This window comes from Malania oleifera, chromosome 5 (assembly GCF_029873635.1).
Source record: "Malania oleifera isolate guangnan ecotype guangnan chromosome 5, ASM2987363v1, whole genome shotgun sequence".
In the NCBI taxonomy this organism is placed as follows: domain Eukaryota; kingdom Viridiplantae; phylum Streptophyta; class Magnoliopsida; order Santalales; family Ximeniaceae; genus Malania; species Malania oleifera.
The window spans coordinates 41,190,865-41,262,953 of record NC_080421.1 but is presented as its reverse complement, the minus strand read 5'-3'; the positions used below and the strand labels follow the sequence as shown (position 1 = coordinate 41,262,953).

Here is a 72,089-nt window from a genome sequence, read left to right as displayed (position 1 = left end):
ATATATATATATATATTAGTTAAAGCTTCTTGAAGAAGCTTTTGCATTCCAAATTGAATTTGGAATTCAATTCTGCATCTCCCCGCTACTCTCTCTCTCTCTCTCTCTATCTATCTATCTATCTTTGTTCGTTCGTCTCTCTCCTCAACCTTCTCTCTCTCTCCTCAATTTTGTCGGCTTAAATGGGCGTCGATCGAAAAACGAAACATACAATTGGGTTCCATTCTTAACCATCGACATTCCTATCCAAGTGGATTTGTCATAGGAGTATTGTAGGCAACCACTCCTGGGATAAGGTAAATCCACTCTCTCTCTCTCCTCGATTTCTCTCAAATCTTCAACCTAACTGACAATTTGAAACCACCACGTGGTTTTAGGAGCATTTCTCTACAAGTATAGCGGAGTGAATTTTTGAATTGAGTTTTCCAAACATCAATCCAAGGTTAGGGTAGGATTCAAGAAATTGAGCAAATTTGTGGTTTTTGGTAATTCAATTATTTATTTAAAGTTTATGAGTTTAGAAAATGTAGAAAAGAATGGTATTTTATTTGGGGTGGTATTGATAAACTAGGATTTATGAATTTAGGGTTCGGGTGAGCGCCGCGGGTATAATTTCGGAATCCCTAGTTTCTAAAAACTAGATAAGGGGAATAGATTATGCCAGTAATTTTGTGAATTTACCTGTTAAAATGGAAAAATAATATGTGTAAGTATATGTTATTATGCGAATTTTAGAAAAGCCAATCGTTTGAACTATGATTTTGAGCCTAAGACTGTGTTATTAGTTATTATTTGCGAAAATGCAATGATGAAAGAAATGGATTTTCTGGATAATTGTGGAGATAATTAAATGTGTATTTTCGGTAATGTGAATGATGAATGTGGGTTGACGTATTTTTAGTAAATGTATAAATATGTGTATTATTCTAAATCGTGTGACATGAGTAAAAAGAATATATTGTGATGAATTATGATATACATACATATATATATATATATGAGATGTTGGAAATACTGAAATGTGTTGAGAATATTTATTGTGTGTGATTGTTAAATCAGAGTTGAATGTGAATGTTAAATTGCAAGTTATGGTTTGAGAATTCCAGTGGATTGTGGTTTCGTGTTATGCACAGTACTATTGCGCGTGATTTCTGAAGAGTTAGTGCACCCACACGTCTCATGGAGAGTGTGGAGATGGGATAGTCAATTGTGCTATGTAGGGTAGAGTTCCCCCTAGAGTCTGGACTAGTGTGGGAAAGTCAATTTGACTTACAGACTGAAGAGGTTGTTATTTTTTATTTAACTTTAGTGGGCTAACCAGGGTTAAGTCCAACCTTCGGGCCGCACAACTCGTCATGGGGGGAAGCATGACAGTGTGTTATCCATCTGGTAGTTAGTTTTAAATGCATAATTGTTAATTTAACTAGTGAATAAAATGAGAACAGAATATATGTATGCAAATGGAATTACAGAGAAACTGAAATGTGAATGTGAAATGTGGAACTTAGATTTATGTGATGATTATTGAAAAAGGTCTTGGGGGATGGCGATATGTAACGCCCCGATGACGATTATTGTGAAAGGCAAAAGGGGACAGCGAGACGTAATGCTCCGATTCTAGGGATCTAGCCGAAGGACTTGCTATGAGGGACGGTGATACGTGATGCCTCTCTACAAGTGCCCAATGTGTATGGCTGGATTGAGGGACGACGATACGTAACGCCTCAATCTCAGTGAATGTGAATTGTAGTATTAAATGAATTATATATAGTAGTATTATATGTATTTGAGGCGAGGTAAACTCTCCGCCTGAAGGCTTACTAAGAAAGACGAGTGTCCTGATAGGTATCAAATGTAGTCATACCAGATTGCATAATGTATTAGGGCAGAGGGAAGTTACTTGTATAGACAGGTAATATTCCCTATCCTCAGGAACCTTCGCTGATAAATAATTGTTTGAATGTGTGTGAATACGTGACAAACTATCCACCTGAGGGCTTACTGAGTAAGGTGAGTACCCTGATAAGCATCAGTTGTAGCCATACCCGGCTACATAAGGTATCAGAGTAAAGGGGTGCTACTTGTATGGACGGGTAATCACCCCAATCCTTGGGAATATCTCATTAATAAAATACGTTGCATGTGTGTGAATGGGGATAGAGAATGATTTCATAAGTGTGGATTAATTTGTAAATGATGATTATATTTTATACACAAACCTCATGATAGCCACACACTAGAATTAATCTATTCCGTCTTACTGAGACGTGTCTCACCCGATATAAATTTCATATTTTTCAAGACCTCTGCGTGATTGAGCTTAGCGAGCTCGGGGTTGGGTTTGTTGGCATAATATTTTTGTGATAGAGTACAAATTTTGGTTGTATTTTTGGTTTATGTTATTAGTTTTTTGAGAAGCATATATGGATACTGGATCTTGGGAAATTTTGTTTTGGGATGTTTATATAGTACTCTGGTATATTATTGAGGATATTTATTTATTTTTCTTGCATGATTGAGGTTATGGTATCAGACACATGTGATTGGATCACATCACACCCTGGGCCCCACTTGGCGGGTTCGGGGCATGACAGCCGCAATTTGTACTACTACACCCACTCACTATCCCTCCTCCCCTTAAATCTAGGTAATAAGGTCTAGCAAGGCCCAAGTTTGCCATGGCCAACACCTCCTCACTTCTCCTTTTTCACCATGCTAGTGAAAAAAAGTCTCTTCCTATTTAGTTTTACTCTCTTGGTCCCATACTAGGTCCTTATTAAAAACCAATCAATTTGCTTGGCTAATTGGTGGAATACTATGACCCTTCCATTGTTCCCCTCCCCCTTCAAACCTAACCATCTTCTACAAAATGCTCCTTCAGAAAGTTTTTTTTTTTAATAAAATGAGAAAACAAATAAAACATACCAAGAAACCACTCTCAACAACAATGTCTACATGACATTATTGTACATAACTCCATTAACACAAAGAACTTATCTCTCAAACACACACACACACATACACACAATATCTTATCCCTTATATAGAGAAGAATTGACATGTGCTCACCCTTTTTTATTTTTGATTGTTTGTACCCCACCCCAATACACACAACATGTATTCAACAACACATGACTAAATCTTTTGCATATATCATCTTACATGATTTGATTATTCTTATCAATTATTATAATGAAATGCACAACAAAATCCATGATCATTCAACACACAAATTGGGAATTGGGAAATTAAAACCATCAAAACCTAGTAAATAACATAATTGAATTTCCATGATTTTCCTTCCTATGGTGAGTGTACTAACCCCATAGTATGAGGTTGTTAGGTAGAGTAGCAAGTTTATGTTGACTTTCAGTTCTAAGAGCATTGGATTTCAGCCTAAGAACTCCTTCAACTCCTCAATGCCTTTTGGCATTACTCCATCGAATAGAAGTTCAAGACCTTTTGTAGGAAAGTGGTAACATTTTTCCATTGCACAAAAGATAACCTCCGTAGGGTAGCGAATCTTCTAGTAATTTTCTACACCTCGTGACTATTTTGAGGTGCTCTTATATTTAATAGTGCTTGTATCTTTGTTTGGACTTTACTCGATTCCTATATGACTAATTACTAGGAAACAAGGAATTTTCTGGAGGATACTCCAAATGATCACTTGGTATGGTTTATTGCTTCATTTAATACCTTGTCAAGACCTTAAAGGTCTTTGTCAAATTAGCTATTTAGTCCTCTAGGTTAGTATTTTATGTCAATAGTTTGTCAACATAAGCCTCCATTCCTACTTATATGGTGTTAGGAAGATTTTACACCAATCTTTGCAAGGTTGTCCAACATTAGTCAATTTGAATGACATGGCTTAGTAACAATGCATTCTTTGTTTGATGATAAAGGATGTATTTTCTTTGTTATTGAGTGCCATCTAAATCTGGTTGTGCCTTAAGTAAGATCCTATAAAGTTGAGGAGACTATGTCTCGATGTTGCAGTAACTAATTGCTTTATCTTTAATAGTGGGAAGTAGTCTTTAAGACATGCCTTATTCACATTGGTGAATTCAATGCACATCACCATTTCCCATTAGCCTTCTTCACCAACACAATGTTATCCAATCGTTCTAAGTAGATTGCCTCTTTTTGAGCTTGACAACTAAAAGCTTATTGAAGTCCTTGGCTATGACTTGGTTTCTTTCTTAAGTAGAAAAACATTTCTTTTGCCTCACATGATTTTAGTTAGGGTCGATCTCTAAATGATGAGGATTACCATTGTGTCCATCCTAGACATCTCGTCGATCAACTACCCATGCAAAACTATCCACATTGCTTCACAAATAATAATAATAATAATAATAATAATAATAATAATAATAATAATAATAAATGTTCCCTTACCTTGAATTTGAAGGTGCCTATGTGGACTCTCCTTTGTGATGTTGTATTCCTAAGGTAAAGACTAGAGCTCCTCCCATGGTTGCATCCAAATTGGTTTTCCCTTCTGGAGGAATGAAATAACATCCTTAAGTTATGACTTATTTTCCATAGAGTTCACCCACTCCATTTGAGGTACGGAACATTATTGACCAATTGTATATGAAAGTCATAGCCCATATTTGATTCAAGGATGATCTTCCAATGATGACATTGTTGTCAAATGGAATTTCACATTCAGAGAGTGCACTGTGGTAGTGATCTTGCGATCATCCCTTGAGGCTGCACAACTTCTATGTAAAAACCCACCCAAGGTGTCTTTAACAATTTCACCCAACCACAAGTGGTTTTCATTCACTATGACACATCTTTAATAAAGGATGTTTGTTGAACCATCATATCCTACCAAGATCCTTGATGTTGTAGTTGGTAATGGTGATTATGGAAACTAGGGCATCACCTTGTGGCTATTATAGGTCCCCGAGATCTTTGTTGGAGAAGGAAATAACTAGCCTAGTTGATACAACCTTTGTTTTGTCCTCATTGGCTTTGATTAGCAATGGGGCGGTGGGGGGTGTGTGTTCCTAAGCTAGCGCTTTCCTAACTGAGTTTGAATATCCTCCTATGGGTCCTTTAGTGATCACATTAATGACCCTAGTAATGAGGTACTTCGCAACCTTCTCCTAGATTGGCTCAATGGTTCACGTAAATAAGACCAAGAGCCATCTTATATGAATACCACTATCAAGTCTTGAAAACGTCAATCCTTCATATTATGGTTATAATCTCGATGGAATTAGTAATACTAATCCAAGAACATTTTTGACCCTATAGCTTACGCAGGCTCAACCAACGAACCCTTGGGTCCAAATTAGCCTAAGGATCTGGCCCCAAGAGGTGTTAAAAGCAATATAGTGCTCAAACCTTTTCTCCAAAGCCAATTATTATGTGGGGAAAGTACTATGTCTTTCTTACTCCTTCTCTATATGTCTATTAAATTTTTTTTTCTTTTATTTTCTCTCTCGTACCTTGTTTCTTTCCTAATCAGATTTACCTCATTGGCATGGAAGTTGTCCTCCACTTTCATAAGCAACTTTCATAAAGTCTATTAACTTGTTTTTGACAATGTTAAATTGAATTTGGAGGGGTTCAAGTCGTACATTAGTGTGGCAGCCCCCAGTTTAGCACTTTTAGCATTTCAAAATCAAAATGATTAAGATAATCCCTCAATGATTATCCAAGTTTTTGTCAAATTTATAGGGTTAGACAAAGTTTTCCTCATATGCCTTAAGTGGCTTATAAATTGGTGACTAGTCTTTGAAAGTTAAGATAAAGATCAACTTTTTCCGCGAGTACCATGCATGGGTTGAATTCTTTGAGGTGGTGGAGAAAGCCTGACACATGAAGGCGTTAGAGGCCCCAAGGAGGCCCATGATCACCCGAAAGGTATCCAAATGGTATATAGGCTCTATGTGCTTAATGATTAGCATTTAGAATCCCTGGGTGCAGAGGCTCTTCTATGATTCATTTGTAGAAAGTGTATTATTTTCTTTGGTTCATCGATGGATGGTTTGGGATCAGGCAAGGGAGTTTGGTTGCACATAATTGCTGGCCTTTATTCTTCTCATCATAAATCCAAGCTATTCCACTAGCCTTTACTGTAATAGGTTTTTGGGGAAATTGAGTTTTCCTAGGCCTTTGAACCCTTGCCTTTACATTAGGGCAGATATTTTAATGGTTGTGAGTTTCTATTCCTTTGATTTAAGGGGGTTGTACTTAGGTAGGGCCTAGATGCTCTCTACCAACACCTTCATCTGATTTTGCATGACTTAGAATCGTTGTTTAGTGAGAAGTATATCCCTTGGTGGAGCTTGGGGACTTGGGGAGTCAGGAGAAAATATAGATGAGTTTTGACGATCCCCAAGGCTAGCCTTCCCTTTTTTTACTCAATAAGTACAAGATTATGACATGGATTTTTCTTAATGGTTTTCTATAGAGACACCAAACTATTATTGCAATTTTTTTGGCAAGATGCACCAACAATTTAAGGACTATGCTGGTTGGCTCTCCTAGTTGGTACATAAACTACATTAGTGTAGGTGTTCCTAAATAGAGAAGAAGCACATTGAGCATCCTCAAGGCTAGCCTTTCCTATCTTTACTCAATAGGTGCAAGATTGTGCCATGGCATTTTGTTATGGCTTTCCATAGAGACACCATTTCCACAAGATTCACCAATGGTCTAAGGACTATGCTTGTAGGCCCTCTTGGTCGGTACATGAACTACCTTAGTGTAGGTGTTCCTACATAAAGAAAAGAAACATACATGGTTATAAGAGTAAGGCATTAGGAAAACTCTCAGATGCTAATGTTAGTAGGATAATCGATGTGAAAGGAGGAGAGCCTCAGTGTTAAGATGTTACAGCATACTTACCTTGCTCCTCATCTCTTGATTATTTTGTGTAGGATGCCCAATAAATTCTTTAGTGAAAAGTTATGGATTTGCTCGTGGAGCAGTCACTACGAAATTATGGGAGCTAGGTATGCTTGTCTTGCTAATTTATAGCACCCCTTCAAGTAACCACATAATACTCCAATGGTTTACTTTTAAATGACTAGCTCATAGGACACGTGACATTTTCCAATTTTGCCTTTGTCAATAATTATCATGCAACTAGTTGTAATTCAAATGGAGCTTGCCAACACAATGAAATAGTTGAACTTATTTTAACTCAAAATTTTTAAATATGAAACTTGACTAATTTTATAATTATTGAATCCAAGTTTGACTTGATTGCGTGTTCTTAAAACTCAAACTTAACTCCATAAAATTCAATTAAATTAGAAAAATTATTAAGTAAAAAGTTATATAATATGCAATATAGAACTTATAAATATAAAAAAAAATTATCTATAATATATATTAAAATTAGATTATACTTCTTTTTAGACTTGTCACCTAGCGTCAAATTTGGGTTGAATAAACGAGTGGGCAGGTAGGGTTTGGATTGGTAAATTGACCCTGTGCGAAGCGTGGGCACCTTTCTTATTTTTCTCACATTGTATTATAACTTGATAATTTATGTATTTTAGACTAAGTCACACAAATTTTTTACCAAAAATTCTAGTCTTAAATTTTGTTTATTAAAATATACATTTAATTATATATAATAAATAATCTTAACTATATTTATAACACTAATTTATTTACTTATTTTTTTTAAAAAATAATTTAGAGATATTCTATTCGTGTGAAATTGTTGATTCGGTGTCTAAAATTAATGAAACAAAAATCATTATATTTTAAAAATACAAATGTATGAATTACACACACAAAAGTATATGTATACTAGGAAAAAAAACAATTTCTTTTAGAGATAAATTACATAAAAGTGTGAAACAAAATTTATCGAGCTAAATTCTCATAAATGAACTTTGAGGAGTAAAAAGAAAGGTAAATCTTTTACCAAGCATTATTTCTATTTAATACTGATTTTTTTTGCAACTTATTGAAATGCAATTTAGAAGAATTTGTTAAAGTAGAAAGCTTGGCCAACTTAGAAGTTATAATAAAAATAATAATAATAATAACAAAAAAAAGTACTTTTGAGATTTGGTGAAGGATCTGAGAGTTATTATTTAATGTAATAAAACAGAGTAAAAAATATTTATAAGTTTATAACATCATTTGTAAAATATTTTCATTGTATTCTTATCTTAAAACTTAATGAAAGATATTTTGTTTATTAGTAGGTGAACAAAACATCACACCCATTAATCACTATATACATTAGATTAAAAAATTGAAATAAGAATTAGAGATATATATATATTTTTTTAAATGATACAATTCTATTAGCTTTGGTGCAATCCCAAGACCCAGGGGGGGGGGGTGAATTGAGTATTTAAAAATTATCGTCTAGGTCAATCGGTTTAATAACAGTGTTACACAACTTAGGGTCAGTCTATGCAATCAATAAATAAACATACACGTGCAGTAAAAGTAAAGTGCGGAAAAAGTAAACGATACACGCGATATGTTATCGAGGTTCGGCCAAAGTGCCTCCGTCCCCGCTTCTAGCTCGCACGTCAGAGAATTCCACTAATGCTCACTTAACCAAGTGGAGTAGCACCGGTTACAACTATGTCAATTCACGGGACTGACCTCAACCAACACGCCTTACCAAGATAGCGCACCTAACTTTCCTAACTGGGTCTAAGTCAGTTCGGGACTATTCAACAGGACTAGTCTTCCTCTTTAAGCCCACGCCTGGAATACAACAAATGATATGAATTTTTTTTTGTACACAGAAATACACTTCTTCACAAGCAGATATGTACTACGATACGCACAGTATAATCAATGCATTACCAAAAGATATGATTTGATAAGCTCAGTGTAGTCTTAATGTCTACTCTCAAAGATTAATGCAAATATGACAATCAATGCGTGAGAATGTAAATGGTATGATCTTTGTGTCAAAATAATAGTTTCAATCACAATGCAGCAACAAAGATCACGAGCACATTTCAAATATCTTAACAAATATTTTTCTCAAAATAAATATTCAAAAATGGTTTGTAAAAATTTATTTGATCTTTGTATTAAAATGATAATCTCAATTAAACGACATAACAACAAAGATCTTTTAGCACTCAAGCAAATATCTCAAAATAAATTTCTCAAAGATAAGCATAAGAAATATTTTTGAAAAACAAGCTTTGTCAAAAATATTTTTCTTCACAACACAAGACAAGCTTTTGAGTCTTGCGCTGAGAATGCAAAGATTCACAAGCTTAAGATGGTTTCCCACAAATGAATTTATGAATTAAATCAATGGGAACACCTCTAGGCTTACTCTCACTAAAATAAAAAATCAATGCACTTATATGAGAGTATAAGCACGTAGGAACTATATGGAACAATTCAAAAATACTCTTTCTCAAAAGGATTTTGCAATAGAATGATCCATGGAAGAGTATATGACTTTGAGTATGAAGAATATAGAAGTAGGGAAGATTTTGGCCAATAAAATTTTCAGAGAATTTTTTGCCAATCTAAAACTTTAATCACACCTTAATTTTGCAAATAAAAGTCTATATATACAAATGGGAAGAATTATAGTCGTTGAAGATATATATGGTATTATTATTTTTGTTTTAAAACATTTTAACACCATTAACCCTATTTAAAAAATTTAACCGCGGTAAAAAAAATGTCCAATCCGAGAGCACCGGTCGACCGGACTTGAGGTTCAGTTGACCAAGTGACAAAGTTCGGTCGATTAGGAGAAATTTGAACTGAGAGTTCGTTCGACCAGACTAAGGGTCTCAAGGGCGATTTTTTCATTTCTAAGCAGTTCGGTCGACCAGGTGATTTTGAATTATGAAGTCCGGTCGACCGGGTAGTTGGATTCTCCCACGTGGGGGTTCGGTCAACTAGGGCGTTGCCCGTATATTTCTAGTCAGTCGATCGAGGAGTCAAAACGTTGACCCGTGTGGGAGTTCAGTCGACCAAGTTGAATGAACTAGGCAGGGTACAGTCGACCGTGCTGAGGTCAAAATGTTGACCCCTAATCGGTTCAGTCGATTGAATGTTTTTATACAATGCGATTCGGTCGACCAAATATGTATTTTTAATGCATTTCAGTTCTAGTCCCTTTGTATATAAACCATATTCATATGATAATTAAATTTAAGAAGATAGGGCATATTTTCATGAAGTACTGGGAGTCCTAAGGTCAATTTAGGTCTTCTTTAGGACACCGAAAAAATTCAGTGTCGGTCGACCTTCAGTCATTTGGTTTCCCTATGGTCATTTGAGCTTATCTACCCTATCATGCATGTAATGCATTAATTATTATAGACCATTGAACTTTAATTATTATAGACCCAAATAACAACTTAATTAAATTACAATGAATAAACATTCTGGGTATTTGTCTTCTTTAAGCTCATGTGCGTGCACCATATGATACTTCGGAGTGGTTCTGCACACAAACTGATAAACCATTAAATACCATAGTATTTGTCATAATCAAAACGGGATATGACATATAAGGTCAACAATCTCCCCCTTTTTGATGATGATAAATACTTACCTACTTCTCTCTCTTTTGACAACAACAAAAAGGGCTTAAATAAATCATTTAAGTATATAGGCAAATAAAAGATAATTATCATTCAAATACAAATATGGTTTTAGGAAATCTTTAAGAATTTCTGCAGCATGCCGTTTGAAAATAGAACATTTCCCAAAAGAATATCTGTATAGAAATGACCTGATTGAGTTCAACAAATGATTTACAATAATTGACTCAACTCAAATAGTCCAATATGATCAATATAGTAAGCAGAGGTATAACACTCAATCATCCAAGAGATATGAATAGTCATACAATACGAAATGAATGACAAAGATAACCTCAGCAATTTAGCACACAAACAATACAATTGGTCATTTAAATTATTTAAATGACATGAAAACAGAATTACACCATCAATATGCACAAACCATTTCAATTGAAACGTATCATAAGACCCATGAAAAATTTGAGTTTAAAGCACACGACATATGATACCAAATAGAAGGTTTGAGCATAAAAATGATCTAACTAGTTCACATGTATTTTTATGTGTAGTTACTGAACCAGTTATGTGACTTTAAAAACATATATGTATACAATAATAATGAGGCAAGAGAAAATTTTTAGTTTTGAAATTAGTTCTTGCCATAAAGTATTATAATAAATATATATCCCCCTCATGATGTTTGCAAAATGGTGTTGGGGGTTGCTTGCTGAAAAGAGACTTTAATTTAATGCAAGCAAGCAAAAAATTTCTAGTTTGACCATAAAGATCAACCAGTAAAACCAACCATAAAGATCCTAAAGATATCATGCAATTCAAAATAAGGATCATATGGCTACACAGCTGACTATAACAAAACAACATATTTCAACTTAAAAATTTTCAATATAACAATTTTATTCAAGCACATGCCACATTTGATTCAACAACATATCTAAGTTAAAAATTTTGTGAGCATAATATGATAGACATTTTAATTTTAGATGTTTCCCCTATCAATTTGAATTCTAAATTAGATGAAATAAATTACTTATACTTTACAAGGGATTGATTTCATTGAATATGCCAAAGAGTAAGTGAGCACACAAACCATTCTTCAACAACTATATTGGATATTTATTAACAATATTTATCTCTAATTAGTATAGTCATCTCTATAGACAACAAGTGCATCAGAAATAAATATTAAAGCATTCTATGCAATTCATGACCCTAGAACATTTCATATCAAATCATAGACCTTTAAGTGCATGATACAATGTTCAAGGATATCAGAAGAGCCTCAATATTCAAAAAGTGAAATGATGCATATAAGTTCTTTGAGCCTTTTCTATAGGAATGGAGTTGAGCTCCTCTAAATGTCTGATGATTATGCTAGGATGAAATTTAATTTTCAATTAGTTTTCACTCATCCTTTCAAAAATATTTTAACATTTATTTCATCATAATCATCTTTGTATAAGGTTTTATTTTTGGAAAAATCTACTGAAATTTCGGCAACATGCCGTTTGTAAATTGGACGTTTTTCCATAAAATTTGTACCTGATAGTGGGTTGTTTTTAATAGATAAATCATATAAAGCAAGCCGCAACTTAATATCCACAACTAGCATGCAAATTATATCACTCCAGCCGCCATGTAGGAGGCTTTCAACACAAGCATGCTTTCTAGTAATTTAATCAACAACTCATAAAAGAAATGAACTATTCAACATATGACATGACTAGTAACTAACAATGGATAGTTATGAGATTAGTGCAGAGTTGTTTTCATAAGAGCATACAAACATATAAGCATAAATAAAAATTGAGAGCATTTGAATGTATATAATCATGAAAGAATATATGCTCCCCCTGAGTTATGCTCTTAACTCATTTTATGCCTTTTCTTTCATCTTCAAGTTTAATAATCAAGAGTTATAATATTTTCAATGATTCTAGCTTGACATTGAGTTCTTAGGCTTAACGGACCAAAAGGTCACAATGAATATTTCTTTAAGAGTTCTAAGCCAAAATTTTGCCTCTTTTCTTATGATTTGTAGTACGTGAGAGGCCCAAGTTAGGATGACTTTCGATTTAAAATGCATAAGCATAAGTCTATTTGAATTTGATACATTCATCTAGATTGAGACCTAGGCGATTTTAGTAGTCATTCAACTTATCTCTAAGTATATAAAGCTGTAATGGGCTTGACTTAAGGTTTGAGAGCTCTGTGAAAGAAATTTTGAATTAATACTCTTGAAAGATTAAAATTTATGTTACGTTCAAAGAGTATTCATTATGAATGGACATGATTCAAGATATTTGCATGGAAGAGAATATGTCCAAAAAATTTAAATAAAGAGCAACTAGAAGAGTATGAACTTTGGAACATTGCTCTTTGGTGATTGGATCCTTTAGGTATGATCATATAGAGGAGCAAGGATACAAACCAAGAAATGGGTGAAACCTTATCGAATATGATCGTGGTTTAGTAAGAATTTACCGTGGAGGATACAGTGAATCAAAATTAGAAGATTTTTATATTTTAAGCACAAAAGGGAATATTTTGGTTAATCAGTGAAACTAGAATCCCTTAGTGGTTGCCTTTAATTTTGATTATGGAAGGATGTCTTTAAGTAAGCACTAGTTAGAATAGGGACTAATAATCATTAGTGCTTAAGCCCGGAGTAATGACTAAGCTATGGTTAAGGCTTTTATGTTAAAAAAAGTTTAGGTTTAAATAATATATATCGAGATGGCTTCCCTAAAGCTCAAATATGTGCAATGGACAAGATATACTTAACTTAAGATTTGTATATTCATGTATGAATTAAGCATTTGAGAATAATATGCTAGGCACAATTGCCTTATCCATTTGGAAGTGGATTTTCATTCAAGCAACCAATAATTTCATATTTCAACCAAGGAATATATGCATTAAGTTCAGATTGGTTATTTAGCTTGAATTTCTGTATTGGCTTAACTTTTCAAGATCCTTAGTATGTAAAATTTTGAATAGTGGACAAATAATAAGTTTTTACAGTTTCAGCCTAAACTACTTCTTAAGCCTTTAGACAACACTACCCCCTATAGCCAATCCTAAATGCTAAGGAAGAATTATGTGATCATGTAATTCCTATTTGAGTAAATTCTTCCTTGAATTTCAAGGGGTTTGTTTTCTTAACAACCCATATCATTTTTCTATCTTTTATTCTCGATGGGTTAGGAGTCGGTGATTCTTTGACTTTCCGTACTCGTTTGGGTTTCATACCTTTTCTTTTAAACAGACAATCAAAATTTATGTGCCCATTCTTTTTACACAAGACACATGTGGTGTGAGTGTATGGACTGAAGGAGGTACTAGCATAATGTTTCGATTCTTTTACAAAGTACCCCATGTATAGGTTCTTCCTTTTCCTATTTTCAACTTCATTTAAACCCATACCTTCCTTATCTAAGGTCATCTTTTGTGAACCTAACAACTTATCAAAGTTTTCCTTGTCTCTAGTGATCATGTAGATGATCTTAGATTGATTTTCTACTTTCTTTTCTAGATATTACATTGTTGAATCTTTCAAGTCTTTAAAAACACTTTGTAATTTTATGAATTCATTGGATATTGTGTTTGCTTTACGCCCAAGTTCTATAATGAGAAGATCCTTTTTATTATCACTTGAAATTTGAGATCTTACAACGTTCAAATCTTTTTCTAATTTTTCATTCTTGTTTACTAATTGTTTGATTTTTAAATCATTTTCCCTTTCAACAGGAACTTTTGATTCACATTCTTTCAAAGATGCCTCATACTTGTTTTTCAAAGCAATATATCTTTTATTAGCTTTAACAAGTGACTTATGAATTCTAATATATTCAATTTGCAGTTCTTCATAAGTAGGCATGCTTTCACTGTCACTAATATCACATGATTCAAAATCAAATATGTAATGACCCGGAAATTAAAACTATTTAAAATAATTAGGAAGTATAATAAATGAAATGGATTAATGGATAATAAGGAAAAAGGAAAAATTTTAGAGGAAGGAATAGTAGGCCTCGTCGACGAATGTTCTGTCTTCGTCAACGAGTGTCCATCTAGAGATCGTGGACGAATTCTAGTTCCTCGTCAACGAAGAAATCCCGAGAGAGTAATTTCAAAATCTTAATTTCGTTGATGAATGTATCTTCTCATCGACGAAGTCTCCTCAGTAGTTCGTCAATGAGCCCACGTGTCTCGTCGACGAAGCTCCGCCTATAAATAGAGTTTCTTTCATTTTCAGCGAGGAACTTCAGAATTTCACTCTCTCTCTCTCTCTCTCTAAAAAATGGATCCTCAACCTTTTCTCTTCAATTTCGAGCTAGATTTGACCCTGTTTGACGATCCGGAACCACCACAAGGTCGTAGGATCATTCTTTGTAAGGCTGCAGGAGCTGATCGTTGGTTAGAGAGGTTTAGGAAACATCCTAAAATCAGGGTAGGTGAGTTATTTTGAGAATTTTCTTAACGAATATTGTTATTTGGAGCCTAGAAAGTATTAAATAAGTATTTTTCCTAAGATTTGAGTCAGTTGAGGTTTATTTAATTAAACTAGGGTTTTTGATTTAGGGACCAAGTGAATGCTGTGGGTATCAGTTCAGGGATCCTGCCGGCATAGTTTAGAAGTCAGGTAAGGGGAAATTATATATTAAATCAAGTTTTTATGAATTAAAATGGATTATGTTTAATTTAAGTATATATGTTTCCATGTGGGTATAAAATGCTAACCATGTAAATTATGTTTTCTGAGTTTAGGATTGCTTATCTAGCTATGTATATATGAAAATTGACTGATGAAAGTGAAAGGTATTTTCTAGGAAATTATGTAAGAAATGGAAATTATATTTTCAATATTTAAATGTTAAATGTTGGTTGACTTATTTTACAAGGAATATGTATGAATTTTATTACTAAATTGTGTGACATGAGTAAATGTAAGTTCTGTGCAAATGTACGTTATATGTATGAGATGCAGGCCAAGTAAGTTATGCATTAAGAATGAAATATGAAATGAACTATGTTACTTGTGTATGTTAATGCAACCATGTAAATGTATGACAGTTGAAAGCTGTGTTAGCAGATTCTACCGCATTTCTATGTGGACTAACTGATGACAGTTAAAAAGAACTGTGTTAACAGATTCTAGCTCATTTACGTGGACTAACTGATGACAGCTAAAGAGCGGTTATAGTACGAATGAATGAAATAAAAATGGAATGAAATGATAATGGAATGAAATGACAATGGAATGAAATGTGAAATGTGAACGATGTAAATGGGAAAAAGTCACTTAAAGTGAAATGAATTGCAATGTTAAAATTATGAACATGAACATAAGTGAAAGACTGAATAATGACATAAAGAATAATGTATTATGATATCAAAAGTATTTATGCTAATAGAACATGTTACGTTTGGTTGAGGCAAACTCTTCGCCTGAGGGCTTGCTGAGAAAACGAGTGCCTTGGTTGTATCAGGTGTAGTAATAAGTTGCAAAACGTGCTAGGATAGAGGGAAAATCTCCAATTTAAAGTTTTCACATATACAGTCATTCTAAATTTCCATACAGCATAGTTTTCACCACAAAATACTAGTGGGTGTGTGACCAATCTTCCCTCACATGAAGGGGATGCACTAACACGAGCCATCCTGATCTTTTACCAAATGACGTTTAAGTCTAAATTACGAAACTCTGATACCAATTGTTAGCTTCGGTGCAATCCCAAGAAGGGGGTGAATTGGGCATTTAAAAATTATCGCATAGGTTAATCGGTTTAACAACAGTATTACACAATCTGGGGTCAATCTATGCAATCAATAAATAAACATACACGTGCAGTAAAGTAAAGTGCGAAAAAAGTAAATGATACACACAATATGTTATCGAGGTTTGGCCAAAGTGCCTACAACTGCCTCTAGTTTGCAAGCCGGAAGATTCCATTAATGCTCACTTAACGGGTGGAGCGACACCGATTACAACCAGGTCAATTCACAGGGCTAACCTCAACCAACACGCCATACCAAGATGGCGCACCTAACTTTCCTAATCAGGTCTAAACCAGTTTGAGACTATTCAACAGGGCTAGTCTCCCTTTTCATGCCCACGCCTGGAATACAACAAATGATATGAAATATTTTTTGTACACGAAAATACGTTTTTTCACAAGCAGATATGTACTACAATACACACAGTATAATCAATGCACTACCAAAAGATATGATTTGATAAGCTCAGTGTAGTCTTAATGTCTACTCTCAAAGATTAATGCAAATATGACAATCAGTGTGCGAGAGTGTTAATGATATGATCTTTGTGTCAAAATAATAGTCTTAATCACAATGCAACAACAAAGATCACAAACACACTTCAAATATCTCAACAAATATTTTTCTTAAAATAAACCACAAGAGATATTCAAAAATGGTTTGTAAAAATTTATTTGATCTTTGTATTAAAATGATAATCTCAATCAAATGGCATAGCAACAAAGATCGTTTAGCACTCAAACAAATATCTCAAAATAAATTTCTCAATGATAAGCACAAGAGATATTTTTGAAAAACAAGTTTTGTCAAAAATATTTTTCTTCACAACACAAGACAAACTTTTGAGTCTTGCAATGAGAATGCAAAGGCTCACAAGCTTAAGAAGGTTTCCCACAAATGAATTTATGAATTAAATCACTAGGAACACCTCTAGGCTTACTCTCACTAAAATAAAAAATCAATGCACTTATATGAGAGTATAAGCACGTAGGAACAATATGGAACAACTCAAAGTACTCTTTCTCAAAAGGATTTTGCAATAGAATGATCAATGGAAGAGTATATAACTTTGAGTATGAAGAATATGGAAGTAGGGAAGATTTTGGCCAATAAAATTTTTAGAGAATTTTTTGCTAATCTAAAACTCTAATCACACCTTAATTTTGCAAATAAAAGGCTATATATACAAATGGGAATAATTATAGTTGTTGAAGATATATAGGGTATTATTATTATTTTTTTAAAACATTTTAACACCATTAACCCTATTTAAAAAATTTAACCGCGGTAAAAAAAATGTCCAACCCGAGAGCACCGATCGACCGGACTTGAGGTTCGGTTGACCAAGTGACAAAGTTCGGTCGACCAGGAGAAATTTGAACTGAGAGTTTGGTAGACCAAACTAAGGGTCCCAATGGCATTTTCTTCATTTCCGCGCGATTTGGTCGATTAGGTGATTTTGAACTATGAAGTTTGGTCGAACGGGTAGTTGGATTCTCCCAGGTGAGGGTTCGGTTGACCAGGGCGTTTGCTCGTATATTTCTGGTTGATTAATCGAGGAGTCAAAACATTGACCCGTGTGAGAGTTCAGTCGACCAAGTTGAATGAACTTGGCAGGGTACGGTTGACCGTGCTAAGGTCAAAATGTTGACCCCTGACTGGTTCGATCGACCGAATATGCATTTTTAATGTATTTTGGTTCTAATCCCTTTATATATAAACCCTATTCATATAATGATTAAATTTAAGAAGATATGACATATTTTCATGAAGTATAGGGAGTTCTAAGGTCAATTTAGGTCTTCTTTAGGACACCGAAAAAATCTGGCGTCGGTCGACCTTCAGTCATTTGGTTTCCCTATGATCATTTAAGCTTATCTACCCTATCATGTATGTAATGCATTAATTATTACAGACCATTGAACTTTAATTATTACAGACCCGAATAACAACTTAATTAAATTACAATGAATAAACATTATGAGTCTTTGTCTTCTTTAAGCCCATGTGCATGCACCATATGATACTTCCGAGTGGTCCTACACATAAACTTATCAACCATTAAATACCATAGTATTTGTCATAATCAAAACGGGATATGACCTATAAGGTCAACAAATTCTCTTTATTGTACTACCTAATTTGATAATTATTTATATAAATCCCAAAATATTAAGGGACAATAATGTAAATGCAAATAAAAATTAATTAACATGTGATAATATTAAGAAAAAAATGGAGGGGTAAATATTGCATACCAGCGGATCTGATGGTCGACAATCGTTTGGACTTAGTAAAGGTTGTCGTGACACCTGTAGTAGGACAAAAGACTTATCGTGATGCCCGCGGACCAATTTACGATGTCTCTATCGTTGATGTTCGTCAAGAAGGCCACGTGGGTTGGGTAGAGTCCTAGATCTCTAGATTTGCCTCTATTCAATCTCTGAAGCTCGAGTGCTAACCTATCGAAAAAAAAAAATGAATTAAAAAAAATATAAAAAGTTAAAAAAATAATTGAATATTTAATATAATTAAATAAGTAATATATTTAATATAATGATCCATAATTTAGATTTGTAAATATTGAGTTTTTTTTTTTGAATAAATACATGCACATGATCAATTAATTAAATTAAATTTAATAATTTTCTTAAAATATTTAGATTAGGAAAGGTGTTTTATTAAGCTCCACGCATGCCCAAAAGTGATATTACAAAAATCCGAGGGGCAGCTCAATTGTAAAATCGCAAATATTTGGGGAAATCGCATAATTAGCAGAATGCTGGAAGAGCTCCGAAGTTCTCTTCGGGCTTTCTTTCAAGTTTCATTCCCATCTGCCTCTCTGCGCACGCTGAGCTGTGTTGAGCTTCCGAAACCTCGTTATCTACGGGATTTTCATCATCTTGCGGGATCATTTTACCAAACACCATGAATATTTTCGCTAAGAAACCTAACGCCAAAGGTTCGTGCCTCGGGTGTTTCTGATTTTTTTTGGACTCATTGGGTTCACTGTTGTTTGATTATTAGTTTATCATTTACTTTGAATTGGTTGAATTTTTTGTAATAGCAAGCCAATTTTAGATTTTTTTGTATTTTTAATTAGGAATTCTTAGTAATTTGCCTCATGACTTAATTGGTACAATCATAGCTGTGCTGATTTGATTCTTCGTTCAATGCTTAATGTCAGAGGCGCTTCGTGAGAGTAAGAGGGAAATGTCACATGCTACGAGAGGTATCATGTCTATTTTGTCAAATTTTTTCTTATCGATCAAATTAACTTCGCTGTTGTTGTTTTTGTGTAGAATATTTTAATTTTGATGGATGAACTTGACTGCTACTTTCTCCGTTGATATTTTTTTTGCTGTGTTTCTTATCAATTGAGTAAGTTTAATTGTTGTGCTTGTTGGGTTATTGTTGGATTCGACGGGTCTCATTCATCACATCAATGATGCTTCATTGTAGTATTTCTGTGTATTTGTATTTTGGTCCTGAAAGCCATCATTGTTGGATTCTAATTGTCATTTGTTCCTTAGATAACTTTTCCTTATGGTGATGGTAGTGTTACTACCCGTGTGGCCTCTGCCTGCCAACTCAGGGCAGGGCATCTACCGCTGCACAACGAGTAGATTGTTGTTCTCACAGAATGATGACCTTTATTATATTTATCATTATCTTCATCATTAATTATTTTATCACTACCACCATCACTAGCACCACCATAATCATCTGTCTTGAAGGAATTACTAACTGCGTATGTCGTGCTTCCTTATTTTATTTTATCTTAGTGATGCAAGTTCTTGCCTCTTTCAATTCATTAAGTTGAATTTTTGAATACCAGGGAATGGAAAAATTTGTAAATGTAAAATTAGAATTGCATTGGATGTTTCTTTGAGGTGAGCTTGCTTTTCAATGGAAGAAGCTAAGAAAGGATATATGTGTTCAACTAGGTCAAGGTTGATGAGTCATGCTCACCTTTCATAAAATTGTCAATTGGGTTACTGACTGTAGGACTTTGCATTCATTGCAGTTTGACATCTGATGGCACATTTGATGTTGATAGTTGATACAGCTTCATTTGATGGGCTTTTCCAAGCTATATGTAACTTAAATAGGAATTGGAGGATGGGGGGGGGGGGGGGTTGGGGGAATTCCCATAGTTCATTCTCTAAGGAAGCTGAAGGATTATAGATGAGGGTTTGTATAAACTTATGCCTAAAGAATAACCTTTACCAAGTAACATTGTCTCTAGAGCTGCAATTTTGGAGTTCTCATTGGGAAGGTGGAAGTCTTGTACACAGAATGGTGATTTAATTACGATAGAACCTCTAATTAATTTGAAGAAATTCCATTATGATGTTTATGCATACAGATTGATTATGGTGGAGACAATATTAATTTTTTTTCAAATGCAAATTTTGGTATGAAATGTAAGATAAACCGATACCTTCTGCAATTATTGAATTTTGATGAAAGAGAAATGGTTTTTAATTTATAAAGAAGGCGAACTTTTTATTTTACCTATAATTTTGTTTCTAGACAAATCTTCTGAAATTATGTCTATAAGAAATGAGCAACTCCCCCTTCGAAGGGCTTCACTGATGAAAAAAAAAATTACTCGTCTATTTGCCACTGTGCGTGCGAGGGGGTGGGGAAGGACATTCAACAATATGCCATGGCAGAATAATTAAATTTCCTGTAATTTTGATAGTCACATTGAAAAAACTTTCTATCTTTTATTTTAGGAGCGTGATCATATTCATCGTAGCAGCTCACATGGCTAACTTATTTTAATGATTGAAGTCTACCATATAGTGGGACCCATTTTTGGCTCCTAACTGGAGTGCATACAAATGGCAATGTATCTAAACAAAGGTGTGAGATGTTATGTTTTGCTGAAAATACCACCTTAATATGTTATTGGGCATGGTGAAAAATTAGTTTCTTCTTCTTCTATGGTGTAATAATTGTGCTTGACATCTTTGAGCCGTTTATATTTTATAGCATGCTCATCATATCATATTTGCGGTGTTAAAGCTGAATTTGAATTTCACATTTTGATTTTGCTGGGCTGTTACCTTGCTTCAGGTATAGAGAAGGAAATTGCAACTTTGCAATTAGAAGTAAGTTGAGAGATTTCAACTTATGCTTCTGTTCCAAGTTTTTGGTGTTAGATCTAACGTAGTTATCATGTTACAGGAAAAGAAACTTGTTGCTGAGATAAAGAGAACAGCTAAAACTGGAAATGAGGTAGCTTCTGAATTTTAATTTGCCTACTCAGTCAATTCAGTCCCACAAATAAGTGACTTGTGGCATCAACTTGTCATCAGAAGTGCTCAAGTTATATTTGTCGAATCTTCTTGGGCTATCATGTTTCATCTCTCTCTCTCTCTCAATCTGCCTGTGCAGGCAGCTACTAAAATTCTTGCACGTCAGCTAATCAGGCTTAGACAACAAATAGCTAATTTACAAGGTAGTCGAGCTCAAATGAGAGGTATAGCGACTCACACGCAGGTGTGTTCTCTCTCCCTTTCTCTCTCTCTCTCTCTCTCTCTCTCACACACACACACACACACACACACACACACACACACCAAATTTTCAATAGCATGCTTTATAGGTTGTGTTTTCACTTTTCATTGTGTGTTTAGGCTTTAGGAGTACTTTGTACTTTTGCAGGCACTGTCTGCACACTCTTCAGTTGCTGTTGGCTTGAAAGGGGCCACTAAGGCAATGTCAGCTATGAATAAGGTTAGACAGTAAGATGACATATTAAAATATGTAGTGAGCTCCTCTATATTTTTATTATAAGATTGAACTATCATTTCAAGCACTTCTTCTCTTTAAGCCCCATCATGATGGATGAAGTGTATAATTTTTTTTTTTTTTTTTCCATTTGAACATCTAATGGTTAATGCAAAATATATAATTGTAGTTTGTTTATGGTTATTTGTCCTAGTTCTTTTGTAATCAGTTTGTTTCGTTTGTAGCAAATGGCTCCTGCTAAGCAGGCAAAGGTGATACAAGAATTCCAGAAGCAATCGGCACAAATGGATATGACTGTAAGATAGTTCATTTATTTCCAAAATATTATAAATGAAAAGAATTTGGGAATAATAGTCTAGCACTCACCTATGCAGACTGAGATGATGTCTGATGCTATTGATGATTCCTTGGATAATGACGAGGCTGAAGAGGAAACTGATGAGCTGACAAATCAGGTGGGGCTTTCTAATTGCCGATGCCCTTTTTTTTTCTTGGGTAAATTATGATATGAATTAGATTGCCTCATAGCAGTTTTATGACGGGTCTGGAGCTCAGACCTCCCCAATCATGAAGAAGGCAGCGTAACTAATGTCAGAAAGTTGTTAATATATATGTTGGATTGTCACCTAGTATTTGGTGGAAAGGCTCTAAGACTTGAGGATTCTAGTTTTTAAATAAATTCTTACTTTCTAAAATATAAGAGTAGAGGGGGCAAGAGAGAATACTGTTGGGTATTCCCATCAATTGTTTAGATCTGCATAATTTGGGCTTCAAAATAAGGAACTTATTGAATTTTTTCTGGTTAAAAAGGGTTAGATTATTTAAATATATTGTCTTTGAAAATATTTATCATCTTATCCTCAAATTGTAATGTCTTTGGCAGGTGCTAGATGAAATTGGTGTTGATGTTGCTTCCCAGGTTGGTGTTTTGATCTTATATGGACTGTTTTTTCTAATTGTTGTCAACTAATTTTTAGTGCTCTAAAAATTATTTTTAAAAAAATATTTGAGTTGATTTGAGTTTTACTGGGACTTTTGCCAGTTGTCAGCAGCTCCCAAAGGAAAAATTGCGGGAAAGAAGACTGAGGATGTTAGCAGGTTTGTTACTATTATCTCATTTTTCCTTAGATTCACCTCTCTCTCTCTCTCTCTCTCTCTCTCTCTCTCTCTCTCTCTCTCTCATACAAACACACTACAGTTTCGTATCAGTAGTATTTGAGATGGCAGAATTAGACCCTTTTACCCTCTTTCATAAACAATGTGTAGGAAACCTTTCTACAGCACGAGTATATGTTCAGTTGTGATTCTTGTGAAGTAGATTTTTATGGTTAGGAGATGTTATATTCTGTTTTTGTAATTTGTACAAGTGGAATGATGACATGCAAATGTGTGGGTGTTTTTGAATATGATGGCAAAGTTACTGCGGATGCTGGGTCTATCTTTTATTGGTCTACTTAGTTTAAACTGGTGCGAAATTATTTGGATGTGCTTGTTTGATTGGAATCTTGTAATATGTCATGCTTATGTTGATAGATTCATGTGTGATGGGAAATCTCACTATCCAAACAACCTCTACAAGAAATCATTTATATTTTATAGGAAGGTTTTTTTTTTTTTTTTTTCCCCCCTGAAATTGATAACAACATAGCTGAAAGCATTTTGTGCTGGCATGGAATTCGAGTTGACTTTTCCAGTTCAGAAAATTGTCATGTGAAAGGTTTGAGTGCGTCTAATTAGTTATGTTCTAAACTAGTAAAATAAGGAGTTCTTACAAATGCAAAGCACAAACTGGTACCAGCATAGCTGGAAGCATTTTGGGAGTTGTCCTGGAATTTGAGTTGACTTTTCAAGTTCAGAAAATTGTCATGTGAAAATGGTTTGGGGGTATCTGATTAGCTGTGTTCCAAACTAGTAAAATAAGGAGTTCTTATTAATGCAAAGAATGAATGTTAAACTTTATGATTGTGACCATGCATGCTATCTACTAGATAGAATATTCTTTCATATCCTATTGTGCTGCAGTTATTTTCCTTTATTACACTTATGGGTTGTATGTAGGAGCAGGAAAATCTTTATATTGAAGCCCAGAAGTGAAAAAACACCTCCTTAACAAATCTTTCACTACATTTGGAAGTGAGTTCAGCTCTATTTTGTTTGACCTAATTTCGCGCTTACCTATTGTCAGGGGTGCCAACTCTCTCGAAAGCAATTGCTGATTGGAATGGTGTAACTAGTTCTCATAAAGTGGTAGCATGGAGCTCTGCACCTACATGTGTTGCAGCTGGGACTGAGGGGGTTTGTAGTGTGTATGTGGTTAGGCTCTCAAGCACCTAGTTTCATACCCATACACAGAATTGAGTGATTAGCGAGCACACTTTAACTAAAATTTTGTGGTTAGAGTAGGCAAGAGATTTGAACAAGAGAGCAATAAAATCAAATACTCAGCCAAGGGCCTGGTCTTCTGGAGTCTAATTTCAGGAAAAGAGAAAGAACACCTCTTTCTAGGATGATTATTTCAAAAAGGAGAAAAAAACGGATCCGACTCCTCACATCAATTAGGAAACCTTATATGGCATAAAACCCTAATTAGAACACAAATCCTAGACCTAGATTTTATCCCTCAGCTGCCCAAGATAACTAATGAAAAGAACTAAGTATGCCGTAAAAGCTTCTAAAAATAACCCTGTAAGTAAAATGAACAGTAAAGGAGAAAATTCAAACTTCTGGTCCTGCATCAATGCCTTTCCTGGTGGAAAGAACTCATCTCTAACGAGAAAAGGATATACTCAAGGTCTTAAATTTCAATTTTGACTCAAATTTCGAAGCTCCAAAAGTATGGAAATTTCGATGGAAATTTTGATTTCGATGTCAATTTGAAAAAATAATGGAAATTAGTAGTAAAGCATGAAATTCTTTGATGAAACTTTAAAAATGGTTAATAGGCATAATAATATAAGTTTTAGGACTAATATATTACAAGTTAAATAAATCTATGTTGTATATGAGATGGAAAGGTTGTAATATAATATGTGTATCAAACATATTTATAAGATAATGTGCATTAAACATATTCTCAGTTAATACAAATAAAATTCATAAATTATTTAAATATTATTTATTATACAAATAATGATAATTTAGACATGAATGGTTAGATAAAATTTTGTTGTAAGTTTATGTTTTCATATAATTCCAAAATTCCTCGTAATAATCTTTTTGTTTCAATAAAACATAAAACAAATTAAGAGAGGAATTTCACTTTGCTCCTAAATCTCTCATTTGAATTTTGAGGAAATTTCATTTTATAGTTATAATTTCGACAAGTTTTGCAATAATTTTGAGATTTTGATAAATTTCAGATAATTCGTTGACATTTCGAAGGATATTATGTAAAACAGAAATTGAATGCTATTTCAATTTTGAGGGCAACGAAAATAGGAAATTTTGATGGAAATTTCGACAATTTGTAGGAAATTTAAGACCATAGATATACTGATCATAATGGCAGGATCAATTTTTTTAAACTCTTCTCTGGATATCCAACATCTTTCTGTAGGAGGTTTACCCAACCACTTGCTAAGAGATATTTGATATGGATTTCCTCGTCATGAACATACTTCTTAATGTCAAGCCCATCTTCAACCACTTCTCTTTGCTTCTTGGCCTCTTGGGGAATTGCTTAACCAGATCTTCTGCATTGATCATATCATCATCTCCATTAGACCCATGAAAATCAAATAAATCCCCAGCATTGAATATAAGACTGTTTTGAATATCATCTGGTAGATCAACTACATGAGCATTTGAACTGATTTCTTAAGAGTCTAGCATGGACCAGTCTTCCTAGAGTTAGTTTATGATGAGTCCCCTTCAGAAACCTTTCTTCCTCAAATGCACCAACAGTAGATCTCCTTTAACTAATCATGACAATCTTCGATGTTTATCTGCACCTGCATCCTCTTTAAAAAGCACATTGCTGGCTTCAGTAGCAGCATGTACCTCATCGGAGTACTCATTAAATGATCAGAAAAAGCTTCAGTGTCTTTGGTAACTCAGGCTTCTTGTGGCAATGGAACAAGATAGAATATAGCTTGAAGTTTTTCCTGTACACAATTTCAAAATATGTTCTTCTTGATGGTCCAATTTACTGATGGTTGTAGGAAAATTCAGCATAAGGAAGAATCATATCCCACATCTTCACATGGTCCCCAGCAATCCATGGCAACAAATTTTTTCCGAGGCTCTGATTTGTTACCTTGGTTGGACCATCTGTTATGTGGGTGCAAGTATGAGAGTATACAATTGTGTCTGTAACTTCCTTCACTAGGCCCTCTGAAAGATGTCCCATGAACTTTATATTTCAGTCCAACACACTTGAAGTAGAACTCCATATAGCTGCATAATTTCTCTGAAAAATATTTCAGCCACGTGATGCATCAGCTGTGCGAGAAAAAGCAATGAAAGTAACATCTTTGAGAAACAATTGCCACAACAAATATCTCGTGGCCCCTTGCTGTCTTTGGAAGACCAAGAAAAACTGTGTGCTCCAATGCACTCAAGGAGAGGAAGCAATTGGTGAAGGTGTATACGAACTTGTAATTTGTCAAAAGTATTGAACATTCACCAATCTTTCAACATCCCAGGCCATGTTCGGCCAGTAATAATGATCTATCATCATAACTGGAGTCTTTGTCTCTCCCAAAATGTCCTCCTAAACCACCACCATGCAGCTCTTGGATGATTTTCTCACATAAGGATTCTTATGATATGCTGCATAGTTGATACCATTAAATGGCTGTTTTTTTTTTTCTAATCGACAGAGAGAATTGATTAAAGGGCACCAAGGACTGCCTCCTTTAAAAAAATTTCAAAGGAGAAAGCAACTGTAATACAGGTGCCAAAGAAGTCATGGACCGCACGAGTGTCTATCATGTACAAGCCATTGTAGTGACTAGTCAGAGTGGTCGTCCACCGGTCTTTGATTATATTCATTGGCTTAGCAGTGACACACTGCTGCCTGATAAGACTAGTGTCAGATCCCAGAGATTTCTGGCCCAAGACTATGTAAAAGAGGATATGACCAATTGTCTTAGCATTTTGCTTGCACAAAAAGCATCTGTTGATGAGAAGCATTCCGTTTTCTGGAGCTTGTTAACAGTGAGAATCTTCCCAATAGTTGTGGGTGCAGATGCCTTCCAAATAGTTTTCCAGGAGATCTTGCTACTGGTTACTGCAGGAGAAATGAGTTCTCTGTTGTAGGAACCGTGAAGCTGCCACTATTGTCCAGGGTCCACTTTGGTTCATTGGGAATGTTTTAAAGTAAACTTTGTGCAGGCCGCCTAAGGAATCCACTAAAGTTGGCAATCTTCTAATCATGGGTATTTCTCACTAGGGGAATGTCCCAGGTAATCTCATTGGCTGAAAGCTGAAGGTGACTTCTTCTTTGAGCATCTTTGTTGCTGGCCAAGAGAAAATACTTAGTAGAGGGGCCATAACATATGTCATGCCAAAAGGAACCATTATCCCCATTTCCCATGTCAAGTTTGATAAAAGAGAAGTCCATGAGGTTCTCTAACTTTCCAGGTAAATCCTCAATCTTCTACACCATGAGGTTCTCTAACTTCTTTAGAAGTCCATCCATTGTGATCAAGATCATATTTTGAAACAATGGTGCCTTTCTCCAACAATGATCTGTTCATTCATGAACCTCTTTAGACATTTCCCCATTTCCCAAGGAGGTCTTTGTTGAAAGTAGAGAAGGACTTAAGCCCCAAGCCTCTGTTTTGAATAGGTTGCTTCACAGCCCTCATTTGTCAATTTGATATTTGAAATCCTCGCGCATGTTTGCTCAAAAGAATCTTCTCTAACTGCCTTTCAATCTTTTGTCTATTGGGCAATGAATGAGGAAACGAGACATATAACAGACCAGGATATTTGAAAAAGTACTCTATAGATGAGGGCAAGTCTTCCTTCTTATGATAGGTAATTCCTTTTCCATCCAACAAAATTTTTCTTAAATCTCTTGAGTCTTGATGATAGGATCCTATACTCCTGCATTTTAAATTCAGCTACGAGAGGAAGACCAAGGTGGGTTGAAGGAAAAGCCCCCAATTTGCAGCCCAAAATGCTCTCAAGAAAATCCACCTCAGTGCTGTCCTCCGTTGGAATAGTTTCACTTTTTCCCTAGTTGACTTTCAGCCCCGAGACTGCTTGAAAGCAAAGAAGAGTACTCTCTAAATTGAGGATTTGTTGGGGATCTGCCTCATATATGACAATGGTGTCACCAGAAAAGAGAATTGGGAGAGTTCCATTTCTCTACTATTCCTCCCAATACTAAGACCTTTGAAAAGACCTCCTTTTGGTTTGTTTTTGCAGGAGGAGGATCGAAACTTCCATCACCACGACAAGCAATAAGCGAGAGAGGGGACCTCCTTGTTTCAACCCAGTTGGAAAAATCTGAGGGGCAGTCATTCATGAGCACTGTAAATGTTGGAGTGGTAATACATTAATAGACCCACTTATGCTAACGATCCTGAAAGGCTATTCTTTTGAGTATGTGGAAAAGAAAATCCCAAATGCCATAGTCAAAATCTTTTTCCATATGAAGTTCTCGAACTACCCCTCTGTGCCTTACCTTGGAGTAGGCATTCACAACTTCAGAGACTATAAGGGCTGCATCCATGATTTTCTACCTGCTACAAAAGCATGTTGGTGCCAGTCAATAACTTCCATATTGACTTCCTGAGCCTTGAGGCAAGCACCTTGGATAAGATCTTCTAAATACTTCCCCCTAAGCTGACAGGATGGAATCCTTGATGTTTGAGGCCCTGCTTTTTTAGGAATAAAGGCTACAAATGTTGAATTAATGCTGCCCACAAGTCTGCCTTATCTGTGAACCATGAAAAATCTTGATTATGATCTGCTTGAGGAGGTCTTTGTTTGCTTGGAAGAAAGCCAAAGTGAACCATTGGGACCGGGAACTTTGTTTCTATTGCAGTCTATGAGAGCTCGAAGAATTTCCTCCTTACAGAGAGGCTTTTCCAGCCGCTTCACAGTGGAGGGGTTCAAAGTACTGAAAGTGATGATATGAACTTTCTGAGAAGTAACCTTCTTGCTTAATCTTCAGCATTGAGGTCTTGAGCTATTTCTTTATCAGCAAGCTCCTTGAGGCTGCAAAGAATCACATCCTTATTGAAGTGAATATTCCTGAAACTGTTCTTATTCCATCATTTCAACAATTTTTAATTAATAAATCCCTTAATTTTCAGGTGCCCACAAAGCTTGCTTGCCCATTGAAATAAGAGGGAGACAAGTGACAACCATAACGTAACTTGGTTGCCAAAAACTTCATGCTTGTGCCACATATTTTCAAACCAAAAGGGAGTTGGACCCTATTTTATTTTGTTATAGATCAAGAATGATTGGGAAGTGATCCAGGACAGGCCTTAGGAGAAGTTTCTGTGAAACCTTGGGGAAATGTTTTTTCCCCCCCTCCTGTTGAGATTGAAAACCTGTCAATCATCGAGTAGGAGGGGATCTCTTGAGAGTTAGACCATGCGAAAGATCCACCAAGGAGGGAAGAAGGCATTTGCATTAATTAATTCTAGAAATTCTTTCATGCTTATGCTCTCTGAAGTTCCACTACTTCTTTCATGAGAATATAAAACAATGTTGACATCTCCTCAATAACCCAAGGGGCATCCCACTTGTCTTTGACCTGAAAGAGCTCTTTCCACAGCAGCTGCCTCAAGGGTCCTTCACGTAGACCACAAACTTTGGTGAAAATCTAAATCTGTGCAGAATTGCCCTCCATGACTCCAAGTTCCCGAAAAGGCAAGTTATCAAGAAAGTATTTATTGTGTGATCCAACATTTCCACTAAATCATTATTCCATTAAATGAGAAGACCTCCCACATTTCTAGCAGCTCCAAGGTAGATCTACTTGCAGTTTTCGTGTCCCACTGACTGCCAATCATAAGCCTATCCAGTATCCAGTCTCAGATGTGTTTTCCTGTAAACATACCATGTCACCTCTTAATTCTCTGAGAAAACATTTAATCATTGGTCTTTTTGATCTATCATTCAACTCCCTAACATTTCAAGATATCAATTTCATACACATAATTTCACCAAATATGCCAGCCTTCTCCAAGCAGATATACCCCTGCATTCTTGTTGTAGTTCACTAAGAATTCCTGTCATTTTGAATTCTCTTTTAGTATCATTCTTCTTGTTGCTGCACTTCAGTTTTTCAATAATAAACTTCTTGTCATTTTCTTCTCTATTTCTTCAAAGATTCAGTGTCTCAGCCTTTTCTTTGAAGCCTTCAAAGGGCTCTCTGATAGTCTTTGTAACCATTTCATTTCCTGGAGCCCCCAGTCGAAGAACTGCTTCTTGAAGCAAGCTATCAAAAGCCAGCCCTTTCAATGCCTCAATCTATGGGGTAAGAGGACCTTCTTGAGTGTCATCCTAGCCTTTATCAAAGGATGGTATTAATGCCATACGTATGCCTCCATCAAAGGAACTTGGAGAATCCATTGCATCCTGCAAGGTTGTCTTGTTTGGCTGCATAAACTGCTGCTCCTGATTATGTGGGGGTTCTGGGCCTGAACGTGAGGGAATCTCAAAGTAGGTTGAGCCATTGGGGGCTTCATCAGGGTGTGGGTCATCATTGGCTGAGAAGGGGCTGAAGGAGTTGGGGTGCAAGGGGGGCCCATTAAGAAGGGCCTGAGAAGGGGTGAAAGAGCCAAAGAAATTGTGCAGTGCCTGAACACAAAGAGCCCAAATCAAATCCTGCCTGGATCTTGGCCAAGCAATTAGAAGAATTTGCACATTTGGGAGCCTAGCCATAATTTTTTATAAAATCTGACAATTCCTTGACAGGAAAAAAATAAAAAATAAAAAATAAAAAATTCAGACTATTCAGATTGTTAGGGGTGGGCCAGCTGTGTTACGAACTCAGACCCCTGCTTTGCTATGCACATGAAAGAGTGCATATCATCATTCATCTTCTCCAAAAGCTGGTCTGGAAGTCCCCTCAGGGTGCGTATGTGGCTTCTGCACAAAGCTGAGGGTCAAGCTAGTGGAGTGGCTGCAGTGAGGGAAGGAGTACACAGCATCTGAGTGATTCAGGCTCTTGGTTTCTTTGAGGGATGGAAAGTTCTTTGTTGTTAAAGTTGGGCACAAATTGAGCAGAGCTCTTCACTGTATTACAGGTTCGTGAGCTTTTCTCTTGCGGCTAGGAGCGAGTCATTGACACAGGTTTTTGCAGATGTAGAGATATCATGCCATCCCACGGAGTCAAAACCTTCTGGAAAGGCAATATAGCTTCACCTACCTGCATCAATCTCTGTCAGAGCTATGAACGTGCCAAATCTGTTCCTTTTGACTTGGAGCAGTAGGCTTTTCTCTCCTTTCCTCTTCTAAGCCATGAGGAAGCTTCGTTGCTGGCCCAAACCAGTCAACCTTGTCCACTTCCAAGAAGATAGAAACCCTTATAACCCTAAAGTATACAGTTATTCTGAGGAGATTGACTTCTTCTCCTTGAGTACCGTATTGAATGACTTCCTTTCCATGACAAATGTCCTCCTTGCATTGCTGCACATGAGAGAGGGAGAGAGAGGGTTCTAACTTAGACCTTCACTAAATCTTTCAACTCAAAACCACAACTCATGTGCATGCCATCTAGAAAAGACCTGTTAACTAAATGCATCGGCCACTTTTTTTTGCCTCTTGAGATTTGTGTTTTGATGTGAACGAGAATTTTTGAAGGAAGAAACTCTGTTTAGCATGGTTTGGATTCAGCTTCTTTTGTGAATTAAGATACCAAAGTGCTTCATGATCAGAATACACTACAAAATTTTAAGTGACAATTAACATTGCCAATGATCTAACCTAAGCTAATGCATAGCACTCTAAGTCATTTGTGGAGTATCATTTCTTTGGTTTAGACAATTTTCACAGAAAAAACCACTAGTAGCTAAGAAAAGCCCCTATGAGATGCATCAAACTATACCGCAAGGAGGCAAAGAGCTTATCAAAGTCAGGCAGCACAAGGACATGTGCTTCAGTCATGAATGTCTTGATCTTGTTGAATGGCTTTTCTACTTGTTTTATCCATGTAAATGTTGCTTCCTTGGCATTCTATAATAGTATTAACTATTGAGTAATTGGGTAAAATGGAAGTCCTCAACTCAATGATAGGTCTCTCCCTCTATTTATAATATATGTAAGTACAATTGGAGTGACCATAATACCCTTTCTAACTCACACTTATTACTAACAAAACTCTAATAATAATAATGCTAAAAGACTAAATAACCATTAACACTCCCCTCATGTTGAAGCATATATATCATATGCTCCTAGCTTGTTACAAATGAATTTCACATAAGCACCCCCCAAGGCTTTAGTGTACAAATAAGTAAGCTGAAACTCAGACTTCACATGAGTGGTTGTAATGAGCTTTTGTACCAGTTTCTCCCTTACAAAGTGGCAATCAACTTCAATGTGCTTTGTCCGCTCATGGGAGATAGGGTTGGAGGCAATATAAATAGCACCTCAATTATCACACATCAACTCCATAGTCTAAGAGTGTGGAAAACGTAGTTCTTTCAACATGTTCTTTAGCCAAACAAGTTCACTTGTAGTGTGCGCCATAGCCCTATACTCTTAATGTAGCACTTGACTTGGCAACCACAGTTTGTTTCTTACTTTTCCAAGACACCAAATTACCACTGACAGAGATAAACTACTCGGTTATGGATCTTTGATCAGAAGTTGATCCGGCCCAATCTACATCTTTATATCCCTGAATATGAGTGTGACTTCAATCCTGATATAAGAGACCTGTCCTTGGTGCACCTTAGAGATATCTCAAAATGCAAATTACTGCACCCTAGTGACTTGTTCTCGGGGAATCGAGAAATTGACTCAAAATACTTGTTGCGAAGGATATATTTGGTCGAGTGAGTGTGAGATAATTCAACTTTCCAATAAGTCTCCGGTACCGACCTAGGTTAGGCAATTAATCACCTATATTTGGCATTGACTTACTATTAGGATCCATGAGTGTATCAACCATTTTGGATCCTAACAGCCCCGTCTCATCTAAAAGATCAAGAACATACTTCCTCTGTGACGAGACAGTTTCTGTACGGGATCTCGATACTTCTATACCCAAGAAGTACTTCAATGGTCCCAAGTCTTTGGTTTGAAACTTACTTTGTAGAAAAAGCTTTAGGTCCTGGATGCCACGATCATCATCATCAGTGATCACAATGTCATCCACGTATACAATAAGCAAATACTACTCGATGGAGTATGACGATAAAATATAGAGTGATTTACTGCACACCGATGAAGGCTAGACTCAAGTACTACAACACTGGAACGGCTAAGCCATGCTCTTGAAGATTGTTTTAATCCATACAATGACTTCTTTAGCTGACATACTAAGCTAGACACCCCTTGAGCAACAAACCTAGGGGTTGCCCCATATATACCTCCTCATGAAGATCATCATGTAGGAAAGCATTCTTCATATCTAACTAATGTAGAGGCCAATGACAAGTGGTGGCTAGAGAAATGAGCAAATATACTGAGGCAAGTTTAGCAACCGGGGAGAATGTGTCTGAATAATCCAATCCATACACTTGAGTATACCCCTTAGCAACAAGGCAGGCCTTCAGACGAGCCATAGAACCATGAGGATTGACTTTCACATTGTACACCCAGCGACAACCAACCATTGACTTATCAGGAAGAAGAGGTACCAAATCCCAAGTATCATTATCATGTAGTGCACACATCTATTCAACCATTGCCTTCCTCCAACCAAAATGGGATAGGACTCTTGAAATAGATCTTGGAAGAGCAATAGAAGACAGAGTACTAACAAAACAGTAATAAGAGGGTGACAAGAAATCATAACCAACAAAATTAGAGATTGGATGTTGGGTACAAGTGCATTTACCTTTACGAACTGCTATTTGGAGGATCAACATCATGAGAAATAAGATCATCCGATGAGGGAACTAGAGGCACAGTAGTAGAAATTGGAGGAGGCACTTCCGCCTTGAGTCACCGTGTGTATACTTGCAAATTGGGATGATTCAAGCGATGAGAAGGACTCAAACTGGATGAAGATGACAGAGGATTGAGCACAGATACTAGGCAGAAGAAGGGACTCATCAAGTTCAATAGAACTTGAGGAATCAGATTAGTATGGTGTAGACTCAAAAAAGGTGATATTAGCAGAGACAAAGAATCAATGTAAAGTAGGACTATAACATCGATATCCCTTTTGAGTATAGGAATAGCCCAGAAAAATACATTTGATAGCACGAGGATCCAACTTATCGATTCATGGAGATGGCTGATGGACAAAGGACACACAACCAAATATACGAGGAGGAAAGGAGAACAAAGGAGCCTTAGGAAAGATAACTGAATGTGGGATTTTACCACCAAGGACGGAGGATAGCATTTTATTGATATTAGTAAGCTGTGAGCACAGCATCACTCCAAAAGGCTTTGGGGACATTCGTTTGGTACAATAGGGTATAAGTGATGGGATTTTACCACCAAGGACAGAGGATAGCATTTTATTGATATTAGTAAGCTGTGAGCACAACATCACTCTAAAATACTTTGGGGACGTTCGTTTGGTACAATAGGGTATGAGTTGACTTCAAGAATATGCCTGTTTTTCTACTCTGCAACTCCATTTTGTTGTGGAGTGTGGGCACAAGAGGACTGATGGATCATACCAGTGTTAGTCATTTAATTACTGAATTGGGTACTGAAGTACTCCTTAGCATTATCACTATGAAGTATCCTGGCTGGCATGTCAAATTGAGTCTTTGTTTGGGAACAGAAAGCACAAAAGGTATCAAACAACTTGGAACGGTCTTTCATTAAATATAACCAAGTCATCCTAGAGTGATCATCAACAAATGTAACAAAGTATTGAAACCCCAATTTTGATATGACATGACTAGGACCCCAAATATCTGAATGGACAAGCACGAAAGGACTAACCATCCGTTTGTCGACCCGGGAAGCAAAGAGAACATGATGACACTTGCCCAATTGACAGGATTTATACTCAAGATTAGACACACAACTCAATGTAGGAACTAGCTATTTCAACTTGTCCAAGGACGGATGACTAAGGCTACAATGGATTTGAAGAGGTGTAGTTGCGACTATGCAGAGAATGGGTGGAGAAGGCAACTCAAAGTAGTAAAATCCACGAGCTTCACGTCCTATGCCAGCTGTTTTTCCTCTCTTCAGATCTTGGATAACCATAGATCAGGAAGGAATGTGATAAGAACAATTTAGTGACTTTGTAAGCTTACTAACTGACATAAGATTGAAAGGAGATTTAGGAATGTATAAAGCAGAAGAAAGAGAGATAGAAGGAGTAGGATTTATTGTTCCTATCCCAGTAGTGGACCCATTAGTAAGGGTAACTTGAGGGAGATTTTTGGATATTGGAGATTTGAAAAAAAGTTGGTTGCACCTGTTATATGGTCAATGGCAGCAAAATCGATAATCCAAGGACTAGTAGGAAGGATACTAGATGGCATGCAGACTGTAGGACTACCTTTTTGGGCAAAAGAAGCGATGTGATAAGATGCTTGTTGAGACAATTGATAATATAGAAACCTTGAATACTCCTCCTCTGATATAGTCATAGTATGCGGTTCACTCAAACAAGTGACTAATGAAGGAATCATACTTTTGGGATTTGCAAACGCCATCCCAATATTCACAAACTCAGACCATTGATCATAAGATCAATTGTTGGAACAATTGTAACAACCACGAACAAGGTGACCCACCATGAACAAGCCACAGACAAATCAGTACAAGGCTGCGTAGCACCAAGAAACTCACACGCAGCCCCAAGAAAGCAACACTCAACACTGGAACAATTGGAGAGGTGAACCCCTGAAACTACCATGAACAAATCTCCAACAACCTCAGATGCGGCCCCAAGAAAGCAACACTGCCACAGCCTCACACACAAAAAAAAAAAAAACAGCTTATTAGCACTGCCACTGCCCCAAGAAGGTCACCAATTACCGTTACCAACACTGAACAACAACTAACAAATCACCATTAGTGTATTGTCACAACAAAATTGGATCTTGGAGCAAAAGCACATGCCAAACAGCTTGATATTTGGTATAAGGAAGGAATTAGAATAGTGAATCAAAAAACACAGCAAATCCCACTGTTTCAGTCCCAATAAACTCATTAACAATTGATAAACTGCTTCATGAAGCATCAAACAACCATTCCTTGGGTGCCACACCGCCACGAACGAGGTGAACAACTCACTGATGGATATAGCACTGCCACAGCCTCACAACTGAACATATGAATGCTGCCACGGCCCCTAAAAACTCACAAAGAAGCCTTCACAAGCCTTGAACAGACATTAATAGAATAACGCGAGTGCATAGTTGGAAAAAAGTTGAATTTTTGAGCAAAAAACTGACCTAGCAGCTTGATAATATTGTCTAGAGAAGGAATCAGAGCATGGCAGAGGGGAAAAAAAAAAAAAAAAACAAAAAAGGTGGTCGAAAATTACTCACGCGCCGGTGCAAGGGGTCGGCCCTGCTGTCATTTGGCCGGCGTGTGGGGGGCACATGGGGACTCACCTGGTGATAGGGTTTTCTGAGGTGAGTCGTCCCCCCGGGGGGGGGGGGGGGGTGGTCTGTTTATGGGTGTATGGTTGGTTTTGTGAAAAAATATGGGATGGAAGTGAATCTAGGAAGGACAGCTGCGGGAAAGGTGTTTTCCGGCGATGGCTGAGAGTGGGGTTTAGTTTGGATCACGCTCTGATACCATGTTGAGTAATTGGGTAAAAGGGAAGACGTCATCTCAACGATAGGTCTCTTCCTCTATTTATAATATATGCAAGAACAATTGGAATGACAATAATACCCTTACTCACACTTATTACTAACAAAACTCTTAACACATAATAATAATAATAATGCTAAAAGACTAAATAACCATTAACATTAACAAATGAGCTGAAATTACAAATAAACCTCCTAAAGGCAACTAGTCCACGAAATCTACAAACATCTCCCATGGTTTGTGGTGTAGGCGACTCAATCATAGCTTTTACTTTGTCAACATCTGGCTTTGATGCTTCAGCTGAAATAATTAAGCCCCAGATCATGACTTTGTTGCACAAAGCATTAAACTTGGAGTTTCTCACGACGAAGAACCTCCATAACTTATCCATGATGTTTAGATGCACTTTTTTTTCTGTGACTATAAATCAATATATGCTTGGTGCATTTGAAAAACTGAAAGGCATCTCAACCCATTCATTTCATCCATCCAGAGTCTTGAATGCAGTTTTTCATTTATTTGCACTTCGAAGCGTTATCTAGTAATAGCCATGTTGCAAGTTGATCTTAAAGAACAGTGTATCGCACAAGTTCTTCTAACATCTCTTCTAATCTAGGTATTGGGAAGCAATACCTCACAGTGGTTTTGATAATCCCTCAGCTGGCCACATGCATTCTCCATGAGCCATCCTTCCATCCTTCTTTGTAGTAAGTAATGCTGGTACTGCAGGAGGACTTTTACTTTGCTTCTCCAGTCCTTTTGCAATCAGATCCTCTTCCTGACATCACATTACAGCTCTTTGTAATTGTGGCATTTGGTACGGTGCCTGATTTGGCGAAGCTGCCTCTGAGATCAAATTGCTGACCTTGAATTTCTTGCATTGGTAGGAGTCCCTTAAGCAACTGTTCACTGACAAGGTCTTGAAAATCACCCAATAACTCATTGATTTCTGGTGGCTGCTGGGATTTCTCTTCTATTTCTCAATAAGCTTACCAACCAAACCAACCAGTTTTAAAGTAAATAAGTATGATTGTTGTTAATCTTAGGATTACTAAGGGACAACTCCACCCTTAAAGGATGCAATGTAAATGATTTCTCCATCCTTGCAAAAGGAATATGTGTTTGGATTTGGTAGATGCATTGAATTCCAATCATATAACCATGATTTTTGCAATAGTACTTGTTAGAGGTTATTTATGTTTTTAGTATTATTATTTTTAAGTGTATTAATATGTAAATTAGAGTTAGTAAGGGTATTATTGTCATTAGAATGTATTTAATTTGTATTATAAATAGAGGGAGAGACCCTCTTCAAGTCAGGTCATTCATTTTTAATCAAAATCTCAACATGGTATCAGGGCGTGATCCAACCTAAACCCTAGTAGTAAAGCCATTCCTGCAGCTGTCCTTATCAGATCCACCTCCACCCCTCATTATTTCACAAAACCAACCATATACCCAAACATAGAACCCTTCAAAGCCTAACCCCACAAAACCCCATCACTGGAGGAGCTCCCATGTGCCACCATGTGTAAGCCAAATGCCAGCAGTGCCAACCCCACATGCTGGCACGTGAGTGAGTTTCCAGCCACCTTTTTTTTCCCCTTCTGCCATGTTCTAATTCCTTCTCTAGACAATATTATCAAGCTGTTGGGCCTATTTTTTGCTAAAAAATCCAACCTTCTTTGACTTTGTACTTGCAGTACTCCGTTAATCTCTTTTCAGGTTTTGTGAAGGCTTTTTTGTGAGTTTCTTGGAGCAATGGCAGTGTTCCCATGTCCCGCTGTGAGGCTGTGGCAGTGCTATATCCGTCGGTGTGTCGTTCACCTCGTTCGTGGCTGTGTCGGTGCTTCACATAACTTGTGATTGTCCCGATTAGTGTTGATTGTTCTGCTTGTTTGACATTGGTGTGGCTTTTGATTTGTGAGTGTTGGGATGGAATCTATGAATCCCAAATTTTTTTTTCCTACATTGTTGCCACAATAACGACTCAAAAGTTGGATGGAAAGAACTATGTTCAATGGTTTGAAGCTGTTCAGGTTTATTTAGTAGGATTAGGAAAATTTGATCATTTGCTCCGATCTGATCCTTCTAATGAGAAGAGAAAAGAAATGTGGGTTTAAGAAGATGCCTTGATTGTTCCCTCTTATGGAATTCGATGGAGCCACAAATTGCACGGATGTGTATGCATCTAGATACATGCAAGGAGATTTGGGATTATGTCAAGCTTCTATACTCTAGTGACATTACACGTATGTATGTTTATCCCAGGAATACTTTCAGTTACAACAAGGAGATGGGAGTATTGAAGATTATTTTGGAGAGATGAAGCGTATTTATGAGGAGCTTAATGTTGTGCAACCTAAAACTGGTGATGTTTGTGAGATGTAGAAGTAGAGGTAGCAGATGATAGTTCTTTGTGTTCTAATGGGCTTGAGACCCAAATTTAAGGCGGTCCGGTCCTAGATACTTAGTATTGCCGAGCTGCCATCATTTGCCGATGTTTATTCGAGTGTCCTTCTTGCTTCCTTTAGCATGCATTCTCTTGCTTGTACATTTGGCTTTGAGAGGACAACCTTTGCTATTCAGGGTGATTCTAGTTCTCTACCAAATAGCCGCAAAAGTTATCAAGGGGGTTCAAGTGATCGTGGTGATAGATACAGACGAGGTAGAGGTACTCCTTACAAGTGCACTCATTGTGGACAAAATAATCATACTATTAAGCAGTGTTGGGATTTCCATGGTAGACCTTCACATGTTGCCAATGCAGCCACCATTGACTTCACACCCTTGGGGGCAGCCAATGCAGCCACCATTGACTCCTTACCTTTGGGGCCGAGTGAGGGGCAATGTACTGTATCCATGTCAGAGGAAGAGTATTCCAAGTTTTACTAGTATCAAGCATCACAACAAGATTCTCTTCCCATTGCATCTCTTGCTCAAATAGGTAATCCCACAGTATGCTTGTCATTTAGTACTTCTCGTCTTAGTCCTTGGGTCATAGACTCCGCTGCCTTTGATTATATCACAGGTGCACCTAGCTTTGTCTCCACTCTTCAATATCTTGTAATTTTACCTTGTGTTACTCTTACCGATGGATCCACCACTGCAGTCAAGGGAATTGGGAATATAAATCCTACTTCTTCTATTTCTCTTCCTTTGGTTTTGATATTCCCAAATTTCCTTTCAATCTTATGTCCGTTAGCAAGATTACTAAATCCATGAATTGTTCAATGACATTCTTCCCTGATTTTGTGGTTATTTAGGATTTGAAGACAATTGGCTGAGGGCGTGAAGCTGGTTGACTCCTTCTATCACTTTGAGCTGCTATCTCCTTCTACCGCCTGCACTGCTGTTGCCACACCTTTCCAAATTCATTGTTGGCCTTGTCATCCTTCACTGGAAAAGTTAAAATGTCTTGTTCCTAGTTTGAGTTATGTGTCTAGTCTTGATTGTGAGTCTTGTCAGTTGGGAAAGCACCATCATGTCCCTTCCACTTCCCGAGTCAATAAATGGGCTGCAAGCCCTTTTATGTTAGTTCATTATGATGTTTAGGGTCCTAGTAGAGTTGTGTCCAAGTTGGGTTTCCGGTACTTTGTAACCTTTGTGAATGATTATTCAAGAATGACTTGGTTTTATTTAATAAAAGATCGTTCCGAGTTATTTCATGTATTTTGTGCCTAACTTTTTTTCCTGAAATAAAGACTCAATTTGGTTTTCCAATTCGAATACTTCGAAGTGATAATGCTAAAGAGTATTTCAGTGCATAATTCACTACTTATATGACGTAGTTTGGTATTGTCCATCAATCATCCTGTGCCCACACTTCTCAACAAAATGGGGTTATAGAGAGGAAAAATATGCATGTTCATGAAATCACTTACACCTCACTTTATCAAATGCATTTACCTAAAGTGTTTTGGAGTGATGCTATACGTACTGCTTGTTATCTAATCAATAGGATGTCATCCTCTATTTTTAGTGATAAAATTCCCTACTCCATTCTCTTTCCTAGTTCACCTTTATTCTCTCTCCCTTCGTATATTTGGGTGTGTGTCCTTTGTTCATTAACTTACTCTTGGGGTGGATAAGTTGGATCCTCGTGCTATAAAATGTGTCTTTCTGGGCTACTTATTTACTCCAAAGGGATATCGTTGTTATAGTCTTGTGCTGTATCGCTTCTTTGTTTTTACCAATGTTATCTTCTTTGAGTCTACACTTTACTACACCGAGTCTCTGAGTGCTTCTGAGATCAATGAGTCTTTTCCTTTGACTAATCTTCCAGATTCTACTTTGCTGTCCTTGCCCAACCAACCATTTGAGTCTCCATGTATCCTAATTTGTAGGTGTATTCATGACCGTGGCTCCAAGGAAGAGAGTCCCCTCTAGCTTCTACTACCATGCCTTTGGTTTCCTTGTCTGATGATCATACTTCCTATGATGTTGATCCTCCTATTGCTGTTTAGAAAGGTAAACACACATGTAATCAACATCCTATTTCCAACTATGTTTGTTATGACTCCTTATCACCCTCCTATTATTGTTTTGTTACTGCTCTATCATCTACTACCGTTCCCAAATTTGTTTCAGAAGCCTTAGCCCATTATGGGTGGAGAAATGCTATGGTTGAAGAGATGAATGCTTTACATAAAAATGGCTCTTGGGACTTGGTATCTCTTCCTCTTGACAAGTCCGTGGTTGGTTGTTGTTGGGTTTGCATTGTGAAAGTCAACCCTAATGGTTCTATGGCTCGTCTAAAGGTTTGTCTTGTTGCTAAAGGATATACTCAAGTGTATAGTTTGGATTATTCTAATACTTTTTCTTCAATTGCCAAATTTATATCTGTACGTCTATTTGTCCCCTTGGCTACTACTTGTCACTGATCTCTGCATCAGTTAAATGTGAAAAATGCCTTATTGCATGGTGACATTGAGGAGGACGTTTATATGGAGCAACCACTTGGGTTTGTTGCTCAGGGGTAGTCAGGCTTAGTGTGTCGGCTCAAGAGGGCTCTATATATGGTTTAAAATAGTCTATCCTAGAGCATGGTTTGGTCATTTCAGTTTTGTAGTATTTGAGTTTGGTCTTCGATAGTGTGCAGTAGATCATTTCGTGTTTTATCGTCATACTTTATTGGGTAGGATCCTTCTTGTTATTTGTGTGGATGATGTTGTTATTACAAGTGATGATTATAAAGGTATTCAGAGTCTCAAACTTATTCTACAAACTAAGTTTCAAACTAAAGATTTGGGACTGTTGAAATACTTCTTGGGTATGGAAGTATCTAGATCTCATATGGGAACTGTTCTGTTACATAAGAAGTATGTTCTTGATTTGTTGGATGAAAATGGATTGTTGGGATCTAAACTGATTAATACACCCATGGATCCTAATAGAAAATTAGTGCTGGATATGGGTGATTTGCTACCTAATCCTTGACAATACTAGAAACTTGTTGGAAAGTTTAACTATCTCATAGTCACTCAGCCGGATATATCTTTTGCAACAAGTGTTGTGAGTCAATTTCTAGATTCTTGGAGGACAAGTCATTGGAATGAAGTAATTCGCATCTTGAGATATCTCAAAGGTGCACCTAGGAGAGGTATTCTATGTCGTGATCAAGGTCACACTTATATCCATGGATATATAGATACATATTGGGCTTGGCCGCCTTCCGACTGGAGATCCACAACCAGGTACTGTGTCTTGGTTGGTGGTAATTTAGTTTCTTGGAAGAGTTAGAAAGAAATTGTAGTGGCTAGGTCAAGTGCTGAATCAGAATATAGAGCTATGACTCACACTACTTGTGAACTTGTCTGGTTGAAGAACATGTTGGAAGAGTTGGGTATTTCGCATTCTCAACCTATGAAGTTGATGTGTGATAATCAAGATGCTCTTCATATTGCCTCCAACCCAATCTTTCATGAGTGGACGAAGCACATTGAAGTTGATTTCCACTTTGTTTGGGAGAAACTTGTGCAAAAGCTCATTACTTCCGCTTATGTGAAGTCTGATATGCAGTTTGTTGATTTGGCGTTCGGGGGTGCTCGTGTTAAATTTATTTGTAACAAGCTAGGAGCATATGACATCTATGTTTGAAGGGGATGCTAGCGGTTATTTAGGTCTTTTCATATTATTATTATTATTAAGTGTGTTAGTATGTTAATTAGTGAGAGTTAGTAAGAGTATTATTGTCATTAGAATGTATTTAATTTGTATTATAAATAGAGGGAGAGACCTATCTTCAAGTTAGGTCATTCATTTTTAATCAAAATATCAATAGTGTTCACCAAACTTCATCTTATAATCATTATCCATGTTAAATTGAACCAAACTTCTAGAAGTGCTAGGAACTAAATTACCTTTACAAAACCAAGTGACCTTGTATGGATAAGGTTGCTTCTCTGCCATAAGCTTCAATTTGTCCACAACTTCCTTGGTGATGGTTCTCACTACTACTACCCTATCAATAATAACATTATAAAACCCTTCCTCCACCATTAACTTGAGTGCATAAAAGCAAAAAACATTGCGCTGCTTCCAGTCATCAGGTTCTTCCACTATTGAAACTGTTATAGCATGTCAACAACCAAACTTTCATCTCGTACTGGTAATAAATTAATTTCTTCCTCTTCTTCATCAATCTGATCAGGCTCCAATAGATCTTCTCCTTCATCTTCATTCTCAACCAAATGCTATTACATCCTTTTGTTTGTGGCAGGGAATTCTTTGATGAAGTTTCATTTCTGTCAAACCTCAATGTGAGAAAAGTGGATGAGCTCATTAGTTGGAATGGTGTTCTTGGTTCCTTTAATCTTCATCCTATGTACTCATTAGTTGGAATGGTGTTCTCGGTTCCTCTAATCTTCATCCTATGTATGATATTTAAACTTGGCACAGTGATAACTTTGGTATCTTCTCCATTTTTTTTTTGTTGTTTCAGTGGTTAAAATCACCTCATCTCCTCCTCCTTTTAAGTTGGAGAGAAAGCTATTTGGAAGACAAAGATCCCATATGAAATTGAGGTATTGATTTTATAAATGCTTCCCACCAAGCTAATACTGGAAGTCATTGGTTAGTATCAACATGCTTTTCTAGTTGGAAGACAGATTATGGATGCTGTACTTATTGCTAATGAGGTGCTGGATGCCTATCTGATAGAGGGAAAAAGGGAAATAGTGTGCAAACTGGATATGGAGAAAGCATTTGATCACGTCAACTGGAACTTCTTTCTTTATCTCCTCTAGGAATGGGCTTTGGGGAGCTATGGTGTAGTTGGATTGCTCAATGCATCAAAACTAAAGCTTTTCAATGCTAATAGATGTTTGCCCTTTTGATTTCTTTCGCTCGTCGAAAGGCTTGCGACAAGGAGATTGCTCGTCCCTTTTTCTGTTTATTTTGGTTGAAGCTGATTAGCCCCTTGCCGATGAAAGCTACTGAAAGAGGGATCTTTAGAGGTCTAAGGTGGACAGAATTGGAAGGCTTATAGAAGTTTTTCATCTTCTTTTTGCATATTATACTATCATTTTTTGTGAAGATGACTGCCTTCATATCCTCAACCTTTGATGCATTTTGTTAGGGTTTGAGGCCATCTCAGGCCTGAAAGTGAACCTTGGCAAATGTGAGCTTATTCCAGTTGGAGAGAACACCAGGGGGGGTGAGGGAACCTTCCTTGCTGGTTCTTTGAGTTGCAAGATGAGAACCTTTCCCATGAATTACCTTAGTCTCCTTGGAGCCAAATTCAAAGACAAAGGAGTTCGGGACCCTATTATTAAAAAGTTTGAAAGGAGATTGGTAGGATGGAAAAGAAATTTCTTATCAAAAGGAGGCAGACTCACCCTCATCAGGAGCTCTTTGACGAATCCTCCAATTTACTTCATGTCTCTCCTTCACTCACCAGCCTCAGTTGTTAGGAGATTGGAGGGAATTCTGAGAGATTTTCTTTGGGGAAGCTTAGGGGAGGAGTTTAAATATCACCTTGTTTGATGGGGGTGGCCAAACAACCCATTTGTTTTGGAGGTTTGGGGTTGAAATCCCTCCTCACTTTCAATAAAGCCCTGGTCGGAAAGTGGCTGTGGAGGTTTACGAAGGAGAAAAACCACTTTTGGTGGGATATTATTGTTTCCAAATATGGGCTTGAGCACAATGATTGGACAACTCACAAATAGAAGGGGTCCTTATGCAGTGGGATTATGGAAATTCATCAAGAAAGGATGGGATGATTTTTTTCCAATTTGTGACATTTCAAGTGGGGAATGAGGCCAATGTTTACTTTTGGCACGATGTGTGGCATTAGTGTAATCTTAGAGCTGCCTTTCCTTCTATTGAGAGCCTGGCTTGTGACAAAAATGCCCGTATCAGTCATCATCTCCAAATCACTAATTAGGGAATTTCTTGGGATATTCCTTTTTCTAGGAACGTGGCAGATTAGGAACTTCACGCTCTCTGTCTTTTACAGATTTCTCTATAAATTCCGTCACCAAAACATCCCCATTGAACTAAAATGGGCTTTGGACAAAAATGGTTTTTTCACTATTAAATCTTTCTACAAGAAGCTGTCGTCATCGGGAACAAATTGCAACAACTCACCTTGGATTCACATTTGGAGGATGGCAGCCCCTTCAAAGGTTGCCTTTTTTTGTTTGGAAATCTGTGTATGGAAATATTTTAACCCTTGACAATCTGCAGAAAAGAGGGCTTATAGTCACAAATAGATGTTTTTTTGTATGGCTGATACAGAATCAGTCATCCACATTCTTCTCTACTTCCCCTGGACAAGGAACTTGTGGAATTTGGCTCTTTGCTTGACTGGACAGCAGTGGGTTAAGGCAAATTCAGTTGCAGAGAGATTTGGGCTCGGAAGGGCATCAGAGCCATCAAGGAGAAGCGAAAGGCTTTGAACCTCATCCCTTTGCCATCGTTTGTTGTGTTTGGAAAGAAAGAAATAAGAGAGCCTTTAAAAGATTCAATGACTTCGCTTCAGAATTGCAAAGACCAATGGATTGCTGCTGTCTCTAGCTGGCTTAGTGGGATAATTGTTAATGATCATTATGTAATCCTTGATGTTTGTGACACTCACAGAGTGGCTGATGTTTTGTTCCTCGGGTTGGCATCCTTTTGATGCCTTGTGAATATTATCTTCTCTTTGCTGATCAAGGAAAAACAAAAAAAAAAAGGAAAGAGAAAAAGAAATTGAGGCATTCACATGGACTTCAGTTCTCCAAAACCAATACAATGGCTTGTTGCAGGTGAGGAGGCCTAACAAAGCAATCAGCCTAGGTATTTGTGATGTCTTAGCTTCTAATGAGACGAGTGAATACTTTTTTCTTTGTGGTCATGTGGCAATACAGTATGTTTTAAGCTTTCTGACTTATTTGGATGTGGGGCTTTGCCCTTATGGTGTGGTTGAATTATTTGATATGAAGTTTTGGGGCTTTGATAGGAGTTAAAAAAAAAGGAAGGTGCCTTGGCACTGTGCTTTTCGCCTCTTTCTTGCCTTGGAATAATGGCTTTTCTTGCTTCTGTCGTGATTCAGTGGTAGGGACATTTTGGAGTGTTTTATTGGCTGATTTTCAATTGCAAAGGGGTTTGAGGGTAGCTCTCTTGTGATTATTTCTTATTTGTTCCATTTGTACCTTTTGTTTCCTTCTTTTGTATTAAATTTCTTTACCCATCTGAAAAATATTTGTTTAATGCATGTTCCCTAATAGCACCTTAAAATATTTAGTAAGCTACCCAAGTGCTTCAAAGCAGACTCTGATCTAAAATATTTTGTCAAATTAAGTCTGCATGAACATATCACATTCCAAGTGGTGCACCTTGTACCTACCCTTATGCCATGACTTGGAATGCATTATGCCAACAATCATTGTGTAATTGTAATGGTTGCAATGATCATACCTACCCTTATGCCACGACTTGGAATGCATTATGCCAACAATCATTGTGTAACTTTAATGGTTGCAATGATCATGGAAATTAAGCATCAATTAACTGTTATTTTGTTTGAACATGTTTTTTGCATTAGAAAACTTGTAGAAAACACGTGGATTCCATATAAATAAATTGAAGAAAACATCAACAACAAAAACAACAAGCCTTAAGTCTCACTAGTTAGGGTCGGTATATGAATCCTTTTTAACCAATCCACTCGATTGAGAGCATTTTCCTCTATTAGATTAAGAGCTATTAAATCCTTCCTCACTACCTCATTCGAAGTTATTTTAGGCCTATCCTTACCCATTTTCATGTCAGAAACAATACCTCATTCAACCAGTGCTACGCCCAGTTCATTGCATATATATCCGTTCCTTAATTTATATTTTAATGTTATACCACTCATCCACCTTAACATTTGCATTATGGCAACTTTTACTTTTTGTACATGTTGTTTCTTAGTTGCCAAATATTTTGATCTATAAAGCATGGCTTATAATTGTCTTATAGAACTTTTAATTTTATGGGTATTCTACAATCATACAATACGCTTGATGCACTCATCCATTTTACCCAACCTACTTTAACTCTATGCTTTACATCCTCTTCAATTTCCCCTCCCACTTGCATCATAGATCCAACATATCAAAATCTACTAGTACCATTAATTTCTTGATTATCAAGTTTAATCTTCTCTCCACTACTCGTCCTTACATTATTGAAATTACATTTCATATATTTTGTCTTATTTCTACTTGCTTTAAAACTTTTAGACTCTAAAGCGGTTCTCCAAAGTTCTAACTTGGATTCCACCCCACTCCTACTTTCATCAATCAAAACCATATCATTTTTAAACGACATACACCGAGGGATCTTGTTTTGATATTCCTAGTGAGTTTGTCAACCACAAAAGTAAAATGATATGGACTCAAAGTAGTAGAACCTTGATGTGCACCTATTGTGATTGAAAAATCTCTAGATGCCCCTCCTACAGTCATAATGCTAGTCATTACTCTGTTATATAGATTTTTAATGACCTCAGTATACCTACTGCATAATAAAAACAATTGAAGTTTAAAAATTCCACTATGAATTAGGAAAACATAATATACAATTATAAATCAAATGTGCTGTACTAAACTATATTGTAATCTGAAGTCCTACTCCAACTATGACTAAAATACCTATAAAAAACTTAATAATCTTATAAATAGAAAAAAGCAGAAAACTAAAATAAATAAATAAATGTAGTCTAAAAAATAAAATAAAATAAAAGATATCAAACACTATCAGTAGATCCATGTTATACAAGCTCAAGCCAATTTAAATACTTGAGATAATGTTCTACGACATAACTTAATAAATTTTAAAAAGAAAAATAAAATAAAAAACTTATACCACTCTGTACTAGATTTTTGATCCATGTTATGCTCCCCTACTTGAGCTTAAGTATTCAGGGAAGTCATTTAGATATTTTACTTGCTGCGTTTCAAGTTTTGAGTCATATTATTATCTTAAAATCTAACCCATTTAAAATATTTTTGAACCTTTGAAGAGTGTATATCCAGGTGAGAATGACCATATCTAACCTTAATCAGAAGTAGATCAGAGAAAAAAAGCAAGAAAGCCACAATTAATCACTCCTAAGCAGATCTTGACTTTTAGACCCCAATCCTTCAAAATCTGGGTTTTTGAACCCTGTATGGATGCAAAAGAAGAATGGACTTTAAAATGCACCTTTAGAGTTGCAAAATAATATGAGTGATATATTCACATGATGTGCTAGCAATCTCAAAAGCCTTTTTCTGCATTTTAAACAGCTTCAGATCTATTAAACAATGGTTTAGTGTTATCAGCTGCCAGGATGAAATTATTTAAACAAAATTCAAGTTTTTAGGACATGAAATATATCAAGGAGCTATCAAACCAATCCAGAGTGAAGTTGATTTCTTTGATAAATTTCCAAATGAAATAAGTTACAACGATTCTCCAGATGTCTCAATTATGTTTCAGTTTTTTATCCAAATTTAATTAAAATGGCTAGGCCTTAGTCCATATAGCTTAGAAACTAGTCTGCAAGGTTTGGGAGCAGAAAAGATGATAAAAAACAACTTTCAGAGGCCTTTTTTCTGTCAACTGGGCGTGTATCAGACTGCAACAGATCATAATGGACTGATACAGCATGAATTTTCATATGAACAACAGCTTGTTATCACCCAATACTGTTACAAAACATTTATGGCTCTTAAGCACCAGTTTTAAGACCGTGGTTCTACTCAACCATGTTATGGTTTGTGGGCATGGTGATTTTCCAATATTTTCACCATAGTGATAATTATAGGCCTAAATGTTTTAAAGCTTCAGGTTTTGGCGTGGAAAAGCAACTAGAAAAGGGTTTATTAATTTTATAGAAAGCGGTGTGTTATTACTGTTGGATATCAAATGACTGGAATTCTAGGCCGACATTTGTTGTGGGAAATCCCTCTTACAATGTTGACGTCTCTAGAGTTTCATACCCTGCAATCATAGGCATGCTTGGGTGAGGTGTTATCGAGGTTGTTTACCAGAGAGTAGAATCTTTAGTGTTTAGATTTTATTTTTCTTTTTTCAGTTAATGCCGTGCTTGGGAAGTTGGGAGTTGGAAGAGGTGTTTTGTGAAGCTCTATTTAGTTAGAACCCCTTGGATGATGCAGAAGAAGAGCTCCAGTTCTCTCTCTTGATTAAAGTCCTTATGTGGGAGTGGGTTCTTGTGAGGTAACAGAGATGAAGGATTGAGTTGGATGCCTTTATTTGAGTTGCTTTCCTTTGCATTGGCAGCCGTGAGAAGTGAGGTTGTGTTTGGTTCATGGGATGAAATAAAAATTGTGTAGGGGTATAATTATTAACAAGAAAGTCACGCGTGTTGTTCAATCCAACATGAACTGGCCACTGGAACAGGAATGGACATTCGTATTTCCATGTTAAATTGAGATGATCATTACTTGTCTATTCAATGTGTTCAACTTTATGAATTAATAAATTTTTTTGAATTTTTATTCCCTTTATGGTGATGATGCTTCTCTCTTTTTTAAGCTATTAAACCCCTATACAATGATACTCAAATTATTTATTAGGAATAGACATTCAATTGGTAAACATTCATAACTCACTACCATGTTACTAATTTGTATCGTTGCATTTTACTAATGTAGGTTGCAAATACTTCCTGTGAACTGTGCATTGCGAAATTATGTTTTACTCAGTAGCAAACTTGGCTGTCGTGCTAAAGCTTTTTCCTTATAATTTCGTGCCCAAAAAATTTTGCATATTTGATTCTCAATAATCTTGTGTTCCCTCCAATGTTCGCTCTCCTTTATATATTCCACCTTATGATTTTGTTTTTTCCTCTGCAGTTCGGGTATTAGCGATCTGGAGAAAAGGTTGGCAGCCCTCAGAAATCCTTGAGCTGAAGAAGTTTCTTATTTTTCTGCTGTCTGAATTCCCAGCTGGCTGTAAACTGTAAATAATTCTTCCTCTATATATCATCTACTAAAGAGGTTTAGCATTTGATTTGTCTTGTATTCCCCTCCCTCCTTAAAAGACAGTACTATCACGGGATCTCTCTCTCTCTCTCTCTCTCTCTCTCTCTCATCATGATGGATGTTAGTACTAAGCCTGGGAAAGACGAGAAACCTGTGCTAAATCGATTCTGCTTTATATTTGTCTCATCTTTTCAAGTTGTAATCTTGTTAGGTGTTCACTCTTTAACAAGTGATTGGGCAAACGCTTTGGAATAGGCTGTCCGACACACCAGAAAGATGCTGAAATTATGAATTTGGTGGGGAGGAGCGAGACTCAACAGTTTATTAGAGAAAAAAATAAATAAATAAATAAAATCTGTTTCTTTGCCTTGCAAAATAACATTGTTCTTAAAAAAAATTATAAATAATTTTTTTTTACTAAAATTACATATGCTTTCTAACATTTATTAAAGTAAAAATGAGGACAAACACCTTCAGCGATAAATTAAAATTTTCATCTGCACCTCAAAACCTTCCCTCCAGTGCACGCACCTAGGGATTTTCTCTCTCTGGCTTTGCATTTGGAACTTTCAACCCTCTCCCTCTCTCTCTCAAATGATGATCATATGCATTCTTTAGGCTGTTTGGTATTGTTGATGTTTTCTATTTGTTGTTTGTTTCTCTATAGTAAAAAAAAAAAAAAAAAAGAAAAATAAGAAAAAGTATTTGTTTCTGTTCTTGGTTTTCTTTCAGTTGTCAATTTTTACACGTTTGTCAAAAAAAGTAAAAGCTAGATTCTATGATTTTTAATTCTTTTGACAACCTATTATCAGAAATTTTAACATACATAAATAATTTTTTTAAATTAAATTATTTATTTTATACACTTAAATTAAAAATAAATTTAAATGATCATATGAATTTAAATATAATTAAAATAAAAAATACATAAATTTTAAAAAATAATAAAAAAGTTAATTACAAAATAATTTTATTATTTTTCAATTGGCATGTCCAATAAAATTTTTTATTGTAATGCAAAATTTGTAAGTATAACAATTAAGTAAAATAATTATAATAAAATTTTTTATTTATAGTATCCTTTTAATGTGTATTATTTTAATCATATTTTTATAATATTTTGATTTAAAAATGAAAATGAGCATTTTTTAATTAAGTTTTTAATTTATATTAGTTTTATAAATGTTAACCAAATAAGTTGTTGATATCTAGTTTTTAGTTTCTATTTTTGGTTTTTGGTATTCGTTTCTTTAATTTTTGATAATGATATCAAATGACCCTTTAGTTTTGCCAAACCCTAGGTTTCGATCGGTGGTGATGCCCCCCTCAACCTCTATTAGATCGAGATATGCTATCTCACTCGCAATATTTTTCTTTATAAATCACACATTTTTGTCATGCTTTTATATGTTTTCTTTAAAATTTATAATTGTTGAATATGATTGCACCAATTGTCCATAGACGACAAATTATTTTTAAAGTTGCATTTGATATTTGAACTTTAAGGTATTGTATTTACATTGGTTTGAAAGCATAGATTTTGGAACTTAAATTTAGATTTGGATGGATTTGAAAAAAGTTTCAATACAATTCTATATTACAGCTTAATTAAATTCAATACAACTCCAAATTTAAGACCTTTCTAAATATAAGATTACTGTTCATGTTGCAATGGTAATGTTGATATATGAGAAAGAGCATATTTGATGCGTTTAGGTTTTTACTAGGTGCATTTTGTTAACTAAAATTTGATGATAGCCTAAGTTAACATAAGAGAATTTAATTTATATCATGATGAGTCACACGATTTGGATCTTTTAGTGCAACAAATTAAAATTCGTGCAGGAATCAAATTAACTTCGATGATAGTTTATGAATCTTCAGCATAATTAATTAACTTTTAAAAGATAAAATTATAGGAAAAGAAAGGGAAAAGCTTAATAATATAACTTTTGAGCTTGTTTCTTTAATTACAAAATCATGGACATTAATTAATCATACATATAGTAACTATATGTAACACACACACACACACACACATTTAATCAGTTCCAACTTTCAAATTTATGAATGGTAAATGTCACACCCCAAACCTGGAAATGAGACTCGGGGGTGAAAATATAATCTAACCTGTCCCTGTATCATACAAATCATCACAGATACAATACAAAGGATGAGGGTCCGACCCCGTGGGATTCTCAGGCACCTTAAACACATCCAATCATAATCATATACGCAGTGGAAAAAGTCATTCTATATCAACATATGCAGTACCATACCAGAGTCTAAATAAGAGCAGAATATGGCTCTAACAAAACGTACAAACTGAGTGCCCAAATACAACTCAAAATGGCAACCCAACAAAACTACAGTTCTATCACTTACCCAAGCGCTAACGCTGTACACCGGCCACTATACTTCCAACACCAGGACGCTAGTTCCGGTTACCCGAAGGACCTGTAAAAATGTACGTACAGTAGGGGTGAGACACCTCTCAGTAAGGAAGAACACATGTTATATCGGTGTGTGGCATTTTAGTGTTATCATGATACAACATACACGCAGTTAAATGCATTCCAGTACTAATTTACACAGTGCATACATGCATACATACGACGACCATTTATACGCAGCCCCGTCAAAAAACATACACATGATTAGTAATCCTCAGTGTTGTCACACTCTTCGGCCCGAAGTCGGCCCGTGACATATGGCGTTGGCCCGTAGCCAACCTGCAAACACAACTCCACCGGTACATGGCTAGTCCCCGACTCCCATGGCATCGTACCAGCGCTAAATTGGTGGATCCATACCTTTCAGTTTGATTTGCCGGAATAGGCTCACACCCTCAGATATAAAGCCGGACACTCTTGCCTACATGACAGGCGATAACACGCCCTCGGATATAGAGCCGGACACTCTCAGTACCTAGGACAAATTCGGAACCACCTTCCTACTAGCATTTCAACATATCACACACACATGCATGCTCATATAACCAAACAAACCACACTCATTTGGTTATCTAAATCATGGTTTTCCAAACAAATACAGTTTAAACAAAGTCAAGGCACAACCATCCCAATATCATAGTATAAATCACACATATACTCGGTTTTCAACAAAACCTGAGATTCAGCCCGTCGCCCCCTTTTTCCTAAAACTGTAATAATGAAAAACCTATAGTTTTCCTTGTTAGATCCCCCCAAATGAGTAGCCAAAACACACACAGGACCGTGGACCACAGTTCCACCGAGTCCGATTTCAAAAATAACTAATATAAACATAGTTCTCCTTACCTTAACCCTGTAAGCAAATCCTGAACTCCAAGGTCCCTAAACAACGAACCGAGTTCCAAAACCTACAAATCACAGTACATAATATGTTCACAAGACAGTTACCTACAAATCTACAGGATCAGAATTGAAAATCGAGCCTTACCTCGATTTTATGCCGAAACCCGAAAATCTCCAAAACGAGATTCCGATCCGTAGAAGTTGTAGAGAATCCTTTCACGATCCTTGTGGTAGCTTTTGTTTTCCGATTTCGTCAACGATTGGCAAAGAATTCTAAAGAGAAGGAGTAGGGAGAGGTTTAGAGAAAGAGGGAGAGATAAAAATCTAAGTTTGCTTAGCTTGAAAGAAATGAGAATTTCCTTTATAGCCCTTTGACCTGGGCAATTTCCAATTTTGCCCCTCTCTTAATATTTAAACCCATTTTTCATATTTCGGGTTTTTACAATCTCCCCTCCTTACAAAAATTTCGTCCTCGAAATTTGCCATCTCTTATTCCCAGATTCATACATACAATTAAATACATAGATACAACTTAAAAGCGAACTAGCGATTATCACAGGGCAGTCCCATCATACACATACACAAAGACACAACTCAAGAGCGAACTGGCAATCACCACAGTGCAGTCCCATCTTACACATACACATACATACTCTCACTTATGGTGGAGGAATACCGTGGTTACATATACAACAATCTCAGGAGTTCACAATACTCACACTCCCGACGACTAACCACCTATCCCAACCCACACTAGGATCATGTACAAGTGCTCAGAATAACTGTGGATACTTCCGGCGTATTTTCGTTTCCAGTTCCCAAGAAGCTTCCTCAACCTCGTGGTTTCGCCACAATACCTTCACTAATGGTATCTCTTTGGTACGAAGCTTCTGAACTTTACGGTCCAGAACCTAAACAGGTATCTCCTCATACGCTAAAGTATCCCCAATTTCCAACTCATCATAGCTAATCACATATGAAGGATCAAACATGTACCTCCTCAACATGGAGACGTGAAACACATCATGGACCCTTGAAAGTGCTGGAGGTAATGTAACTCTGTAGGCTACCCGACCCACTCGCTCAAGTACCTCGAATGGTCTGATATACCTCAGGCTCAACTTGTCCTTCGTACCGAATCTCATCACTCCTTTCATCGGAGCAATACGCAGAAATACCTTACCTCCCACTTCAAACTCTAATTCACGGTGGCGAACATCTGCATAACTCTTCTACCGACTTTGAGCCGATTTAATCCTCTCCCGGATCAAACCCACCTTCTCAGACGCCTGCTACACAAGTTCAGGTCCTAACACCTGACATTCACCAACCTCATCCCAACACAAAGAAGATTGACACCTCTGACCATACAAAGCCTCGAACAGTGCCATCCCGATACTAGATTGGAAGCTGTTGTTATAAGCAAACTCCATAAGTGGCATAAACTGTATCCAGCTACCACCGAAGTCTAACACACAAGCTCGCAACATATCTTCCAATATCTGTATCGTCCTCTCGGACTGTCCATCAGTCTGGGGGTGAAACGCTATACTAAAAGTAAGCTTCGTCCCCAATGCCTCCTGCAAGCTCATCCAGAATCGGGAAGTAAACCTCAAGTCCCGATCTGATATTACGGACACCGGTATCCCGTGCATTCTCACAATCTCATGCACATACAAATCTACTAGCCTACTCAAAGGATAGCTAACTTTCATCGATATGAAATGAGCAGATTTTGTCAATCTATCCATGATCACCCAAATAGCGTTCTGCCCGTGAAGTGCTAGTAGAAAATCGGTCACAAAATCCATGGAAATATGCTCCAATTTCCACACCGGAATAGGCAAAGGCTACAACAGCCCTGCTGGCCTTTGATGTTCAGCTTTCACCTGCTAACACGTCAGACACTGCTTCACGAACTGAGCAATCTGCCTCTTCATACCAGACCACCAGAAGGTCTCGTGCAAGTCCCGATACATCTTTGTACTACCATAATGTACCGTATACATAGAACGATGTGCCTCCTCTAGAATCGTCCTTCTGATCTCATCATCATTCGGAACACAGAGTATGGTCCCAAACCTCAACACACCTCCTTCAGAGATGTTAAACTCTGTAGCCAATCCCTGCTATACCTTTTCCATAGCCTCTGCCAACTCTGCATCACTAGCTTGCGCGGCTTTTATACGCTCAAATAGGGTCGGTTGGACCACCAAACTAGCAAAATAAGCCTGATGATCACCAACCACCAACTCTATACCTGAGCTCTCCAAATCCCGTCTGATTTGACACTGAGTTACAACCACAGATACAGTTGTAGGTCCTGACTTCCGACTCAACGCATCAGCCACCACATTTATCTTCCGCGAGTGATAATTGATCATGCAATTGTAGTCCTTAATCAACTCTAGCTACCGCCTCTGCCTCATATTCAACTCCTTCTGCGTGAAGAAATACCTGAGGCTCTTATGGTCAGTGAAAATCTCACACTGCACCCCGTACAAATAGTGTCACCAGATCTTCAATGTATACTCAACAGCAGCCAACTCCAGATCATGCGAAGGGTAATTCTTCTCATATTCCTTCAGTTGCCGAGAAGCATACGCCACAACCTTAACCTGTTGCATAAGCACACATCCTAAGCCCTTCAGAGACGCGTTGCTATAAATCACAAATCCACCATCTCCTGAAGGAATGATCAACACTGGAGCAGTAACCAGCCAGTGCTTCAACTCCTGAAAGCACTGCTCGCAATCATTGGTCCACTCAAACTAGACTCCCTTCCTAGTCAATTGAGTCAGAGGTCTAGACAGTTTAGAGCATGGTTTTAAATAAAGGCCGCGACCATTACGTAACGCCGTTACGTAAAGGTTTTTTGGGTTACCGATACCGTTACACACCGCGAAATCGGTGGGAAGAAAAATCACGGCCGTAGCGGCCGTTATGTAACGCGTAACCGCTACGGCCGTTACGTAACCGCTATAGGACTGTTACACCAAAAAAATATTTTATTTTTTACTTTTTCTTCTCACTTTTTCTCTCTCTTTCATATATCATTCTCAATATACCAAGTGGCAAGAGGGGGAAAAAATTATAATGAGGATGACAATGATACAAAATTTACTTTTTCTTTAAATACTCACAATAGATGCATTAATTAACAATTTCAAAATACTAACTTGTTAGGAATTTTTTTTTTTAATAATATTAGTAATGTGATATTTATGTTCTTTATTTTTCAACTTTAACCTTTTTTCTTTTCTAACTATTTTATATTTATATTATTCGTATGTATTATGTGTCTAATAGATTAATGGAGTGTATAATGTATTTTATTTTATTAATTCATTTAGCACACATAAGAATTTATCACAGATAAGAACAATGAGAAGTATAAATACGCACACACACGTAATTTTCTATCAATGATGGTTTAAAACAAATGTAAACTTGTTGCCCTTACCAAATAACTTAGTTACTCGAACTAAAGGGTCCAAAATACACTAAAACCCTTTCTAAGAATGGCCAAAAGCTTAAAACATGCAAGTACGCTAATATGCACAAGGTTGTGCGTGCTTCAAAAAAATTCACAGCCGTTACACCCGCTTCCCATTATGTAACATCCGCTACTCCTGCTTCCCATTACACCTGTTACCGTTACGTTACGCTACCCGCTACCGCAATTTAAAACCATGGTTTAGAGAAACCCTCTATGAACTGACGATAGTATCCTGCCAGTCCTAGAAAACTCCGAACCTCCTGCACATTCTTCGGTCTTACCTAGTCGACCACAACTTCAATCTTGCTAGGATCAACTGATATTCCATCCCCAGTAACCACATGGCCTAAGAACGCAATCTGACTTAACCAGAATTCACATTTCTTCAACTTAGCATACAACTTCTTCTCTTGCAGAATCTGTAACACTAACCTCAAATGTACCACGTATTCTTCCATACTCCTCGAGTATACCAGAATGTCATCAATGAATACCACCACGAACCAATCTAGGTACTCATGGAAAACCCTGTTCATCAGATCCATGAACACCGCCGGAGCATTCATCAACCCAAAAGGCATGACTAAAAACTTGTAGTGGCCATATCTGGTTCGGAAAGCCGTAATCGCTACATCCTCCGCTCTAACCCTCACCTGATGTTATCCTGACCGCAAATCGATTTTTGAAAAGACCCGCGTCCCTTGTAACTGGTCAAAGAGATCATCTATATGAGGTAAAGGATAACGATTCTTCACAGTTACCTTGTTAATATCACGATAATCAATGCACATCCGCATCGACCCGTCCTTCTTCTTCACAAACAGTACTGGAGCTACCCAGGATGAAACACTAGGTTGAATGAATCCCCTGTCCAGTAATTCCTGCAATTGCTCCTTCAACTGCCGAAGTTCTGCTGAAGCCATTTGGTACAGGGCTTTAGAGATTGGCGCCTTACTAGGCAGAAACTCTATCGCAAACTCCACCTCACGATCTGGAGGTAAACCGGGTAAATCATCTGGGAATACATCCGGGAATTCGCTAACTACCCGAATATTTTTCGAGTCTCAACTTATCCCGCGGTGGTTCCTCCACACAAGCTAAGTACCCCTAACATCCGTTCAAGAGTAGTCTCCTCTCCTGTAGTGCCGAAAGAATCTATGGCGCTGAACGCACACACGATCCCATGAACTCGTACTCCTGCTCCCTTGGAGGTCTGAAAACTACCACCTTTCTACGACAGTCAATCACAGAATAACTGGAGAACAACCAGTCCATCCCCAGAATGACGTCAAACCCTGACATGTCGTATATACCACAAGAATCACCGGTAACATCTTTCCCTGAATTTCCACTAGGCAGTCTATCAACATCTTCCTTCAGAAAGATACACTCCCAGATGGCGCAGTAACAGCTAATACCTCATTCATATCTCGGGTCTCAATCCCACACTGTCCCACAAAATTTACAGATACAAAAGAATGGGTTGCACCCGAATCAAACAGAACAGAAGCTTTATTCGAAAGCAATAATAAGGTACCTTTCACCACGTTACCTGCATGCTCAGCGTCCGCTGGAGTAAGAGAGTATACTCTGGCTGGAGCTGTATTTGTTTGAGTGGTTCCCTGAGGTCTCTGATTACTCCCTCGGTCCCCACTAACTGCAAGCACGTCTCGCCTCGGTGCTCGACAATCACGAGACATGTGGCCTGACTAGCCACAATTGTAGTAACTACCCCCAAATGACCGGCACTCTCCCTCGTGCCACCTGTGACATCTGGTACAATGACCACCGATCTGGCTTATCTGAGAGTCCTAGCACTTGGTATTCTGGCGGTAACCCGAGCCCTTGCTCCTCTTCTTCCATGATCCCTGACAAGATCCTGTCTGAGAACCAGAAGGTACCATCCTCTTCCTCGATTCCTGATCCACCTCGTCCTCTCGGATACTAGTCTCGATCACCGTGGCTTTATCCACCAACATCGAGAACTTGCGAATCTGAAGCATACCCACTAGTCTACGGATATCCTTCCTCAAACTCTTCTCGAACCTTCGAGTCTTCTCATACTCGCTCGAGATCATACATGGTTCAAAGCGGGACAGCACTATGTATCGAGCCGCATACCCCTGCACCGTCAAACTCCCCTGAGTCAGCATAGAAAACTCATCTACCTTCGCATCTCATACGGAAGCCAGGAAGTATCTATCAAAGAACACCTCCTTGAATCGGCTCCACATCATCTCCTCAGGACCAGCTCTGCTTCTCCAACAGATTCACCACAGTCCACCGTCGACCCGCTTCCCTAGACAGCTGGAAGGTAGCATAAAGAACTCGCTGCCTATCTGTGCAGTGCAGGACCTCCAAGATTCTCTCAGTATTTTCCATCCAGTCCTTTGCTGTCATCGGGTTAGCTCCTCCAGAGAACGTCAGAGGATGCATGTGTGTGAACCTCTCAATGGTGCACCCCACAGCAGTAGGAGAGCGCTCGCGTCTCCTCACACTCCGCCCGATCTCCCGCAATACCTGCCTCGTCAAACCCCGAGGCACAGAAGGAGACTCATCACTCGCAGTCTCCTCAGAGCCACTTCCTAGATTATTATCCTTGGGCTCCATTCTGCAACATAATAGAAATCTATCAATATCCCTATAACACATACAATTAACACAATGATCTACACTAATCGTGTTAACTACTTCCTGCCAGGTCTAGGTCTGTCCTATCACACCAACACGAAAGTCATCAATGATCTGCCCTACTTTTACTAGAATCGTCATCCCAGGAGAAACACGGAATACCATCGAGAATTCCCGGTCTAGTAACCAAACAACCCTCAACCAATTCTACCCATATCCACATCCTATACTTTGGTATGTACTCATAACTAAGCCTAACCAAGTTTACAAGATCTAGTAACCTAGTTAGCTCTAATACCAAGATGTCACGTCCCGAACTCAGAAATGGGACCCGAGGGTGAAAATATAATCTAACCTGTCCCTGTATCATACAAATCATCATAGATATAGTATAAAGGATGAGAGTTCGACCTCGTGGGGTTCCCAGGCACCCTAAACACATCCAGTCATAATCATATACGCAGCGAAAAAAAGTCATTCTATATCAACATATGCAGTACCATACCAAAGTTTATACAAGAATAGAACATGGCTCTAACAAAACATACAAACTGGGTGCCCAAATACAACTCAAAATGGCAACCCAACAAAACTACAGTCCTAGCACATACCCCAGCGCTAAAGCAGTACACCGGCCACTACGCTCCCTACACCAGGACGTTAGTTCCGATTACCCGAAGGACCTGTAAAAATGTATGTATAGTGGGGTGAGACATCTCTCAGTAAGGAAGAACACATATTATATCGGTGTGTGGTATTTGAGTGTTATCATGATATAACATACACGCAGTTAAATGCATTCTAGTACTAATTTACACAGTGCATACACGCACACATACGACAGCCATTTATACACAGCCCCATCACAATACATACACATGATCAATAATCCTCAGTGTCGTCACACTCCTCGGCTCGAAGCCGGCCCGTGACATACGGCGTTGGCCCATAGCCAACCCGCAAACACGGTGCCACCGGCACATGGCTAGTCCCCGACTCCCATGGCATCGTACCGGCGCCAAACTGGTGGATCCACAGCCTTCGGCCTGATCTGCTGGAATAGGCTTACGTCCTCGGATATAGAGCCGAACACTCTCAGTACCTGGGACAATTTCGGAACCGCGTTTCTACTAGCATTTCAACATATCACACACATATGCATGCTCATATAACCAAAAAAACCACTCATTTGGTAATCTAAATCATGGTTTTCCAAATAAATACAATTTAAACAAAGTCAAGGAACGACCATCCCAATATCACAGTATAAATCACACATATACTCGGTTTTCAACAAAACTAGGGATTCAGCTCGTCGCCCCCTTTTTCCTAAAACTGTAATAATGAAAAACCCATAGTTTTCCCCATTAGATCCCCCAAAACGAGTAGTCAAAACACACACAGGACCGTGGACCACAGTTCCACCGAGTCTAATTTCAAAAATAACCAATATAAACATAATTCCCCTTACCTTAACCCTGTAAGCAAATCCCGAACTCCAAGGTCTCTAAACAGCGAACCGAGTTCCAAAACCTACAAATCACAGTACATAATATGTTCACAAGACAGTTACCTACAAATCTACTGGATTAAAATTGAAAACCGAGTCTTACTTCGATTTTACGCCGAAACCCAAAAATCTCTGAAACGAGATTCCGATCCATAGAAGTTGTAGAGAATCCTTCCACGATCCTAGTGGTAGCTTCCGTTTTCCGATTCCATCAACGATCGGTGAAGAATTCTAGAGAGAAGGAGTAGGGAGAGGTTTAGAGAGAGAGAGAGAGAGAGAGAGAGAGAGAGATAAAAATCTAAGTTTGCTTAGCTTGGAAGAAATAAGAATTTCCTTTATAGCCCTTTGACCTGGGCAATTTCCAATTTTGCCCCTCTCTTAATATTTAAACCCATTTTTCATATTTCGGGTTCTTACAGTAAATCAATACCAAAATTATGATTTTAATGAAAAAATATTAGGTACATGGGGTGTATATATTGAATCTAACATGATCTTGTTAGATGCACAAAAAATTTAACTAATTTAATAAAATATGAGGAAATCATGTTAGATTTCGTATATATGTGTATCTAATAATTTTTTGTTTATATTCATTTTTTTAATAAATAAAATTAAGATATTTAAAATTTACAATTTTCAAGATTAAAAATTTATAATTAAGATTTTAAATAAATAGGATTAAAAGTTTTGACATGCACAAGTTTCCTTATAATCAAGGTTTAATTAAACATTTAAATTAAAATTTCATGTATGCAGCACGTCTCCAAATTTATTTTATGTACATTGTGTTTAATTTTGTTCTGCCTTGATACTTCTTAAAAAAAAAATAAAATTATGATGATGCAGAATGTATGATGTGATAGTAAATATATATGTTGACTTTTTGAGTCTGATCCCTATTTTGATACTAACAAAATATCAGTATCTTATGTGTGCATTTAGTGTGTAAATAGGTTTTCATTTCAGTACGAATATAAGATACCGAAAATGAATGCCAGCAAAAACATAAGGCTCACACTCTCTTGGCGTTTTCCATGAAGATTTAAGAGTAAAGAAGATAAAGAAGACATTTTTTTTTACTTGTATATGCATTTGTTTTTATATTTGGTGTGTAATAATGTATGCATCTGCATGATATGAATTATATGCTCAGTTGGCTGTAGTTTGCCCATAGGGAACCGAATGACCTTAGGGTTGGTCGACTGACGCCGATTTTTTAAGGCTATTTCTCAAAAGCCTTAGTCTAACTTTAGGACATTGAATATTGCATAAAAATGTCCCCCATAGTCTTGAAAATAAATATCATATAATTAGGGATAATTTAATAAAGGTAAAAAGACCGAAATGCCCAAGGATGGCATGTTTGGTCGACCGAACTCAGTTACACCGAGATCTTGGGTTGACCGAACTCCCACTGGGTCAACAAGTTGACCACTCGGTCGACCGACCAAGATTATATGGGTAACGCCTTAGTCGATCAAACCCCCACGTGGGAATAGCAAACTGCCCGGTCGACTGAACCTCGTAGTTCAAAAAGACTTGGTTGATGGAACCACGGGATTTGGAAAATCACCTTTGAACCCTGCAAGTCTGGTTGACCATCCTTCTAGTTCAAATTTCTCCTGGTTGACCGAACCCAGCCACTTGGTCAATCGAACCTTAAGTTCGGTCGACCGAGCCTCTCGGGTTGTTGAATTTTTTACCATTGGTAAACGAGGTTATTTTTAATTGAACATCATTAATCTTTTTCTAAAATGACCTCTGTGTCCCCAACGGTCATAATTTTCACAAACTCTATAAATTCCTCCTCATTACTCCAAATTAGTAATTTTGATTAACTCCAAATTTCTCTCTAATCATTTGTTAATCAAAGTTCTCCTAAACCATTTTTATTGTAAAAATTTCTTCTTTGGGGCAAAATTTTTCAAACTAAACTCTCCAACTCTCTTTCCATCCATTCATTTCAAAATCATTTTGTGAGAGAGTATATTTGTTTTGATAATTATTTTTGTATTCACATGCCGTACTCTCACATACTATTTATTTTTGAAAATCATTTTTGAGAATATAGCCTTGGTTTTCTCCTAGATTATTTCTTTGATAAATATTTTTTGGGAGAAAATTATTTATTGCACATATATTTCCTTGAACATAAACTCCAGATTCTCCAAATACTTTTATTTGAAAAAAATCTTTGTTGGAGAACATAATAATCATTTTTATATCCACGTATTTTATTTGTGCATATTATTTAGATAAACACCCTTACTCCTTGAGCATTATTTCATATCATTGGAGTGTGTATTTTTATGAGCTTAATGTGTACATCCATGCTTGTATTTAGAAGGTTTCTTATATGTACAAAAATGTTTTTATTGTAACGGTTGGGTTCAGCCCGGAATTGAACTAGGGAGTCTTAGCCCTATAAGTGAGACTGGTTCGGTTCAGCCCGAAAATTGAACGTAGGAGTCTTAGCCCCGTAAGTGAGACTAGTTTGACTTAGCCTAATAATTGAGTTGGGAATTTCCTCACCCTATAAGGAGAGGATGTAAACGGTTTTTGCTCTGCCTAGTTAAGTGAGCAGGTTTAGTGGAATCCTTGGGGGGTAGCCCAAGGCGGGGATGTAGATTGGTTTGGTCGAACCTCGATAAAAAATCTAGTGTCACACACACACACACACACACACACTCTCTCTCTCTCTCTCTCTCTCTCTCTCTTTCTCTCTCTCTCTCTCTCATTTAAATTCTTGTACTTTAATTTCAGTATGTGTATGAATGTTTATTTAATGTCATAATTATTTGCATACACACATTTGATTTAAATAAGATATTGCACACATGTAAGTTTTCTTTTAGTGTTAAAATCATTTTACATACACGTGTACATGTTGAATGAGATATGATACGTGGCGAATCGGCGAAACGTTTAAATTAGCCAAAAAGTTTTTAAAACCCAATTCACCCCCTTCTTGGGATCACACCAATTTTAACAATATATAATGTTAATGCATGCTAATATGAGTCTATATAAGTATTTTGGCAACATTTTTACGTTACTCACAATATTTTAACATTTTAATGTTATAAAGTATTTTGATTTTAATCACCAAAGTGATTAAATCATTAAGTAAAGTACTTATATGTTTGATGCTAGAATAATGTCACGCCTCGAACCCGCAAGTGGGTCCCAGGTGTGAATATAGTAACCTAACCTGTCTTTGCATCAATTCAAACATACATGATATGATAAAATAAAAGGGTCTGACCCCGTGGGGTACACAGATGTCCTATACACCTACACATACAAATCCATACTCATCAGATACGCAGTGAAATACGATCTTTTTATACATGTACAGTATCATACCAGAGTCTATATAAGCTAGGATACACATTCCCATAATACAAAACATACCCCAGGTGTCTACAAAACCATCCTGACAACCCGGATACCAAAACTCGTACCTAACAGGTACTAGCAGTAGCTAACGACACCCTCGCTTCTAGACATTAGGATGCTAATTACGGCTACCTGAAGGACCTGAAAAACATTGTACGTACATTCGGGGTGAGACACCTCTCAGTAAGGAAGAAAACATGTTGTATCAGTGTGTGGCATACCAGTGTTATTTTACGCAAAACATAACACTATACGATACAATACAGTTCGAAAAAATTTCCATACAATTCCAGTATTTTCACAAATGCATTCCAGTACATATGATACCCAAAACATATGGTCAGTGTCGTCACACTAATACGTAACTACACTATGAAACCCGAAGCTTCAAGCGATTACATTGCCAATACGATGTAGCTCACACAAGTATGCAACTACGATATGAACTTAAGTTTCACAGCGATTACATTGCCAACACGCAACTACTCCATGAACTCAAAGCTTCACAACGATTACATTGCCATACAGGGTGGCTCACATCCTTCGGTGACCAGCCGGATGACATAGTAATATTTCACACCCTCCAATATGGAGCCAGACACTCTCACCCACGGTTTTCACACCGGTACATGGCGCAGCGTACGGTAATTAGCCGCTACATAGCTATTTTGGCATACGGTAATTACCCGCCACTAGCTGATTTCACAAAACTTGGAATCATTTTGGAGCTCATACTCCTATACACATCAGCGTATGGTAATAAGCCGCCACATAGCTGTTTTACAACATACTTGGAACAATTACATACAACCCTACATACCACACTTATTTGGTTTACGAAAAATCATATTGTTTTCCATTTCAAGTATACAGTTTATGCAAATATGGATAACAGTCATCTCAATAATACAGTTTAAACAAAATGAACGATTTTCCAAACAAAGCAGAGATGATACACGAAATCCCCAAATTTTCCCGAAAACTATAACCTGAAAATCCCATATTTTTACTCGATAGATTTCCCAAATTAAGTTACCAAAACATACATATGATCGTAGCTTACAAGCTTACCGATCTCGATTTAAAAAATAAACTGATATAAATAGAATCCCCTTACCTTAACCCGAAATCCAACTACGAACTCTATGGTCCCTAAAACTATGAATCGAGACTCCAAAACCCACAAACCACAGTACAATACATGCTTACAATCCATACTACTACACATATTCTGAATCATAAATGAAAACCGAGCCTTACCTCGATTTTAGCCCGAAACTCGGAAACGCTCAAAACGAGATTCCAATCCATTAGAAATGTAGAGAATCCTTCCCTGATCCTCGTGGTAACGTCCAATTTACGAATCAGGCGACGAATGGCGAAGAAATCGAGGAGAGAGAGAGAGCTTCGAATTCTAGAGAGAGAGAGAGAATTTCCAAATCTTAGCCAAGAAGTAACCGAAAATATCTTTTAAAGGCATTTGACTCGGGTGGATTCATCGACGAATTGGCGTCCTCGTCAACAAGTCTGCCATTACCTTCGTCAATGAGATGGTACCCTCGTCGACGAGCCGAATATTTAAAATTTTTCCAAACCTCTCGGCATCCCCTCATCGATGAGCCTCTGAATTTCGTCGATGAGAACAGAAGAAACTTCGTGGAGGAACCCTGCTTAATTTACCATTTTATCCTTCTTTTACATAATTAATCCATATATCACTGTTCAGGTTCTTACAATCTCCCCTCCTTACAAAAATTTCATCCTTGAAATTTGCAATCTCTCATTACAAACATATTCATACTACTACCTACATACACACTCTAAGATGAATCGGCGGCCATTTATACGCAGCCCCTCTATGATACATACATACTCTAAAGAAAACGGCGGCCGTTTATACATAGCCCTGTCACGATACATACATACATACTCTAGAGAATATGGCGGTCATTTATACGCAGCCCTATCATGATACACACATACATACTCTTGAGAATATGGCGGCCATTTATACGCAGCTCCGATACAATACATACATATATACTCTAGAGAATATGGCGACCATTTATACGCAGCCTCGATACGATACATACATACATACTCTCCCTCACTTATGGTGGAGGAATACCATGGTTACATACATACGTGGCCTCGGGAGTTTACAATACAACATGACTCTCCCAAAGACTAACCACCAAATACAATACGATAATAGAGGATTACATACATACATACATATTCATACCACCCTGCTATATAACTACTACTTAGAACAACTGCGGATACTTCCGGCGTATTTCCATTTCCAATTCCCAAGAAGCTTCCTCAACCTCGTGGTCTCGCCACAATACCTTCACTAATGGTATTTCTTTGGTACGAAGCTTCTGAGTCCAAAACCTGAACAGGTATTTTTTCATACGCTAAAGTATCCTCGATTTCCAACTCATCATAACTGATAACATGAGATGGATCCAACATGTACCTTCTCAGCATGGATACGTGAAACACATCGTGGACCCTTGAGAGTGTTGGGGGTAGTACAACTCTGTAGGCTACCGGACCCACTCGCTCAATGACCTCGAATGGTCCGATATACCTTGGGCTCAACTTGCTCTTCTTTCCGAATCTCATCACTCCCTTCATCAGAGCGATTCTAAGGAATACTTTAGCCCCTAACTCGAACTCCAACTCATGGCGGCGAACATCCGCGTAACTCTTCTGCCTACTCTGAGCTGATCTAATCCTTTCCAAGATCAAACCTACCTTCTTAGACGCCTGCTACACGAGTTCAGGTCCTAAAACCTGACGTTCACCGACCTTATCCCAATACAAAGGAGATCGACACCTTTGACCATACAAAGCCTTGAACGGTGCCATCCCTATACTAGCTTGGAAGCTATTGTTATAAGCAAACCCTACTAGTGGCAGAAACTGAATCCAATTACCACCGAAGTCCAATACACAAGCCCGTAACATATCCTCCAAGATCTGTATCGTCCTCTCCGACTGTCCATTAGTGTAAAGACCCGAAAATTTAAAAGGATTAAAATAATTTAGAAAAAAAATAATAAATAAAATAACAAATAGATAAATAAAAGGAATGACATGGGAAAAAGAAAAAAAAATTAAATTAAAAAAATAAAAATTCAAGAAATTAAATTAAATTAAGATAAATTAAATAATTAAATAACTAGTTGTTAAATTAAATATCATTGCATTGGATTTAAAACAAATATAATTAAAATAAGATATATATATATATATATATATATATAAAAGTTAAAGTAATATATATATATATATATATATATATGTGTGTGTGTGTGTGTGTGTAAAGTAAAGAGGATAAGAAGAAGAAAGAAGAAGAAGTCTGCAGAACAGACACGCCCCCCCTCTCTCTGAAATTTTATCTGCGCAGCGCCAGCCACTCCGTCTCCGTCTCTCTCCTTTTCTCAATTTCTCGGCGAATTTGTAGCGGATCGGGAAACGGAAGGTGCTGTTGGATTTTTGGTTCCGCTGCCAAAATTTCTACTAGAGCAGATTGGTCATGGGAACGACTTAGGCACTGCTCTTTGGGAAAGGTAATTTTTTTCCATTTTCTCAATTTTGCTTTAAATCTACTATTAAATTGGTGAACGGGTACCACCACGTGGTCCTAGTCGTCGTCGTCATCATTTTCATGTAGGTAATTTTTCAATTGAGATTTTCTATGCCCTACTCCAAAGTGAGAGTGAGATTTGAAAATTTTGGCAAATTAGTTAAATTTGCGGGTATAACTGTAAATTGAAAATTATGACCCTAGAAAATATTTAAATAGTATGTTATTTAGGAATAATTTAAATGGAATTAGGGTTTTTGATTCAGGGCTCGGGTGAGCACCGCGTGTGTAATTTTGGGCTCCGCAGGCATAATTTAGAAAATTAAGGGGGAGTATTAAATATTAGTTTAAATGTTAATTTGAGGTGTGTGGAGCCTAAAGAAGGCTAGATGGGTAGTATTTTAGGGAAATGAATTAATTAATTTGAGATGTGGCAGTAGCTACATAATGCACTAGGGCAGAGGGAACCTACTTGTATGGGCGGGTAGAATTCCCTATCCTTAGGGCCTTTGTGGGTAAACTATTGTTGAACTGTGTGAGTACGAGATTAATCTACCACTTGAGGGCTTACTGTGTAAGGTGAGTGCTCTGATATGTTTTAATTGTAACCTTAGGGTTACCTAAGTATCAGAGCAGAGAGGTGCTACTTGTATGAGCGGGTAATCACCCTTATCCTTAGGTAATCTCATGGGTTAAATATTTGCATGTGATTGTTTAGGGTCAGAAAATGATTTCAATGTTATATGATGATTTGCAAATGAAATAAAAATGATATCTATTTATCTCATGTTGGTCACACGCTGTTTTAATATGTATGTTTCTTCCCTTACTGAGATGTGTCTCACCCGAATATGATTATTTCTTTTCAAGACATCCTCGAGGTCAGGCTTAGAGAGCTCTAGGGTTGTTAGCCTTCTGAGGATTGTATAAAGAGAAAGGGTATATTTTTATATACTTTGGGGGAATGTAAATATTTATGTTTTAAGTTTTTATGTTTTAAGCCTGTTGAGAACAGAATGGTTGTGAAAATACTGAAATGCTTTTGGAGATATATGTATATATGGGAATGCAGGTGTTGGATGGATACTTTGGATTATAGATAGAAATTAGTAAACTCTGGTATTATGTTATATGGAGATTTTATTTATGTTTTCCGCTGCATATGATATGGATTATCAGGATTTTACCATGTATAACGCACCGGACCTGAGTTTAAGGGTTCGGGGCGTTTCATTATTCTGGGGGTGGAACGATGTACTGAAAGTAATCTTCGTCCCCAGTGCTTCCTGCAAGCTCTTCCAAAATCGAGAAGTAAACCTCGGATCCCGATCTGAAACAATGGACACTGGTACGCCATGCATTCTCACTATCTCATGCACATACAGGTCCGCTAGTCTACTCAAAGGGTAGCTAACCTTCGTCGGTACAAAATGAGCGGATTTCGTCAACCAGTCTATGATTACCCAAATGGCATTCTGCCCGTGAAGTGTTGATGGAAATCCAATAACAAAGTCCATGGAAATGTGCTCCCATTTCCACACCGGAATAGGCAAGGATTGCAACGGCCCTGCCGGTCTTTGATGTTTAGCTTTCACCTACTGACACGTCAGACACTGCTCCACAAACTGAGCAATACCTTTCTTCATACCACTCCACTAGAAGGACTCGCACAAATCCCGATACATCTTCATACTACCAAGATGTACCGTATACAGAGTACGATGCGCTTCCTCCAGAATCGTCCTTCTGATCTCATCGTCGCTTGGAACACACAGCTTGGTCCCAAATCTCAACACACATCTGTCAGAGATATTAAAATCTGCAACCAAACCCTGCTGCACTTTCTCCATAATCTTAGCTAACTCCGCATCACTAGCCTGCACAGCTTTAATACACTCAAACAAGGTCGGCTGGATTACCAAGCTAGCAACAAAAGCCTGATGATCACCAGACAACAACTCCATGCCAAGGCTTTCCAAATCCCGTCTGACATGATGCTGAGCTACAACTGTAGTTATCGCTGCATGCTCTGACTTCTGACTCAACGCATCTGCTATCACATTAGCCTTCCTCGGGTGATAACTAATTGTACAATCGTAGTCCTTGATTAACTCTAGCCACCGCCTTTGCCTCATATTCAACTCCTTCTGCGTGAAAAAGTACCTGAGGCTTTTATGATCAGTGAAAATCTCACAGTGAACACCGTACAGGTAGTGGCGCTAGATCTTTAGGGCATAAACTACAGTAGCCAATTCTAGATCATGCGTAAGGTAATTCTTCTCATACTCCTAAAGTTGCCGAGAAGCATAAACTACTACCTTACCCTGTTGCATAAGCACACATCCCAAACCATTCAGGGATGCATCGCTATAAATCACAAACCCACCATCCCCCGAAGGAATGGTCAAAACTGGAGCAACAACCAGTTGGTGCTTCAACTCCTAAAAGCACTGCTCGCAATCACTGGTCCACTCAAACTAAACTCCTTTCTTAGTCAATCGAGTTAGAGGTCCAGAAAATTTAGAGAACTCCTCCACGAACCGACGATAATAACCCACCAGTCTTAGAAAACTATGAACCTCCTTGTACGCTCTTCGGCCTCACCTATTCGACCACAACTTCAATCTTGCTAGGATCAACGGAGATACCGCCCTTAGACACCACATGGCCTAAGAACATGACCTGATTCAACCAGAACTCACACTTCTTCAGCTTAGCATACAACTTCTTCTCTCGCAAACTTTGTGGCACCAACCTCAAATGGTTTTCATGCTCTTCTGAACTCCTCGAGTATACCACAATGTCATCAATAAACACCACTACGAACTGATCCAGGTACTCATGGAAAACCCGATTCATCAGATCCATGAACACTGCCAGTGCATTGGTTAACCCAAACGGCATAACCAAGAACTCATAGTGGCTGTATCTGGTTCGGAAAGCGATCTTTTCTACATCCTGAGATCTAACCCTCACTTGATGATACCCTTACCGTAGGTCGATCTTCGAAAAGACATGTGTTCCCTCCAACTGGTCAAAGAGATCATCTATATGAGGCAAAGGGTAACGGTTCTTCACCGTTACTTTGTTGATCTCACAGTAGTCAATGCATATACGCATTGACCCGTCCTTCTTCTTCTTCATAAATAATACTGAAACTCCTCAGGGCGAAACATTCGATCGAATAAAACCATGGTCCAGTAGTTCCTGCAACTGCTCCTTCAACTCTCGAAGTTCTACTAGAGCCATCCTGTACGGAGCTTTAGAGATTGGTGCCTTGCTAGGCGGCAACTCTATCGCAAACTCCACCTCTTGATTTGGAGGTAAACCGAGTAAATCTTCAGGAAACACATTCGGAAACTCATTGACCACTCAAATATCCTCGAGCCTCAACTCCTTCCGTGGCGGTTCCTTCATGCAAGCTAGGTACCCCTGACACCCGTCCAAGAGTAGTCTCCTCGCCTGTAACGCTGATAGAACCTGTGGTGTCGAATGCACACACGATCCTATAAACTCATACTCCTGCTCCCTAGAAGGTCTAAACACTACTACCTTCCTATGACAATCAATCAAGAAAAAACTGGAGAATAGCCAATCCATCCCCAGTATGACGTCAAAACCATATATGTCGTATACTACAAGGTCCGCTGGTAGCAGCCTCCCTTGGATCTCCACTGGGCAGTCCTCTAACAACTTACTATAGATCATTACACTCTCAATTGGTGTAGTCACAGACAACATCTCATTCA

The 72,089-nt window shown here is 37.4% G+C and overlaps 1 protein-coding gene across 1 annotated transcript; it reads left to right on the top strand.

The window, feature by feature from the left end:
* The first annotated feature begins 19,013 nt into the window (after positions 1 to 19,013).
* On the top strand, positions 19,014 to 50,590 carry LOC131155053 (vacuolar protein sorting-associated protein 2 homolog 3). Its single transcript, XM_058107961.1, has 11 exons — positions 19,014 to 19,269; positions 19,495 to 19,539; positions 21,393 to 21,427; positions 21,504 to 21,554; positions 21,714 to 21,818; positions 21,984 to 22,055; positions 22,295 to 22,366; positions 22,445 to 22,525; positions 22,954 to 22,989; positions 23,113 to 23,168; positions 50,276 to 50,590. Exons 1-11 carry the CDS (start codon positions 19,236 to 19,238, stop codon positions 50,325 to 50,327), a joined length of 639 nt encoding a protein of 212 aa, XP_057963944.1. The 5' UTR covers positions 19,014 to 19,235; the 3' UTR covers positions 50,328 to 50,590.
* Positions 50,591 to 72,089: the final 21,499 nt, after the last annotated feature.

Coding starts and splice junctions, on each gene's coding strand:
- LOC131155053 (XM_058107961.1), top strand. CDS start 19,236: ATGAATATTTTCGCTAAGAAACCTAACGCCAAAG. Junction 21,555..21,713: donor CAGCTAAAACTGGAAATGAG/GTAGCTTCTGAA, acceptor CTGCCTGTGCAG/GCAGCTACTAAAATTCTTGC. Junction 22,056..22,294: donor CAATGTCAGCTATGAATAAG/GTTAGACAGTAA, acceptor TTTCGTTTGTAG/CAAATGGCTCCTGCTAAGCA.